At 39.3% G+C, this 72,089-nt stretch overlaps 2 long non-coding RNA genes and 1 pseudogene across 2 annotated transcripts; all 3 read right to left on the reverse strand.

Moving 5' to 3' along the window:
* Nucleotides 1–3,450: 3,450 nt before the first annotated feature.
* LOC119259822 (60S ribosomal protein L26-like) lies at nt 3,451–4,167 on the reverse strand (annotated as a pseudogene).
* Nucleotides 4,168–8,806: 4,639 nt separating this feature from the next.
* LOC129146935 (uncharacterized) lies at nt 8,807–14,847 on the reverse strand. Its single transcript, XR_008554320.1, has 3 exons — nt 14,760–14,847; nt 10,489–10,738; nt 8,807–9,043 (listed from the first exon to the last, which is right to left on the reverse strand). It is a non-coding gene; the product is annotated as an uncharacterized LOC129146935 (long non-coding RNA).
* Nucleotides 14,848–18,686: 3,839 nt separating this feature from the next.
* On the reverse strand, nt 18,687–50,366 carry LOC129146934 (uncharacterized). Its single transcript, XR_008554319.1, has 3 exons — nt 50,291–50,366; nt 50,076–50,181; nt 18,687–18,898 (listed from the first exon to the last, which is right to left on the reverse strand). It is a non-coding gene; the product is annotated as an uncharacterized LOC129146934 (long non-coding RNA).
* Nucleotides 50,367–72,089: the final 21,723 nt, after the last annotated feature.

Consider the following 72,089-nt stretch of genomic DNA (forward strand, 5'->3'; position numbering starts at 1 on the left):
TTTCTTGCCTAATTGCTCTGGCTAGGACTTCTAGTACTATATTACATATGAGTGATGGGAATGAACACCCTTGTCTTTTTCCTGATCTTAGAGAAAAAGCATTCAATCTTCCACCATAAAGTATGGTCTTAGCTATAGGCCTGTCATGTATGATCTTTATTATGCTGAGTTATGTTCTTTTTATACCTAATTTGTTTAGAATTTTTATTCACAAAAGGGTGTTGAATTTTGTGAACTGTTCCTTTCTGCATCTTTTGGGACAATCATATAATTTTTTAATTGGTTCATTCTAAAATGTGGTGACTCACGTTTGTTGATTTGTGTACATTAAACAGTGCTTGTGTCTAGAGATAAATCCCACTTGATCAAGATGTATCGTTCTTTTAATGATTGTTTATTGTGGTAAAAATATAAATAACATAAAAATTTGCCTTTATAACCATTTCTAAGTTGATGGTTTGTTGGCATTAAGTACATTCACTTTGCATACAACCATCACCTCTATCTAATTCCAGGGTTTTCATCATCCCAAGATAAAACTCTGCACTCCTTATGCAGTAACCTTTCATTCCATCCTCCTTTGAGGCACAGATAGTCACTATTCTACTTTCTGTCTCCATGAAGTTGACCATTCTACACACCTCATATTAAAGGAATCATACAATGCTTGTCGTTTTTTGTCTGGGTATTTCACTTAGCATACAATCTTCAAAGTTTGAAGATTGCCTATCAAACTATCAATACTGATAGCTTGTATCAGTATTGCAAATCAGGAACAGGAAAACCCAGCACTCTTGTCTCAATTTGGGACAAATTCTGAGGTATATAACTAATATCCGAGAGTTCCCCGGTGGAATCAGGCCTAAGCGACACTCAGGGGGACTTTGCCTAAAGTTCCACCTTTGCTTGGCTTTTTCCCTTTTCTTATTCCCTTTCTTACACTCCTGTATTATATTCTCCAGGGATCATTTTCTCCATAAATTACTTGCATTATAATCCTGGCCTCAGCATCTGCTTCCAGGGAACCCAACCTAATACATCAAGAAACAACTTGTATCCAGAGTATTTTTTTAAAAGTCCTTCAAATAATAGGAAAACACAGGCTTAAAGGAAAAGGCCAAAAGACTTGTCCATATACATCATAAAAGAGCATTTACCAAAAAGCAATAAACAAGTGAAAAGGTACTCTGCTTCATTTGTCATTAGGGAATGCAAATTGAAACCACAGTGGTGTAGTACTACACACCCACTTAAAAGGCTAAAATGAAATTGCCAAGTGTTTGGAGAGGCTTATGAGGCAATCAGAAATCTCATATTGCTGGTGGGAGTGTAAAGTGATATTTTGGTAAACTGGTTGACAGTATTTCTACTCCTAAGTATACATGCAACAGAAATGTGTGTCTGTATGTACCACACACACATACCAGACTGTTCAAGGTGACACTATTTATAATAGCCCCAAACTGGGAGCAACCCAAATATTCATTAACAATAAAATGGTTAAATGAATAGAACACTACACAGCAATAAGAATGAATGATTTACACAGAAAAACTATGATTCTCACAAAAGAACATTGAGTGAAAGAAGCCAAACACGAATGGATGAATTTTGTATAATTTCGTTTGATGTTAAGAACAAAAATAGGTGAAACCAATCCTTAGTCTCAGAAGAAGGATAGTGGTTAGTTACCACCGATGGTGGGAGAGGGGTGGACAGTAGCAGAAGGGAACAATATTAGGGAGCTTTTGGGATACTAATAATGTTCTGTTTCTTGATCTGGGTACTGGTTACCCTGTGTGTTAAATCTGGGAAAATTCATTGAGCTCTATTCTTTGATGTATACATATAATTTGATGTGTATTTCTGATTAAAAGTTTTTTTTAAAAAAACATGGTATATAATTCAAAAGAAACTCCTGATAAAATAATTGAATAAACTGTTGCATAGTAACATGAAGGCATATTATGCAATTGTAAAAGAGAAAGAGGAAAATATCCATAAACAATGGTGAACTGATTTCAGGATATATTTCTTTTCTTTTTTTTTTTCTTTTTTTTAAAATAATAAATTTTATTTTTTATTTTTATATTCCCCATACAATTGCAGCCCCCTCATTCTGACCCCAATCCCTCCCCTCCCGCTATATTTCTAAGTATGAAAAGCAAAGTACAAGAGTTTTTACTTTCATGTGAGAAAAAAGGGAAAATAAACATGTATCTGCTTAATGGGAGAAGAGGAGGAAAGGAAGAGCAAAAGAAAGGAAGAATAAACAAGAAATATGAGATAAGATATCTCCAGGGGAAGAGTGGAACAAAGCAGAGTAGAGGAGTGAAAACAGGGTAGAAGAGACAACTCCTCTACCCAGTGATTAAACTTGTTAGAGTCATCTCAATGTTTCACATATTCAAAAAACAAATAATTTAATGCAACCAAGATGTCAGAGGTACCCTAATTGGAATACAAAGAATGAAAAAATGAACCAAACTATATAGTAAATTATTAACACAATCACACTGAAAGAGTTAAAAAAAAATAACCTGGGTAGCTTTTCATGGCAAAGCTGAGGCAGCCAGAGGTGGAGAGCTGGAAATGGGGGAGAGAAGGGGCTCAGTGAACATGGTGGAGGATTGTTGGGGCCCTGGTGGAGGGCAGAGGTTTGGACCTATAACTCCTGGAAAAGGTACAAAGATGTAAACCTACTTTACCTCAATAAACATAATTTGGAAAATAAAAAACTAACCTGGGTAACTTTGGACAAGAGTATTTTGGACAACTACCTTATTCTAAGGTAGTTTTTGACAAATTAAGACTTATGGGCCAAATTCAGCCTGTTTCTGTTATTTGTAACTTACTTTTTTATTAGACACAGCCATACTCATTCAATTATATGTTGTCTGTGACTGTTTTTGCACACAATGACATTTAAGTAGTTGTAACAAAGACTGTATGACAGTTGTAGATATGTGTTAGCTGGTCCATTCCAGAAAACATTTGTGGACTGGTGCTAAGGCCAAAAGGAATAAGAACCATGCACAAATGCCATAATTTAATGAATAAATTTCCTTTCATGAAGGAAAGCTATTACTAATTCTGAAAGTATATCTACTAAGAATATAAATTCATTTATTGTATATACTAAGTGTCAGATTTTATATAGTTTATAGGTCAGGCAGTTGCAGTTAAACCTATGCTTTTAATGAAATCTTTAAGGGAATTTCTTTTTTTCTTTTTTCAGTATGGAAATTTTAAACATACATAAAAGTGTAATAAAGAATTATCACAATTCTTCTGCACTTACTTTAATCTAGTTACACTCTCCATTTTCCCTCTCCTTCTCTCCACCCCTGTTTTTTGTCTGGTGTATTTTGTTTAATTAATTAATTAATTAACTTATTTATTTATTTATTTATTTTAGATGGTATATATATATTTTTTCATTTTAGCAGTTTTTAATGAAAGTTGTATATAAGACTATTTTATTCCTGCATCTTCTCAATTGTTTCTTCCTTGTAATTGCCCTTTTCCTTTCCTACTTGGCGATATTTGGTTTTGCTTTCTAGGATCGTTTTGCGGTCTTTGTCCAGCTTTAGTCTAGTGATAACCACCTTACTGGGGTGAATGCCCACATGAACGGTTTTGCCTTTTGCCTTCTCCCGCTGCACTCTTTCAATGTAGATGACCTATTTCTTCCTGTAAACCTGGACTACGTTGCCTATTTGCTGTCCTTTAGTTTTTTTTATTTTTTTTAAAGATTTATTTATTTATTTATACAAGCACCGGGTACAGTCAGAAGTGCGGGAGGGTGAGAGAATTCACCAGAGCCAGAGCGGGGAGCAGAACAGGCAGACTGACGAAATACACTGCTGAGGGGAGCAGCGGGCGCGGCAGGAGAGGTCTGCGCGCCATGTGGGACCCTCGCCCTGCAGCCGGGGATCCAACCGGCGCGGGCAGCTTCGCAACCCAGCGCTCAACTGCTGGGTCACCGGGGAGGCCCATGGAACTTCATTATCCTTCCGAATGAGCATGGAACGGACATTGTACTTCTGCCTCAGCTCTTTGGAAAGAGGGGAAGATATGATCTTCCTATGAATGGGGGAGGGTGCATTTGAAATGCCTTTTATGATTCTTGCTCTGGTCAGAAATCACAAAGGGATTGAACTTCATTTTGGCCGCTGTGCTTCAGAGATGGCCACAAAAGGGATAAAGCTTGGCTGGTATATTGTAAAGCAAACCTTAGATATGTTATTTCACCCATAAAAACTTAGTGTATAACTTTTACCTCCAAGGATCTTTTTCACAGGAACGTTTCAAATCTCAAAAAAATGATGTTTAATAACCAAAACAAAGAGAAACCCCACCGACTGGTAAAAAATTTTTGCACACAACACTAATGATAAAGGACTCATCACAAAATCTACAAAGAGCTGATGAGACTCAACAACAACAAAGAAAATAATCCAGCCAAAAAATGGGCAGAAGAGCTAAAAAGAAACTTCTCCGAAGAGGAAATACAAATGGCCAACAGGTGTATGAAATAATGTTCAACATCACTTGTAATCAGGGAAATGCCAATCAAAACTACAATGAGATACCATCTTACACCAGTGAGAATGGCACATATTAAAAAAACTAGCTACAACAAATGTTGGTGAGGATGTGGAGAGAAAGGAATTCTCCTGCACCGCTGGTGGGAGTGAAAACTGGTCCAACCATTATGGAAAGCTGTGTGGAAGTTCCTCAACCTACTAAAGATAGAGCTTCCATATGATCCAGCAGTTCCACTCCTAGGTATTTACCCATAGGACACAGAAACATTAATTCCAAAGAGCACCTGCACCCCTATGTTTATAGCAGCACTATTTACAATAGCTAAGATTTGGAAACAACCCAAATGCCCTAAAATAGATGACTGGATCAAGAAGATGTGGTACATATACACCACGGAATATTACTCAGCATTCAAAAAAGATAAACACATGCAATTTGCAGCAACATGGATGGCGCTGGAAGAGAGCATGCTCAGCGAAATAAGCCAGAAAGAAAAAGAAAAATACCAGATGGTCTCACTCATAACAGGAATCTAGAAAACCTAAATAAGGGTCCAGGAAAAAGAATAACTATAAGAAAGAAAAAAATCAAAATCAACAAACAACTATGAACCAGAGACACACTTGGGGGGCGGGGCAGGGAAAGGAGGGATTGGGGTCAAAATCAGGGGGTTGCAATTGTATGGGGAATATGAAAATAAAAATAATGATGTTTAAATGTATCTGAATGATAAATCAATAACATTTTTAAAAAGAAGAAAGTTAATAAAAACAAGTAATATATTAAAGCTTAATTAAGACTATGTCTTAATTAAGACCAGGAATGGAATAATAGGGGGAAGGAGAAGAAACAATTTCTTATACTACTAATAAGTATAATTTGGTATAATTTTTCTGGAGTGCATTTTGGCCATATGAATTAAAAGTCTTTAAAATGTATTTCCTAATCTCAATGACATTCTTCAAAGAAAAAGAACAAATACTGATGAAATTCATATGGAACCACAAAAAAACCTCTAATAGCCAAAGCCCTATTGATGAAAACAAAGGAGAATGGAGATATCACATTTCCAATCTTCAAACTATACTACAAAGTCATAATAATTAAAGCAGTGTTGTATTGGAACAAAAACAGACACATAGACCAATGGAATTGAATAGAAAGCCCAGAAATAAAGCCACACGTATATGGACAACTAATCTTTGACAAAGGAGCAAAGAATATGCAATGGAAGAAGGACAATTTATTCAATAAATGGTGCTGAGAAAACTGGACCACCACAGGCAAAAGAATGAAACTAGACCACTACCTCTCACCATGCACAAAAATCAACTCAAAATGGATAAAAGATCTGGACATAAGGCCTAAAACCATAAAATATATAGAAGACAATATAGGTAAAACACAACAAGACATACATCTCAGTAACATCTTTAAAGACTCATCACCCAAAGCAACGAAGGAAAAGATAAACACCTGGGATTACATCAAGCTGAAGGCTTCTGTACAGCAAAAGCTGTACAGAACAAAGAGACACCCCACTGATTGGGAATAATTTTGGCACTCTATGCAACTGATAAGGGACTGATCACAAAGATAATCAAAGAATTCATACAACTTAACAAAAACAAAGTAAACAATCCAGTCAGGAAATGGGCAGAAGAACTTAAAAGACATTTCTCCAAAGAGGAAATGCAAATGACCAACAGGCATATGAAAAAATGTTCAGCATCCCTTATAATTAGGCAAATGCAAATCAAAACCACATTGAGATACTACCTTATTCCAGTAAGAATGGCACATATTAAAAAAACTATCAACAACAAATGTTGGCAAGGATGCGGTGAAAAAGGAACTTTCCTACATTGCTGCTGGGAATGCAAACTGGTCCAAACACTACGGAAAGCTGTCTGGAGGTTCCTCAGTCTACTAAAAATGGAGCTACCATATGACCCAGCAATTCCACTCCTAGGGATCTACCCAAAGGACACAAAAACATTGATTCAAAAGAACACCTGTATACCTATGTTTATTGCAGGATTATTTATAATAGGTAAAACCTGGAAATAACCCAAATGCCCAAAAATAGATGACTGGATCAACAAGATGTGGTATATATACATAATGGAATATTATTCAGCAATCAAAAAAGATAAACTCATGCCATTTGCAGCAACGTGGATGGAGCTAGAAGGAATTATGCTCAGTGAAATAAGCCAGAGGAGGGAGGGGAATCAGAGGGAAGGAGGGAGGAGTACAGGGGACACAGGGGATGGTGCACAGGTGAATTGGTAAAGGAAATTCTATGGCGACTGCAACTGGGGGGAGTGGGGAAGCAAACATTGTTTAAAAATGAAAAATGATGTAAAATATATATAAATGAAAAATAAAATACATGTCCTTTTATTATCTGCAAATTACTCTTACAAGATTCAGAAAGAGAAGGAGAGAAAGAGGCAGGGTGGGAGTGGGAGAGAGTGAGAAAAAAAAAATGTAAAGATAGTGAAAAACATTTTTGAATTTAGCCAAAAGTTTAAAAAGGTGTTCTGTCTATTCAAGTAATTTTTCTATAGATACAGAATTTTCCAACACAAAAAACTTTTATTTTTATTTTATTTTAAAGATTTATTTATTTTTATACAAGAGCAGGGGTACAGGCCAGAGGCGTGGGAGGGTGAGAGGATTCACCAGAGGCAGAGCTGGGAGCAGAACAGGCAGACCACAGAAATACACTGTTGAGGGGAGCAGAAGGCATGACAGTAGAGGTCTGTGGCACCATGTGGGATTCTCGCCGGCCAGTCAGGATCAAACCCACACTGCAGAGGCTGCCAAGAGCTTCACAGCGAAGTTTTGATTTTTAATGTGCATCTTTTCACCCACAAGTTATAGGAATTGATTCATAGAAGAAAAAAAATATACAAAGATAATTGTACAGTGAAGAATGGGCAGGATGTTTATACCAATGTTGTGCATAACAAGGAATAACTGAAACAACCTAGACTTAAAAGCAGAGGTCTGTGAATCACTGTACTACATGCATACAATTAAAAACTATGCAACCATTTGAAATCATCTTGGAGAGTGTATACATTGTAATACAAAATATTATTTGTTTGTTAGAACTCTTTGTTTGCAAATAACAGCAAATGACCTGAGCTAGTGTATCAGTTATGATGTGCCTGTCTCTCTGCATCAAACCCTTCCATAGTATGTTTAGTGATGCTGGACTGTGATCTTCCACAAATTTCTTCCTGGATCCTCCCCTAAGCTTTTATGTTTTAATAGTTCCAAGTATGTCCCCTTGTTCCATCCAACCCTAACAGTAATATCAGCTCCGTGCAATTGCTATCTTCATGATATCACCATTTTCCTTTTCACTGTATCAATACCTAGTTAACAATTATCTATATTAAATGATTTCCGTAAAGTCAACAGGTGTGGTTTCTGCCTCTTGGCAGCTGGCTTGAGCTTTGGAGTAAAACGTACTATAAAAATTCAACATGTCATATACAATCACAACTATCTCTGCCACCCAGTTCACACATCAGGATATAACTGTACTCCAGCTCTGAAGTTTTTTTTTAATTCCTTCACTTAAGACAGTAGCTCTGTCTAAATAAGAACACTGTGGCCCCAATTTTGAATTTGTAGTAGAAAGCATCTTATGAACACAGTTTTGGCCATATCTCTACCTAAGATCTGTGACCAAGGAATGAAGTCATGCAGCAGAGATAGGACTATGTGGGGCACATATTTAGGTAGGAAGAATTTAAGCTAGGTCATTGTGAGAAGAGACAACACTGAAAAAGAACTGAGTATAGGGCCTCTCTGGTGGTGCAGGGGTTCAAGTCTCAGCCCTATCAAGCTATCACTAGCCACTGTGGCATGAGTTTGACCCCTTGGCAGAGAGCTAATCCACATGGTGCAGAAGACTTCTGTCTCACCCGCTGCTCCCCTCAGCAGTGTATTTCAGTCAATCTACCTGTCCTGCTCCTCACTGTCTCTGGTGAATCCTTTCACTGTCCCCAATCCCACACCTCTGGTCTATACCTCAGCTCATGCATAAATAAATAAAATAAATCTTTTTTGAAAACCCAAGTTATATATAAATATATATCAATAGCTAAGATATATATTAGAAGAGTCTGGAAATAATTTGGTGAACATGAAAAATCTTTTATTTTTAAAATTTTCATTATGAAATAATTTCAGACTTACAAAAGAGATCCCAAACTATATACAAAAGAATTCCCGTATTTCGGACCTCCACAGTGGTACAGCAGTTGAGCGCTGGGCTGCAAAGCTTCCCGCAGCCTCTGAAGTGCCAGTTCAATACCCAGCCGCCGGGTGAGGGTCCACATGGCGCACAAACCTCTCCTGCAGCACCCCCTGCTCCCCTCAGCAAGTGTACTTCGTTGGTCTGCCTGTTCTGTTCCCCGCTCTGTCTCTGGTGAATCCTCTCACCTTCCCGTACTTCTGACTGTACCAGGTGCTTGTATAAATAAATAAATAAATAAATCTTTAAAAAAAAAAAAAAGAATTCCTATATTTCCTTAATTCAACTTCCCCAAATGTTAAATGTTACATAGCAAAAGTGAATGATCTAAACCAAAGAAATAATACCAATAAATGCCACTAACTAATCTACAGAACATAGTCAAATTTTGTCAACTGTCCTATTAATGTTATCCTTTTCCTGGACCAGAACACAGCTATCCAGAATCACACAATACATTTAATTATCATATTTCCTTAGATTCTTTAACCTGTGATAGTTTCCAATCCTTTCTCACTCGTAACCTTCACATATTTTCTCTTTGCATAAGCATCTTCTGAGGAGATATTTTGACATTACGCAAAAAATCTTATTTCTCTGTAAGTTGCCTACCAATTTCAGAGTCCATTAAATATTCTTATCAGAAACAATTTTTACTATGGTGTTTGGCAAATAGTGATTTCTATTTCAATTACCTCGTCAACATTTATTACTTTGAATTACACAGTAAAGAATTTTTTCTACTCTACCAGCCCTTTATTAATTTTATTATCACTATGGTCACACAGATACTGATTTTATTCCATGGCTTAAAATATATTAGTAACAGTATTTTGTTGCTTAAATTATATTAGATTTGGCCATGGGGACTCCCTTCATATTGGTCTTTATGTGTTAATGGGGATTTCAACAAATCCCCATTAGTTTGTGACCATTTGTTTTTTGGCATTATGAGATGTTCCAGGGTCTTTTTGTCTCTCCCAGGTTTTTTTTATTTTTTTAAGAAAATTGCATTTACAAAACAAAATTTGGGTACTGGATATATTTGTTGCTACTGAGCTATCTTTGTTTCTAATCCTCTCAGCAGACATAGCCAGGGATCTATACGTGCATTAATATTTACTTGTATCTATGTGTATATACAGATATTCTATTTCTATATTCCTATATTTATCTTGAATCAATTAATTCATACTGATACTTATTTCCTCAAATTTGTGAAGTAAAATTGATAAATAAAAATTGTATATATTTTACATGTACAATATGGTAAGTGATATGTATATTGTGAAATGATTATCCAATGAAGGCAATTTACATATCCATTTCAACCCATAATTATCTTATGGGTGAGGGCAGCAAGTGCTTAAGATGCTTAAGATCTACTCACCTGAGCCTCCCTGGTGGTGCAGCGGTTGAGCACTGGGTTGCGAAGCTGCCCGCAGCCTCTGCAGGGCCGGTTCAATCCCTGGCCGCCGAGCAAAGGTCCCACATGGCGCACAGACCTCTCCTGCTGCCCGCTGCTCCCCTCAGCACTATATTTCGTCAGTCTGCCTGTTCTGCTCCCTTCTCTGGCTTTAGTGAATTCTCTCACCCTCCTGCGCTTCTGACTGTACCCAGTGCTTATATAAATAAATAAATCTAAAAAAAAATCTACTCACCTGGTAAATCTCAAGTGTACAATACAATATTGTTAAATACAGTCACCATGTGTACATTAGATTTTCCAGAACTTTCTCAAGTATCTCTTGCTCCAGTGTTGTGCTTGAACTTTTCCATTAGACTCTGGGCTCCCACAAAGTTATGTTTATCTGTGTCGGGATGATGGTTGAAAACTCTCATTTCACCACCTTGCTCCTGATTCTTTGGAATCCAAACCCCTTCTTTTCTTATTTGTAATTCCTTCTGAAGCTGCAAATACAATTAAAAGAGTAAAAACTTACGGCATATCTACTCTCTATCAGTGATATACATATCTCACTTAATCTTCATGACAACCCTATGACAGATAATATTTTTGTATGTATTTTATAGAAGAAGAATGTGAGATATTGAGTGGTTAAGTAATATTGCTGATTATTTATTTTAAAGATTTATTTATTTATGCATACAAGAGCTGGATGCAGGCCAGAGATGCAAGAGGTGAGAGGATTCACCAGAGACAGAGTGGGGAGCAGAACAGGCAGATGTACTGAAATATGCTGCTGAGGGGAGCAGTGGGTGAGACAGGAGAGGTCTGCTGCGCCATGTGGGTCTCCTCCCTGGCCTGGGATCGAATTGTTACAGCAGTGGCTGTGGATAGGTTTATTGTGCTGTATCTTAACCCGTTTTGCTACCAGGGAGGCCGCAATATTGCTGATTATTTACTAGATGTTAAAGTGAAAATTGGGACCCAAGCAGTCTGACTCCAGAATTCTTGGTCTTGACTACAGAGCAAATCCTATTGATAAAACCTGAAGGAGTTAGCACACAATCAACCAATTGCATTCATATATATATAGATGTAACAATCTAGCCAGAGAAATTAAAATATAAAATGTAAAATTGCAAATAATAAACTAGAAGAAAATATGAGTGAATTTTTATCCAATCTCCAGATGTGGAGAACTCTGTAAGTTTACAGATGTCTTCTCCCCAGCTTCATCAGTCATTTCAGGACATACCCTCTCTCTCTTAGCTGTAACAGGAACCAGCTAAAAAAAGAAATTCTCAGAGCTCATTCCTGTCTTGTCTGTCTTCCTCTCTGCTTGAACTGCTATTGCATTGCCTTTTCTGTCAAGCCAACTAGCTTTGGATTAGAGCTACTGCTTCTTAGTGTCCTATCTGAATTTGGCTTCCTGACCCCACGTTATTGCTCTTGGCACTGCTGACCCAGTAACTCCACAGGAAACTAACTTGGTAATTATCCTCTTGGCTCTATTACCACAGTCTCATGTCACTTCCATCCCACGAACTCAGGTTCTATTATGTTTCTAAAGCACTCTACCTATCCAGGGAAGGAGTGTGCAAAAAGCAATGAAAAATACACATGCAAACATACAAGAAAAGCTGGATAGATTTTACTAAACAATGACATGTAAAACTTCTACTCTTCAAGACAAATAATTCTATGATTACATATACACACATGTCCATGCACATACACAATAATTGGTTTACTTCTGCTTTCTACTCCTGATTCTTAAAAAAATATATATTGAAATAACAGTGCATTATAACATTATATAAGCTTAAGATGCTAATATTTTGAGGACTTAATATTTGCCCCATGCTATTCATTTTTTATAAATTTATACATTGAAAATTTTCAAACTAGGAACTTTTAAAGCAAAGTACAATGAATACCCATATACCTCTTACTTATTATAGGTAAGAAAGAATTGAATTTTCCCATAAGATCTAAATATTTATTGTCTCTACTCCCAAAAATTCATGTTCATTTTGTTTTGTTTTTTTTTTATAGAGGCATGTTTTATTTATTTATTTGTTTGTTCGTTTGTTTCGTTTATCCATGCACTGGGTACAGTCAGAAGCGCGGGAGGGTGAGAGAATTCACCAGAGCCAGAGCAGGGAGCAGAGCAGGCAGAAGGACCGAAGTACACTGCTGAGGGGAGCAGCAGGCGGCAGGAGAGGTCTGCGCACCATGTGGGACCCTCCTCTGGTGGCTGGGGAGCAGCCGGGAATCGAACCGGCGCTGCAGAGGCTGCGGGCAGCTTCGCAACCCAGCGCTCAACCGCTGCGCCACCGGGGAGGCCCAATTCATGTTCATTTTGAATCATGTCACAGCCATATATTTCAGGGAGTCCTAGGACTGATTTGCTAGAAAAACTTCTGACTGTATATCAAGTTATACTTATGTCTAAAGTTTATTGTAACAGAGAGTGCAGGAAAAAGATATGCATTGGGTAGAATCCAGAGAGATGAGATAAATACAAGATTTCAATTCCTTCACCACCAAAGGCCCTACAAGATGTGCTTCAGTTCTGCAGAGGACATGTGTAGAATGTCTGTACTCAGAGAAGTTGACTTAAGTCTCATGGACCAAGGCTTTTATGGATGTCTAGCCACATAAGTACATCCCACAACATGACCATGCATGGCAACTGAAACTCAGACTCTGACAATGAAACCAGATGCACAGCAGCAATCTCAATGTTTGTGCAAAGCAATTTTGACAAGCTGGTATGACATGGTTCATAGCTCCAGCAAAAGCATCAAAGTTAACAGAAAAGACTATATAAAGGCCACTCCCCCTTGGGATTGTTGATGGACAATCATGCTTCAGGCTTCTTTGGAGATATGCAAGGAGAGGCTTACCATACCATTATATTAACTCCTCACACCATACCTTTGCTTGAGCTATTCCTGCATTTTATTGGCCTTTCCCTGAAGCCTAGCTTAAGTTTAGCATTGTTTCCAGGACCTGCACAAGGTCCTTCATGGAGCAAGTTCTTAAACATCTGCTCAGTAAAGGAAACTTGAGTGTAGCTTTCCCAGACCTATCCAATCCAGAGATCTCTTTCTTTTGACTGAATTTGCCATTTATTTTATATTTATTCATATAGTGCCTAGAGAAAACTCTTAGGCTATTATCTGATTTGTCATTGACTTTTTCAAGTTTATATTTCCTCCTTAGCCACAGGCTAATTGTCTCAATTATGTATTGAGCATTATAGAACACATGTATGTATGTGTGTATGAATATGTATGTGTGTGTGTATTTATGCCACTTCTAGAACAGGGTATTAGGTTGTTATATACATTTAATAAATTGTTGATGCTGATTGGTCACTGGTCCAAAAAGTATCCTGCTGAAATTAATTTTTAATGAACATATGAATAATAATAACTGAATTCTATAACTTGGGCCAGCAGAGAGGTTGAGGGAGTTTGTCCTACTCTAAGTGATGTAAGAAAATTTAAGCCTTCCAGTATTGCAAAAAAATAATTAAAAAGAAAAATGACTTTTTAAAGAATACACATTATAAAGAAGAAAATCCATAGTTATATTAACTATTAGACACAGCATTTATATATTCTACAGCTTGCTTAAAGATAGAGGATCTAGGGCCTCCCCGGTGGTGCAGCGGTTGATCGCTGGGTTGCGAAGCTGCCCTCAGCCTCTGCAGCGCCGGTTCGATCCCCGGCTGCTCCCCGGCTCCCCGGCCACCAGAGGAGGGTCCCACATGGCGCGCAGACCTCTTCCTGCCACCCGCTGCTCCCCTCAGCAGTGTACTTCGGTCCTTCTGCCTGCTCTGCTCCCCGCTCTGGCTCTGGTGAATTCTCTCACCCTCCCGCGCTTCTGACTGTACCCAGTGCATGTATAAATAAATAAATAAATAAATCTTTAAAAAAAAAAAAAAAAAAAAAAAAAGATAGAGGATCTAGCTCTAGAAGTGAAAGTAACCTGAAAAGTTTCTGTTGATGATTTAAAAAATTGATAAGGAAAATGATACTGTCTCAACTCAGATAATGTGTGGAAGTGAGTTTTAGGTGAAAGAAGTCATTTCAACAACAGAGGTCTACTAAGTTGGTTTACTGCTATGAGAATTGACTGTAGACAAGAGGCCTGCACATAACATCCACCTGCATCATCAAGTCCAACTGCCTGGGCAGTTGCTCAGTCCTGCAGGGGAGCACTCAAAACTCATTAAGACGGTGCATCTCAAATCTTAGTGCACACCAGAGCACGTGAAGGACCTGTAAAACACAGACAGCTGGCCCAGCTCCCAGAATTTCAGATTTAGTAGATATAGGGTAGAGTCAAATAATTTGCTATATCAACAAATATATATGCAGGTTCACACACCACCTTTTGAGTATCAAAATAATATATAAATCATGCATAATAGTATATATTTTCAGTAGCCTATATGCAATTCTTGGTAACCAACTATGATTTAAATAGTAGAACTTTGACTTTATCACTCACCAGTCCACCTTTATTTTGGTCTTATCCACCCACATGAGGCCACTTCTTTTACATATAAATAATAATTTTTTTTGATATGATGGCATTCCTTTCCATAATACATATAGTAATAGAATTCCTGCAAGAAAGTTAATAATAATTACATAAAAATGTTTGTTATTAACAACTAAAATTTCAATGGTTACCATTTGTTTTTAATCAGTATTGCTTTTTTGTTTATAATAAAATGGTTAGTGATCATGCAATAATTTATTGTTATCTGAATATTGCTCTTGAAGTTTATTCTCTTTATTTCTCTTTGATGCTTTTTAGAAACTTAGGGAAGTGGAAAAGTGGTGGTGTCCACATTGCATGTGGTCAGTACTTGATCTGGCACTTTATGTCTGACAGACACTGTGGAGGGAGCTATTACCAGCAATCTGTTCACATTACCCTTCAGTAGGCACAGCAAATAGGATGTGTTCCAACTAGGCCGTGGGTTTCCTTGAGAGCTAAATACTACATATGGCATTTGTTGAATCATTTTATTGTCCACAGGACAGAGATATATTTATCAGGAGCATCATTCACCTGGAAAATTTGGTATCTTCTTACCTATAAACAATGAATAAATGTGTGAACAGGCTGCTTTTCCTAGTCCCAAATTCAATTAGTTTCAATGACTAAGGAAATTTATTTTGGTTATAGTATGTTGTATTGACACATTTTTTTTAAAGATCAGTGTTAGCTCACATCTGCCTATAAAAGCCTTCATATTTCCATTTCAATGGTAAAACTTGGGGGAAAGAATCCCAGAAAGCTCTTATGCCAGCTGTTCTACATAGAAAAATAGTATCAAAGTTTATGTGCCAAAAATCTTAAAGCATAGGAGTCTTTAATTTTTCTTGTTTTTCATAACATCCAATTTAACACAATCCAAACATAAAATGAAAAAGCAGGGAAAAGAGAACAGAAATGGTGGGGGGGTGGGGGAGACTGTGATACCCAAAATGAAGTTTTGGGTAGTCTCTTTCACCTCTTTTTTGATAAAATGTACCATGCATCATGCAAAGGAGTGGACATTTGTCATTATTTGATCACTCAGTCAATATTCCTCTGCCTCTCCCACCTACAAACCACAGGGCAAGTCACCCAGACTAGCATTACCCCATTCTCTTGTCAGAGGGATTGTCCAGGGACTATTATTCAGAGCAGGTACAGAGATTGAGATAATCCAGATCTGTTCCCACTAAATGTATTGGGGCCCCAGTTAGGGTCTACCATTTGGAGAGCTTCTTCCAGTTCTGGGTTTTTAGATCATCCTTCTGGAGATGATGAGCCTCTACATTGTCCTTTCCTAAATTCTCTGCACATCTGACATTAATAATTTATATAACATGGTATAGGGTAAATTGTTTTTCAGGCTTTTCTGCTCTCCAACCATTAGGATTGCCCTGCCTGATGAGGCACCTGCAGTTGTTACATTGTTGCTAACTGACTTGTTTACTTCTGTGGGCCATGGAGGAGTATTGAGATAGTAACCAAGAGAAGGAGAAGCAGGAGAGGCAGAGAGACAAGGGGAGAAAAGAAGGCCAGAGAAGCCCAGAGTGAAGACTCTCCCCGGGGCTTGGAGGCCTCCTGGCCTCCTGGCTCCCCGGCACCCCTGCCTGTTGTGTACCTGGTTGCCACGCTACATGTAAAGTTCAATAAAAGCCTGAGAAAGCCACCGAGGGCTCCAGGACTCCTCGTTTACCCAGTCTGCTCAGATCGTAGATAACCTGCTCAGTGACCATCCCGCCATTACACATGGATTGTATGTATACCCAAGTAGAAATGCTTATAGAAGGCAAAAATGGAAACAAATGAACTAGCTATCCCTTAAGGATCCTGCTGGAATGGAAGGATGGAATTTCTCTAATTAAGGAGGCCCCCCAGAAGAAAAGGGATTATATGACCAATAGTATCTGGCAAGTTGCCCCTGTTTGTTCATTCCACCCATAGAAAATTGGCAGCATCATCTTTCCTACCCCCAAGGAGTTCCTTTGGCCAAACAGACTGCCCCCTCTATGGTATGAGAAGTCAATTCAGTCCTATCTTGGGCGTGTGGTGAGGCCTTCAGAGCTTCTGCAGCCTTCTCAAGAGGAGTGCGGGCTTCTTGAAAGGGATTCTCTGCTGGTAGGTTCAAAGACTCCAGTAAATGGTGGTTCTCCTCTACCTGCATTTCCCTTTCCAGGACAGAGAGTATAATTATCTTAGTTTAGGTCTGTAAGGGTAAATGGTTTTCATGTTTTTCTGCCCTCCCACCAATAGGATTGCCCTGCCTGATGGGGTACCTGCAGCTGTTACATTGTTGCAAGCTATCTTATTTACTTCTGTGGGCCATGGGAATATTGAGATAGTCACCAAGAGAAGAGGCAGGAGAGAGCAAAGCTAGAGAAGCCCAGAGTGAAGACTTGCTGGGGGCTTGGAGGCTTCCTGGCCCCCTGGCACCCCTGTGTACTGTGTACCTGGTTGCTGCACTACATGTAAAAGCTCAATAAAAGCCTGAGAAAGTCACCAAAGGCTCCACGACTCTCCTTTACCCGGTCTTCTCGGATCCTAGGTATCCTGCTCTGTGGCCTTCCTGCCCCTACAAGGTCACACGCATAGCCCTTGACTAAAACAGGGACGTGAAAGAGGATGTGGGGAGAAAAACCTATAGGAGCTCCTTTGGTTCTGTAATGGGGAGCACTTGGATTTACCATCCTGTCAAGGAGACACTGTAGGAAAGAAGTACTTTCCCCTGTGGGCATTAGGGTGCATTTAGGCAGAGGAATATTGACTGAGTGATCAAATAATGACAAATGTCCACTCCTTTGCATGATGCATGGTACATTTTATCAACTTTCCTCCCTCATCCCCTGTCAGCTTTGCTGCACCCTGAACTCCAGCCAGCAAGCTACCTTATACTGTCATTCACCCTGCCCTGTCTTGTATCTGTGCCTTTCTGTAAATTGTTCTTATCTGCCTGATAAATCCCTTTGTCTCTTGTCCTGGATGGAAGTCCATTTGTCATTCAGATGTCTTCTCTCTTGACTTTCCAAGCAAGAGGCAGTAGACCTTGATTGTTTCCAAGTCTCCATCTCAATGGTTTTACATCAAGCCAGTTGGAGATGTGGTGAAACGCAGATTGCTGGGACCTAACTAGAGATTCTGATTCAGTAGATCTGGGTTAGGACTGGAGAGTTTGTACTTTTACTAGTAGGTGATGCTAGTAGGTGACCAAATTTTAGGAAACTTTGCTTTAGAGCACTGGTGTCCAAATCTGACAGTATTGCAGATTTGTCAAGCTGTTAAAAGATGTGACCTATTGCAGGCCCACAGAGTAGATACTTTAAAGAATGTAATCCAGTAATCTGCATTTTTATGAAATCCCCCAGCTTATGATATTTCTGAAGTGGTCCCAATGTGATTTTTGACATAAGCATTTGGGACCAATGTAACTGTTTGTGGTCACTGATACATCAGCAACCCCCACTTTCAGGCAAGGGACAGAGAGGCTACTTTCTATCTCCCTAACAGGGCAGAAGCAGACCTGAACAAAAGGTGACTTCTTAATGATTAAAAAATTATGTTAGTGAAGATTAATGCAATTTCACACAAATACTCAGGAAGTATTCGTTCTTGTTAGTAATTAAAACATTTAAATTAAACCCAGATATAAATTTCCACTCATTTGATGAATAAAACATTAAAATAAATTAGTAGATTGGAGAGGGTGGGATGAAGCACATACTCTCATTTATTGCTATTGTGATGATACACTGAGTTCTCTTTAAAAGATAATTGGGCAATCTCCACCAAGATGCAAAAAATGTTTGTTTTGTAATCCTGATCCAGTAATCTCACTTCTGGGAATGAATCCAAGGAAGATAAACTCATCTGGGGCTTACCCTTATGGCGCAGGTGGTTGAGCACAGCGCTGTGATGCTGTCTGCATCCTCTGCAGCATGGAATCCCACATGGTGCGTCAGACCTCTCCTGTCTGGGGGATGCTCCCCTCAGCAGTGTATTTCAGTAGATCTGCTTGTTTTGCTCCTAACTCTGTCTCTGGTGAATCCTCTCACCCTCTTGCGCATCTGGCCTGTACCCCGGTTCTTGTATGCATGAATAAATATAATCTTAAAAAAAAAAAGTAAAACTCATCTGAATAAGTATATGTATATATGTAGAGAGAGAAAGAGACCCCTCCCTCTGTCTCTCTCTCTCTCTCACACACACACACATATATATACACATATACATATATTACTATTATTTCAGCAGTAAACCTTGGAAGCAAACTTAAATGTCTAAAAATAGAGTATTGGTTAATAAAATGCTGGCCTTTAATGGAATATTATTAAGCAATTTAAATGACTGATTAATCATTCACTCATGCAAAAAATAAAATAGTTGCCAAATTTCCCCCAAAGGATTATATTGATTTGTACCATTTCCTGCATTGTACTTTTACCTTTGATGATGAATGGATATCATCATTTTAAAAATAGCTGTCAAGGGTATCTTTTACTTTTAATGTATTACTTTCATGATGGAAAATTTTCATAGCTAAAATTATATTCCTAAGAGATTAGTGCCGTGGTTGAATAGCAGTGTTTTTATTTCTTTTACTTCTTGTAATTTTATGTCGCTTAAATTTTGAAATGGGTTAATTGGGGATACTTTCTGCCTTTGAAAAGAAGTATTCACTGAAGGTTGGGTGGTATCTCATTTGTTTTCTTCTTAGTTATATGCTTGATTCACTTAATCCTGATCTCCCATGAAGAATAAATTTCTCAGATGTGTATACATGTGTTCATCTAAATAAGGAATCATATTTAAAGCTCATCATGAGTATTTAGGATACTTAGACCCAATAAATGTTTCTGAAAATAAATGCTAGGGCTATAATGAAAATGCTAGGGTTATAATACTGCAAAATTATCCAATTAAAGAGAAAATTTAAGAAAATTGTATTTGTAAGGTGGTTTAAGAATATGGGAAAAGGTTATGATGGTAAATATATAAAGCATCAATATTTGTTATGCTGATAATCTTGTAAAATTAGTATTTGAAATACTAAAAAACACTAAATTGCCAACTTGAAGCATGAAAATATATGATTTTCTTCCCACTTATCTATATTTTCCAAATTCCTTTTATAGTGAGCATGTATTACTTTTACATGTAGAAAAACAAAAATATATAAAGATTATTTCAATTGAAATTAACAGAAACACAATCAAAAAAAGACAGAAAGGTAAGAGAGTTGAAGGGAGACACATTTCCCAAAGCAATTTGGCTTTGGGCCCAAGTGGAAATTATATCATCAGGTCTTGCTCTTCCATTCTCTCCCATATCTGAGTTCTGTATCCCCTGTGCAGTGACCTTATTTTCTTCCATTTTCCAGGCTGCCAAAGAAATAGTTTGCCAACATATCAACCTCAGAGAAGAAACTTAATAGACCTTGCTTGGACCATGTGCCCACCCCTAGAATAGTGACAGTGTCTGGGAATAGAGTATCAAAATTGGGTGAACAAATGACATGTGCCCATGTGCCCACATCTGTTCCAGAAGAGTGTCTTGTACCGGGAGAGTGAAATTGCATGATGCCAGGCAAATTAAGAAAGCTACTGGGCAGCACAATATGCAGCCACATTGCATTATTGTCATTTACACGCTTGTCTTTCTGAAAGCACAATACCAAAAATGTCTCACACTAAATTAATGCAACACCACCACGTGCAGTTCATCTCCCAATAAGATAACTTAAAATCTCATGTAGTGAAGATAAAGAAGAAATAGAACACCTAAACAGACCAATTACAAGCAGCATAATTGAAATGGTAATCAAAAACCTCTCCAAAAACAAAAGCCCAGGACCTGATGGATTTATAAATGAATTCTACCAAATGTTCAGAAACGAATTAGTGCCTATCCTTCACAATCTCTCCCAAAAAATTGAGAAGTTAGGGACAATACCAAACACGTTCTATGAAGCCAACATTACACTTATACCAAAACCAAACAAGGACAACACAAAAAAAGAAAACTACAGGCCAATCTCCCTCATGAACACTGATGCAAAAATCCTCAGTAAAATTTTAGCTATCAGAATCCAACAATGTATCCATAAGATAATTCACCACGACCAAGTAGGATTCTTTCCAGGGACACAAGGATGGTTCAACATCCAAAAATCAATCAACGTTATCCACACATCAACAAAAAAAAATATAAAAACCATATGATAATATCAATAGATGCCGAGAAAGCTTTCGACAAAGTACAACACCCATTCATGATAAAAACCCTTGAAATTCTTGGGATAGAAGGAACATACCTCAACATCATAAAGGCCATCTATGACAAGCCAACAGCCAGTATCATTCTCAATGGTGAAAAGATGAAAGCATTCCCATTAAGATCTGGGACAAGACAAGGATGTCCACTCTCACCACTGCTTTTCAACATAATACTGGAAGTCCTAGCCAGAGCAATAAGACAAGAGAAAGACATACAAGGAATCCAAATAGGAAAAGAAGAAGTCACACTATCACTATTTGCAGATGATATGATAATATACATAGAGAACCCCAAAAACTCCACAGAAAAACTAATTCAACTCATCAATCAGTTCAGTAAATTGGCAGGATACAAAATCAACACGCAAAAATCAGTAGCCTTCCTATACACCAACAATAAAACTGAAGAAGAAGAAATCAAAAAAAACCATCCCTTTTACTATTGAAACAAAAAAATCAAATACTTGGGAATAAATCTAACAAAAGAGGTAAAGGACCTATACAAAGAAAACTATAAAACACTGTTAAAAGAAATAGAAGAAGACACAAAGAAATGGAAAGACATCCCCTGCTCATGGATTGGAAGAATAAACATTATTAAAATGGCCATCCTACCAAAAGCAATATACAGATTCAGTGCTATTCCAATAAAAATTTCAATGTCATTCATCAAAGAAATAGAACAATTATTGAGGAAATTCATATGGAACCACAAAAAACCCCGAATAGCCAAAGCTCTCCTGAAAAAAATAGAAGGAAATGGAGGCATCACACTCCCAGACTTCAAACTTTACTACAAAGCCATAATCATCAAAACTGCATGGTATTGGAACAAGAACAGACACACAGACCAATGGAATTGAATAGAAAATCCAGAAATAAACCCACAGATTTATGGTCAACTAATCTTTGACAAAGGAGCAAAGAATATGCATTGGAGCAAAGAAAGTTTGTTCAATAAATGGTGCTGGGAAAACTGGGTCGCTACATGCAAAAGAATGAAGCTTGACTACAACCTCACACCATGCACAAAAAACAACTCAAAATGGATTAAAGAACTAGACATAAGACCTGAAACCATAAAATACATAGAAGGAAATATAGGCCAAACACTCCATGATATGCACATCAAAGACATCTTTACAGACACATCACCCAAAGCAGTGATAGTGAAGGCAAAGATCAACAGCTGGGACTACATCAAATTAAAGAGCTTCTGCACAGCAAAAGAGACAATAACCAAAACAAAGAGAAACCCCACCGACTGGGAGAACATTTTTGCACCCAACACTAATGATAAAGGACTGATCACAAAAATCTACAAAGAGCTGATGAGACTCAACAAAAACAAAGAAAATAATCCAGTCAAAAAATGGGCAGAAGAGCTAAAAAGAAACTGGTTTGAAGAGGAAATGCAAATGGCCAACAGGCATATGAAAAAATGTTCAACATCACTTGTAATCAGGGAAATGCAAATCAAAACTACCATGAGATACCATCTTACACCAGTGAGAATGGCACATATTAAAAAAAACTAGCTACAACAAATGTTGGCAAGGTTGTGGAGAAAAAGGAACTCTCCTGCACTGTTGGTGGGAGTGCAAACTGGTCCAACCACTATGGAGAGCTGTGTGGAGATTTCTGGACCTACTAAATATAGAGCTTCTATATGATCTAGCAATTCCACTCCTAGGTATTTACCCAAAGGACACAGAAACATCAATTCCAAAGAGCACCTGCACCCCTATGTTTATAGCAGCACTGTTTACAATAGCTAAGATTTGGAAACAACCCAAATGCCCAAAAATAGATGACTGGATCATCTATTACTCAGCATTCAAAAAAGATAAACACATGCAATTTGCAGCAGCATGGATGGCGCTGGAAGGGATCATGCTCAGCGAAATAAGCCAGAAAGAAAAAGAAAAATACCGGATGGTCTCACTCATAGCAGGAATCTAGAAAACTTAAATAAGGCACCAGGAAAAAGAATAACTATAAGAAAGGAAATATCAAAATCAACAAATAACTATGAAAAAGATACTCTCTATGGGGGTTGGGGGGTAGAGAAAGGAGGGCTTGTGGTAAAAATAAGGGGGTTGTAATTGTATGGGGAATATAAAAATAAAATTTAAATTAAAAAAAATCTCATCAGTGACTACATTGTGTTAAAGTCTAGGAATGTTGGGCCATATGCTTTCCTTGTGATCAGGTGAAAATGGGTCCTTGACCAGAGTATCCTCCTGACCCTGCAATACAGATAATATCTAAATTGTTTCCTTTAGGTGAAGTAAGTTTTAAAGGGAGTATGGAACCTACTTTGAGTCAAACAGATTCCCTCTTGTTTCTAAAGTTGCCATATTGAAACTTCTATGTAAAAATTAAGCAGCCTGACTCAGTCATGGGTGGCTATGAAAGGAGAATTCCTCTGCTGGTTGTGACACCCACCCATGAAACTGCAAAGTTTTATCTGAAGATCTTCGGCCCACCAATCATGGGCAGACAAATGGACTTAGGACCATTTGTGTCACCACAATTAACATAACATCAGATCATCTCCCTGTCTGATCCTTTAAAATTCCCCTTTGCCCTGACCCTGTTGGTGCACCCCTTCAGACTGTCCCTTGATCATGCATCTGAATAATGATTTCTATTCTTGAATACACACCTTCTGTTTTGTAGTACAGCCTAATCATTTTGTGGGTCAACATGAGTCAATCTTGTTGCCTCTGGGTGTGCACATGTGAGAAGCAAATTTCATTCCCTATCATATTCCAGTAAGGCAGCACTTCTTGTTGGCCTGATTATAGAACCTGGGTATTACCTTGGGCTTTGAACAATCACAAGTTTGTTTTCACATTGCGTTTTTGTAGCAGTACAATTCCCTCCAGATCTCAGCTGTTTTTTTGCCGATTTTATACCTGGGGATTCCATACACTAGGTATCAACACAAGAAATCTTATTCCACCCTCACAATTTCTGTCTTTCAGCAACAGATCTGAGCTTTGCCATCCTATAGCCTCTCAATTTACAGTCTCCCACAATGGCCTGTCTTTAGGCTGTAACCCAGAGGGTGATGTTTTGAAAAGGGAGTGATTTCTAATTATATTTGTCTGGGAATTGCACAGTTGTTTAAGAGAAAGGCATAAGGAAAACTATGTTCCCTAATTTTTCAGGCTCTGAATTTTTATCAAGTCCATGATGTATTTCCAACCTCCCCCTTTGCATTAATTTTAGATTGGCAGGTGGAGTTCAGTTTTTTCAAACAAGCAAGAATTATTCTTTGACCCTCAGCAGCTCTGTGTTATTGACTAGAGGTAAAAAGGTCCTCTTACTGTGCTATTGCCTTTCTACCTTCAGACAATTGATCTTGGATTCAAGTTTTCACTTCCTGGCCTCTCCAAGTTTGCATCATCCCAGTTTGTCAGTCCAGAGAAATTTGGCTGGTCTGGTTCACTCCTCCAAAGGGTGGGATTTACTGGAGAAAAAAAGAAGGATGTAGTGGGAATCTATGCTGAGAAGACTCATTTAGCCTTTATTCTTAAAATAATTTAGTACTCGCTATAACAATTAAACATTGTAGGGACTGGATGGGCACTGAGCAGGTTTTCTATGATCCGGCAGACAGGTAAAGGAGAGTCTTGGAGCCCTCGGTGGCTTTCTCAGGCTTTCATTGAGCTTTACATGCATCGCAGCAATCAGGTACACAGCATGTAGGGGAGCCTGGGGGCTAGGAGGCATGTCTTCACTCTGGACTTCTCTGGCTTCTTTCTCGCCTCTCGCCTGCCTCTCTCTTGCTTCTCTCTTGCTTCTCTTGGTGACTATCTCAATACTCCTCCCATGGCCCACAGAACTAAACAAGACAGTTTGCAACAATGTAACAACTGCAGGTGCTCTATCAGGCAGGGCAATCCTAATGGTGGGAGGGCAGAAAAGCCAGAAAAACCATTTACCCTACAAATGTGAAACTGAAAATGTGAGTAAAAAAGACTGTTAGGACCATATCTCCATATTTAAAAATTACAAAGTGGTCTCAAACACCAAGAAAGGGTCAGAACCAGAGAAGAAGGGAAAAAACAAGATTGTCACCATATTTTCACACTATTGGAAATGGAAGCATCAAACCTGTAAATATTCAGGGCTTCCTTTGTGGGTCTGCTAATAGTAAGTGGACTGTTCAGCCATCACTTTTGTTATCTGCAGTTCTGCATTCCTATACAATCACAGAACAGCCCAGTCAATCAGTTATAGGAGCCCAACCTTACAAGATGCCTTTCAAATCAATCAAAAGCAGAAAGCTTGATCACCCTGGAAAGGGTATGCAGCATGAGGTATGACTGGGAACACCCAGGGGGCTGCCCAGAAGCTGATCAGTAGAACATCTTGTTGATAGGATTGGAACAATGGCCAGGGGCCTGGTGTATGGTTTCAATTATATCACTTGGTTATCAAGCAGGTAACAATTATCTGGTCAAGAGACAGGCTTCCCCCTGAAGCCCTAGATGACATAAGCACATTTTTAGTTTCACCCATCTTTTTCTCCTACCCCACATAACTGATGATGTATGATTATTCTATCAGTGAAAAGGCCAGGATCTTGCTTGTTGAGCAGCATCCTGCATTGTAGCCTGCTCCATGACTCCCGTTTATTAGTGTGGTGTTTGCAACACAACATGGGGCTTCATTAGCTTTTGTTAACCAACAGCTTCCAAATATTTGATCAATAGAGTCTAAATTTTAAGAGTATTTTCAGAAGGCTTGTCATTTAGTGCCATATCCATCATTGTCATCAATATAGATGTCTTGTTTTTATAACAGTGTCTGTTTCTAAAATCTCATTTCTAAGTTTTGTTAACACTTAGTGAACAATCATATTTACAGCCCAGTGTATTTAGTCTTCCAGTCAAGAAAATTTTGGCAGCTTTGAATTTCCTCACACAGAGCTGCTTTAGTTTTGCATCTTGGTTCTCTGTCTTGTTTATCCCCTGGGTCCCAGGTACAATTGAGAGCCCTGAAATTGTGGACATGAAACTTTTCTTCATAGAGATTGACTAGAAAATATGTTTAACATTCTGTTTTCAAAATTGAGTTTTTAGCAGGCAACCACAAATAAGAGACATTCTGCAAGGGAGGGGGAGGAAAAGGGGATCAAAACAGGGGAGAGAAGAGCACAAGGGACTATGGTGAAGGTTCATGTGTGAATTGGTGGTGGAATTTTATGGGGAATACACAAGGATGTAAAAGACATAAATAAAAATATATTTCATTAAAAAATTGAGTTTTAAAAACATAAACTTGTTATTTTGGGGTAACTCAATGTTTGCAGAACAGTTGCACAGAGTATAGAAACTACTTGTATACCCCTCATCCAAAATCCCCTAATGTTAAAGTTACCTATCTAGAATATATTTGTCAAAACTAGGAAATTAACATTGTACATGAGTGCACATTAAACTCAAGCTTCAAATACTGTTGAATTTGATTTGCTGGTATTTTGTTAAAGGTTTTGCTTCAAAGTTCATCAAGATTATTGGTCTGTAATTTTCTCTACTCGTGCAGTCTGTATCTATTTTCTTTATGTTGGCATCCTAAAGTGTGTTAGAAAGTATTCCTTGTTCTTGCATTTTTAAAAAAATGAGCAAGAGGGTCTTTAGTTCTTCTTTAGAGGTTTGATACAATTTATTTGTGAAGGCATCCGGTCTTGGGTTTTTGATACCCAGATGATGTTTTTTATTGCTGTTTCAATTTCCATGTTTGTGATTGGCTTGTTCAATTTATCTGTTTTTTTTTCTTTCTGGGTTAGTCTTGGTAGTCTATATTGATCTAAAAATATGTCTTCTTCTACAAGGGTGTCAAATTTTTTGGCATATAGTTGTTCATAGTAATCTGTTATGATCCTTTGTATTTCTGCTCAGTCTGTGGTGATTTTTCCTCTTTCATTTATGATTCTGTTCATTAATTTTTTTTCTCTCTCTCTTTTTGGTTAACCAAGCTGGAGGTTTATCTATCTTGTCTTCTTGAAGAACATTTAGTTTCACACTTTTTTTGTTTTGTTTTGTTTGCATTGTTCTTTTGGTCTTGATTTCCTTTGTTTCCACTCTTTTTTTGTTGTTTCCTTCCTTCTACTAAATTTGGCTCTTGTTTGTCACTCTTTTCCAAGTTGTTTTAGTTGTAGCATTGCATTGTTTATTTGGAATTTTCTTGGTTCTTAATGTGAGCAAGCAGACTGAGGAAATACACTGCTGAGGGGAGCAGCGGGCGGCAGGAGAGGTCTGCATGACATGTGGGACCCTTCTCTGGTGGCTGGGGAGCAGCCGGTGATCAAACCAGTGCTGCAGAGGCTGTGGGCAGCTTCACAAGGCAGCGCTCAACCACTGCGCCACCACGGAGGCCCATGAGTGATTGGGTCTTTTAATAGAGAAAGTGTCTTTTAAGAGGTAACTGGGTTAAAATGACACCATTAGGGTGGACCAGAATCCAAGCTGACTGGTTTCCTTTCAAGAAAAAGGAATTTGATGTAGTCCCAGCTGTTGATCTTTGCCTTCACTATCACTGCTTTGGGTGATGTTTCTGTAAAGATGTCTTTGATGCGCATATCACGTAGTGTTTCGCCTGTATTTCCTTCTATGTATTTTATGGTTTCAGGTCTTATGTCTAGTTCTTTAATCCATTTTGAGTTGATTTTTGTGTATGGTGTGAGGTAGTGGTCAAGCTTCATTCTTTTGCATGTAGCGACCCAGTTTTCCCAGCACCATTTATTGAATAAACTTTCTTTGCTCCAATGCATATTCTTTGCTCCTTTGTCAAAGATTAGTTGACCATAAATCTGTGGGTTTATTTCTGGATTTTCTATTCGATTCCATTGGTCTGTGTGTCTGTTCTTGTTCGATGACTGGATCAAGAAGATGTGGTACATATACACCATGGAATATTACTCAGAATTCAAAAAAGATAAATACATGCAATTTGCAGCAACATGGATGGCGCTGGAAGGGATCATGCTCAGCAAAATAAGCCAGAAAGAAAAAGAAAAATACCAGATGGTCTCACTCATAGCAGGAATCTAGAAAACTTAAATAAGGGACCAGAAAAATGAATAACTATAAGAAAGTGAAAATCAAAATCAACAAACAACTATGAACCAGAGACACTCTATGGGGGCTAGGGGGTGGGGAGGGGAGGGATTGGGGTCAAAATAAGGGGGTTGCAATTGTATGGGGAATATAAAAATAAAATTTATTTTTAAAAAAAAAGAAAAAAGAAAAAGGAATTTGAACACCTATAGAAACACCAGGGAAGAAGGGCCACCTGAGGGCACAGCGAGAAGACAGTCTGTCTGTAAGCCAAAGAGAATGGCCTCAGAAGAAACCAAACTTGGTGACACCTCGATCTTGGACTTACAGCTTCCAGAACTGCAAAATTGGTTTCTATTTAAACCATCCAGTCTATGGTAATTTGCTATGGCAGCCCTAGCAAACTAACAAACAGATACAGGTAAATAACATTTATTAAGTGCTTAGAAATGGTAATTATGTGTAATCAGCAGCTATTATCATGTATAAGCTTCTTGTTTATGGATAATTTGTGTATATGTTTTGCAAGTTTTAGGAATTTATGTGTCTCTGGGATCATGTTTTCTTCAGGTTGTCTTCAGATTTTGTTTCCCTGTGTATTAGGCAGTTGAGTGTATATTTTTTTAAGCTTTGTATTCAACAAATATTGAAAGGATTCTACCTATTACAAAGACTTCTGTCATGGAAGGAAAAAGAAAAAGATCAGATGGTTTCACTTACAGGAGGAGTATAGGGGGACCAAATAAGGGATCGGGGGAAAAATAATAACAAAAAACCCCACAGAATTAACAGCAACTATAAATCAGAGACATTCTGGAGGGGAGGGAAAGGGATCAAAACAGGGGAGAGAAGAGCACAAGGGATTAATAGCGATAGTGCAGGGGTGAATCGGTGGTGGGAATTCTATGGGGACTACACCTGAGAAGGGAAAGCAAACATTGTACAAAAATTAACAATGATGCAAAAAATATATAAATAAATTGTATTAAAAAACAAACAAAAAAAAAACGCCAAAGACTTCTGTCATGGCTAAAATTATTTCCCCGAGATAAAAATTTTGTTCTACAATACACTTGTACAAATATTCTATTCAGGTAAAAGATAAAGAAACTTCTCAAAACTCAAATTATTTCAGGAGATAAATAACTGGATTTAATCTAATGTGTTCATTTTTTCATGAAATTTTATTAATTTTAAAAATCATTCAATTTTTTTCATAAGACAGATATGGAGCGAGGAAATAAAGTAAACGTTGGTCATTTTTTATAAAACCATAAGGAAAATGTCCACAGAAAAAAAACTGAGTCATGAAATTTCAGATCTTGTATGTATGATTTGTGGTCCTAATGAACAATATTAAAGCAGTTGTATCATTCTTTGTTCTGAACACTTCAAGGGCTTCTACTCACGTTTAACTTGTCGTGAAGGCTCTGAATGATCTGACTCCCAGACTATCTGTTCTTGATTTTACTTTCTATCTTGCTCCTCTTTCTCTGTGCTTAACTCTCAGAAGCATCTTTGCATTTCCTAAAACATGCTGAACTAATTCCAGCTTCTGCTGGGCTGCTTTTCCTGAGAGTCACAGGACTCATCCCTCCCCCTGTATTCCAATCTCTTGTTCAATGTCACATGAGCAGGGAGGTCTTTCCTAACCATAAGGCTAGAGAGCATCCGTTGTCATTCTCCATCTACTTACCTTTTCATCCTAGAACATCTATTAGTATCTGGGCATTATTTCTTTGTTTACCAGCTTATTGTCTCTCTCCTTTCTACCAGATTTTTAAATTAAATGAGGGCAGGGACTTAGTCAATAAATGTCGACTTGTTGGAAATTGATAGCATCAATCATTAAAGCCTGAGATAATAGCTTTTAATAGTCCTTAATGATAAAATGAATATTTCAGTGAAGTAGTTAAATAATGTTGAAGAAATGTATATTATAGATTAAGTATATCTGGTTGCCCCAGAACTTTCTGTATTTATTATTTTGCACAATGTAGTTGACCACTTTGAGGATATCTGTTATATAAAATCCAGAACTTTTAACTAGTGTCTTGGAAGTGACCCTGGTCCTAGGAAACAACTCCTTGGTAGCTAGAAAGGAACACTGCCCAGCAAAAGATAATGTGCACCACATATGAGCTTTTGAATTTCTAATAGCCATATTTTTTAAAAGTAAAAAGAACAGGTCAAACTAATTTAAATATTTCACCCAGATCCCAAAAATATCATCATATCAAGATGTAATCAATGTAAAAGCAATTACTGTTGAGATATTTTACATTCTGCTTTTTGGAACTGTTTTCAAAATCTGAGTAATATTATACACTGGCAGCATCTCTCAATTCAGATGGTACGTTTTCACAATTAAAGTGAAATGTAGAACTACCAAAATATAGCTGCATGTCATGGAGAAATGTATTACATTGCTTCAGTTTTAAAACTTAGTGAATATTAAATAAAGCAAGACCAATTCAAGTCCTCAGTGCTTCTAGACATATTGCAAATGCATTCAGCACAAGAGGTTGGTGGCTTCGGTCGTGGACAGTGCAGATATAAGGCATGCAATCTCGCCTTTGGGGAGACTTGATTGGAGCAAGAATTACCTTCTGACCACAGAGGAGCCAATCAGTTTCTCCTACCCAGGAAATTTGAATCTTGAACAGAGATACACAGAGACCTGAGAAATTTGGCTCTGCATCAAGTTAGTGGCAGAATTCCAAAGTGAAGGTTTGTGAGCAGCTGTTGTTAGAGTCCCCAGAGTTTCCTTGTCTCACTCCCTTCCACAGACCTGGTTGGTGATTCAATTTTTCTTTTGATTCCATGAGAGAGCCTAATATATTTACAACAAATTTTTATTTCCCCTTGAGCCAAATCAAGCTAGTTTTTGTTACTTTTTATGATATTAATAAAAAAAAAAGACAAAAAATCTTCCCAATTATTTTAAACATAAGAGAACATAATGCTGCAGAAGGGTATGTATTTATGCAAAACTGCTTTGACTACCTTAGAAAAATCATAATTGTCCAGGGTGTTATCAACTCTCAACAGAATAGAACAGAATGCAGATAATTCAAAACAGTAAATTGATATAAAAAGAGCATCTATTTGATTTTGGAATGCATTTGTGTGAATTGGGGGTGGGGTGGGGGCAGAGTAGAAATAAGACACAGCTTCTTAATTGTTTTACAGAGAATTTAATCAGCATGAATTCTCCGAGAGTGACGAGTGACGTTGATCACACAGCAGGTGCTTGATAAATGCATGTTGATTAATTGACTTAGAATACACCAGCTGTCAGTGAAAGAATGTGATCCACAATCAAACCATTTGACAGAAGAAAGCCAGGATGGCTTTTAAAATTAGTAACAGCATGCAATACTGCATGCAAATAATCCAGTGATGGTGTCTTTGGTTACCTTCCTAGAAGAAGAGGGGATAGATAATCATACCATTCTTTGGGAAGAAAGCATTTAGCATTTAAGACTGTAAACCCAGGTAAACATTTTTCAGTCATTTGTTTTCAGTATGCTGTGTATTCAGTGGACATTTTAGTTGCAGATACTGAGTCTATATGTGTACATAGGGGGTCATGCTAGGGAGAATAGGGCAATCCAGAGGAGCTGCACAATCATAAATGACTTTTCCTGATCCTGGGGAGCTTTGATTTTTATCTCTTTAATATCAGATAAATAATATTTAAATTTCACAGGGTGGTAAAAGAGAAGTGAAAAAGGTTTTCAGAATACCTGGTTTAGGGCCTCCCCTGGTGGCACAGCGGTTGAGCGCAGCGCTGTGAAGCTGTCCACAGCCTTTGCAGCTCCGGTTCTATCCTGGCCGGTTGGTGAGGGTCCCACATGGTGAGACAGACCTCTCCTGCCATGCCCGCTGCTCCCTGTCAGCAGTGTATTTCATCAGTCTGCCTGTTCTGTTCCCCACTCTGTCTGGTGAATCTTCTTGTCCTCCCGCGCATGTGGCTTGGACCCCGGTTCTTGTATAAATAAATAAATAAATCTTTTAAAAACAAACAAAAAAAGAAGACCTGGTTTAAATGCATGGAGGTGGTCCTCCTTGGTGGCACAAGGGGTTAAGTCTCAGCACTGTGAAACTATCCACACCTACTGCAGCATGATTTCAATCGCAGGCCAGGGAGCTCACCCAGTTGGTGCAGCAGACCTCTACTGTCTCACCCACTGCTCCCCTCAGCAGTGTATTTCAGTCAGTCTGCCTGTTCTGCTTCCCACTCTGTCTCTTGGAGAATCCTCTTACTGGCCCCCTCACCCCGCACCTCTGGCCTGCTGCCCAGCTCTTGTATGCATAAATAAATAAATCTTTTTTAAATTTAAAAAAAATAATTGCATAGAGGTGAATCTCATTAAGTCTGTAGTATTACTACCAACTGTTTACAGAAAGTTTCAGAATAAGAATACCCACAGGGAAGCAATCAACCAACTCCAGATTACAGAAAAATGTATGGAACAAAAACGTGACTTTTTTAGCACATTAATTCTAGTTATATTGTAAATGGCACCATCCATTTGCGGATAGTGCCATCTCTGGTAGAATGTTGTTTCATGATGAGTTCCCTTTGTACAAACTCCAAGGTGGAGAAACACACACAGTTTACTGGAGAGGTACTTCTGCGGGAACAAGAAGGAGAGGATTGATCAATGGAGAAGCTGACCGCAGGGAAGTTTCACTTGAGGGCTCAGTCATCCAATGAGGAGTTCTGGGACAGGTATGACCTTCCAAAATTGCCCCAAATTGAGACAAGAGAGCTAGGCTTTGTATTCCTGCCTCAACTAGTCATTTCACATGGGCTGCCTCCTGAAGGGGGTATAACTTTAGGAGAGGAGGTTCCTTGCAGACAAAAGGTGATCCTAATAAAGGATATGTCTGCGAGGCAGCAGCTATTGACAGTCTCAGCAGCTAGAGGTTAGAGTATGATTCGGAAGAGTCTCGGTGGAGCACAATAGTATACACTACAATAATGTAAAATGGAATTAAGTTTTAAGATTGTGACACTTAGCTATTATTTAACCCACAATTTAATAATAGTGACTATTTTATTTTAAAAATTCTAAGAGACTATTACTTTACCATAAATGTTCTGGTATTTCATACCAGTCAACTTTCTGTAATTGTTACAATTTTGATGTCAGGGAATAAATTATTATGTTTGTTAGCTTGTTAAACAGATGAATTACACCACCATTTCTGAACCCCGGCTGGGCTGCCATACTTGCTTTTCTCCTACCTCTTTGGCCCTTCCTTCATAGTCTCCTCTGATGACTTCTCCTTTCCAGCCTCTGAATTTTGGAGGGCATGAAGGGCTTAGTTTTCAGATATCTTCTTTATTTTTTTTTCCTCCAAAATCTTACTTTCATTTTCTGTATGTTCCTTGATGACTCAGATGTTTATCTCCAGCCTGATCTTCATCCTTGAACTCCAGACTGATACACCCAGATGCTTACTCCACACCTCTAAGTAGGTGCTTATACCAGTTTAAACTTAACAGGTTGAAGTCAAGTCCATTATTTTTTCCATGTCTCATCCCCTGCAAAACTGCCTCCTCTTGCAGTCTTCAAATATATTAGCAAAATATCACTCTCCTAGCTGCTAAAGCCAAAAACATGGGACTCACTCTTGAGTATTTTAAAGAAAAATTTGGACAATATATCAATTCACTCATAGACACTTCCTTATGTATCTCCAACTGATAAGGACTTTCCCCCCATATTAACACAATTCCTGACAAAATTAACAATTCCTCAATATAATTCAATTATGCTTTGTTCAAATGTCCCTAATTGTCTCAAAGATGTCATTTTATGGTTCCTTTGTTCAAGTAAGTGTTGCAATAAGGGAGAAAGTCAATAAAGAAATAATTATAAAATACCTCAGGTGGTAATCAGTACTGCAGTGTGGGAAGGGGGCGGCAGTACTAAGTAAAAGGGAAGAGTTAGGAGAATTTTTAAACCAGAATGCTCCAGAAAGGCCTCTGCTAAAGTAACATTTGGGCATAGATTAAAGTAATTTAAGGAGGACATGACTAACCAGGTCATCTGTTACAAAAGGTAACATATGTAAGGTGAGGACTAAGAACTGATCTTTCTATATGCTAAGGTGGGTATCATTGGAACCTTGACTAAACTTGCTTACATGGACTGGTGGAAATGAAAATCTGATTGGAATGGGTTCAAGAGAGAAACAGGAGAGAAAACAGAAACAGTATAAACAAGTAGGCAAGTCTGTAGACAAGTGTTACTTGTAAGGGTGCTGGCTGACAACCAGGAAGTTGTCTACAAGAAATGAGAACTCAATGGTACACTTTATTTTCCAAAGGGGAAACATTGCAATATGTTTGATACAAATGGGATAAGCTTTTTGGGGAGGTCAACACTGAAATATTTAACAAACTGTAAAATGCCGTAACGCCCTTGACCTAGCGATTTTTCTTCTTGACTTTAAGTGACAATTTTAGGTGCACATGTCGACTGAGAAACCAAAGCCTGGCTGAGTTACAGCAAAGGAAATCATTTCATTCAAGGCTCAGGACTGAGGAACATAGACCTAAGAAATATTCTAGTTGTGTGCCCAAGTTGCCTGAAGTTGGGAGCCCTTATGTGTAGCATAAAGGTTGTCTAGTTCACACTCAGAAAAGCTTGACAAACGAGGTTTTCAGTCATTATAATTCTGATTGGGGGAAAGCTTGTTGAGGGCTGATTAGTCAACTTTCAATCCTTAGTGGTCTTTGGCAGGATAGTTTTGGTTCAGCTTCTTAGTATTGGATGTGTCTCAGATGCCCAAAAATGCAGGGGTACCTCAACATGCCAGGGACCAGGCTCTCAACACCCTCTGCACTCTAATTTTTCATCCCAGCTCAGTATGACTCCATTTTTGTTTTTATTTACTATGTTTTTATCAAAGAGACCAAGGAGTTCTTTGCAGCATTATTTGTAACAGTCACAGACTAAAAATAACCCAAATATCCATCAATATGGGACTTAATAAATAAAATCAATCCAATTCAATTAGAAAATACTTTAATTACAGTAAGAGTTCAGGGCCAGCATTCAGTTTTTTAAAAGGAACCTCCCCTCTAGGTAGTTCCCTGTGGTTTCAGTTCCCAGACAGCCTTGGAGCTCAGCACAAAGCTGTTGCTATTTGTTGCATTGTTAGTAAAAGCCACAAAGAGAAAGTTAGATAATTTTTATTTCTCTTTGTGCTCCTTAAGGTCTGAAAGAAATTAAACTATCTAGCATCCATCACAGCATCATCAACAATGAGACAAACTGGTATTATGTTTCTTCTGATATGATGCAGTAGGAAGCAAGCACTTCAATAATATTGTTATGAAAAACGTTTAATCTGAATCTAATTGTGATGAAGCTATTCGCTCAATCTAGAATGTAGGACATTTTACAAAGCATTTGCCTGGATTTTGAAAGTTAGGTTAGTGTCATAAAGACCCCTCCCCAAGCCCCATTTAAAAAAAAAAAAAAAGGTGGAGACTCCATCCACAACATGGCAGAACAGAAAGGCTGAGTCAACCTCTCTCTTAAAAGCAACTATAAAAAAGGACTGATACAAGCTCTTAGCAAAACCCAGACTCTTTTTCAAGATGGCTATACAGTACCAGCACTGCTCCAGGGAGTTTAAAAGCCAAAGAAAGATTCTATTCTCCATAGGCACCCAGCCACACCTGAAAAGGTATCCCACCTGGCTGCTGGCTGATACCTCCCAGTAAACCAGACCCCTACCTAGGGATCCCAGGGCTTTACCTTGCATCTGAAACCCTCAGATACCCCCCAGAAAAGCTACCCCTAGGTGAGCACTCCTGACCTCAGCATTAGCTCCCAATGCCTCAAGAGGGGACAGAGGCTTAAGTCATTGTCTTGCAGGGCCTCACTACTCCACTGAGCTTGCTGGTTCCTCCCAACAGATTGGACCCCAGCCTGACCCTCTTAGCACCTCGCTCTATATAATGGATCCTCAACAACACCTGTTCAATTAGCCACTGGAGGAAGGTCCTGAGCTATTGCTGCAGGGAGAGGTGATGTCCAACAACTCAGCCTCTGGACTCAGTGAAGCTTTTGCCTTCTCAGCTACTAGAACAAGACATGGGAGAGTATTGGGGGAAGCTTTAGTACCACTTCAGATCCTTTAAGACCCCAGTACTTGTACCCAACAGCAAGTAAACACCCAGAACAGTGGGGAAGAAGGATTCACACACAACAAAAACACCAACTATAGCAGAGCAAACCAAAAGCAAACAATGGGGAAAAGGAAAAATATAAATGGCCTAGGAAGCCCTCAGGGAAACAATACACTACAGAAGAAAAATAGAGCTCTAGAACCCAACAACATCGAAAAAGAATTCTCCTTGTCAGCTGAAGAATTCAAAATTTCCATAATTAAGAGAGTCAAAGAACTCAAATGACAGGCAGAAGAACAAATCAGAAATATATGAAAATGTACAGGAAAGGAAAAGAATGTTATGAGAAATATAATCACCAAAAAGAAGAACAAGATTGAAACCTTTTGTAGGAAAACAAAGGAACTGCAGGATGGTAAAAGACCAATGGAGGAGCTAAAAACTTCTGGGAAAAGCCATGATAATAGAATCGATAATGTGGAAGAATGAATCAGTACTCTTGAAGATACAGATACAAAAAGAATCAAGAAAGAAAAGGAAAGAGAGGTTCAAAGAAAAAATAATGAAGAAACACTTCTAGAACTGTCTAAATCCATGAGGAAAGGAAATATAAGAGTTATTGGGATCACAGAAGGAGAAGAGACGGAGAGCTGAAAAACTATTCAAGGAAATAACTGAAGAGAACTACCTGAACTTGAGCAAGAAATGAAAATAGACATATAAGAAGCTAGAAAGATGCCAGACTACCGTAAGAAAAGGAAAACTATAGCAAAGACACATTGTAGGAAGGTTTCCAAGAGTCCAAGACAAAGAAAAAATAAAGAAACAGATAATCTATAAAGGAAAATGAATTAGACTGACATAGACTTCTCGGAAGATATACTACGGGTGAAAGGAGAATGGAGTAACATATTTAAAAAACTCCCAGAGAGGGCCTCTCTGGTGGCTTAGGGGTTAAGTCTCAGCACTATCACCTATACATCCTGGGTTCGATTCCTGGCCAGGCTGCTAACCCACATGGCGAGGCAGACCTCTCCTGTCTCACCTGCTGCTCCCCATAGCAGTGTATATCAGTGAATCTGCCTGTTCTGCTCCCCACCCTCTCTCTGAGGATTCTCTTACCCACTGTAACTCTGGCCCACACTCCAGTTCTTCTACACAAAAATAAATAAAATAAAAAAATAAAAACTCCCAAACTGAAATATTTTACCCTACAAAGCTCTCCTTCCTCTAGAAGGGAAAAATAAGGACCTTCTTAGATGAACAAAATCTTCAAAATTTTGCTACTACTAAACCCCCACTCTAAGAAAAATTACAAGAAGACTTAAAATCTATACCAACAGAGGAATGAACATGAAGAACTGAACAAGATATTGAATAGAAACACAAAATGATGATGAAAACAAAAATCATAGATGGATGTGTCAATAATCACCCTAAGCATAAATGGACTAAACTCACCAATCAAAAGATTCAGAGTAGCATACTGGATTAGAAAATAGAATCCAGCCTTCTGCTCTCTCCAGGAGACACAACTAAGCTCTACAGGTAAACACAGATTGAAAGTAAAGCACTGGAAAACAATTCTACAAGCAAATGCTTCCCAAAAGAAGGCAGGGGAGCCATATTTGTATCAGATAAATAGATTTCAAGCTTAAAAGAGACACTGATGGACACTATATAATGACCAAGAGGACAATACACCAAGAAGACATAGCACTCATCAATATATACTCACCAAATGAGAGAGCACCAAAATACATTAAACAATTATTATCAGCTCTGAAAACAGACATTAAAAAAAATATGTATGTGATAGGAGACTTTCACACCCACTCTCATCAACAGATAGATCAACGAGACAGAAAACAAGCAAGACACATGAGCCCTAAATAAAGCTCTAGACCACATGGGCCTAATAGATATCTATAGGACACTGCATGCCCCAAAACTGAATACACATTTTTTTCAAGTGCACATTCTCCAGGATTGACCACATACTGGGTTACAAGACACACATCAAAAAGTACACGAAGACTGAAATCATACCAAGTATCTTCTCTGACCTTAAAGTCATCAAACTAGAAATCAATTATGAAAAGAAAGCAAGCAGTTCCCCCATTGCATGGAGACTGAACAACATGTTACTGAAAGACAGCTGGCTTAATAAGGAAAACAAAATAGAAATTAAAAAATACCTTAAGATAAATGACAATAAGGACAAAGAAATATCAGTATTAAGAGGAAATTATATAGTAATACAGGCCCATATCAAGAAGCAAGAAATAACCCAAAGGGACAACGTAATTGTTCATCTTGAGGAACTTGAAAAACAACACAACAAAAATATCCAAAAGCTGTTAGAAGAAAAGAAACAACAGAAATAAATGAAATAAAAGTGAAAAAGACAATCCAAAAGAGCAATGAAACCAAAAGCTGGTTCTTTGAAAAAAATAAACAAAATAGACAAATCTCTAGCTAGGGTCACAAAGAAAATATGGAAGAAAACCCAAATAAATAGGATCATAAATAAAAGAGGAGAAATGACAACATATACAGCAGAAATCCAGAGAATAATTAAAGATTACTATGACATCTATATGCAAACAAGTTCAACAATCTAGAATAGATGGACAAATTTATAGAACTTTACAATCATCCAAAGCTGGATAAAAAAAGAAATAGAAAACCAATTACAAGTAACAAAATTGAAACAGTAATCAAAACCCTCCCCAAAAACAAAAGCCCAGGACCAGACAATTTCACAAATGAGTTCTACCAAACTTTCAAAGATGAACCAATGCCTATTCTACCAAAAAAAAAAAAAAAAATTTCTTTCAAAAAATCAAGAAAGGAGGAACACTACCAAATATTTTTATGAAGCCAACATTACACTAATACCAAGCCTAAACAAAGAAAACATAACAAAAACACCACTAATCTCCCTAATGAACATAGATGCAAAAAAAAATCCTCAACAAAATCCTAGTAAATCCAACAATGCATCAAAAGGATTATTATACCATGACCAAGTGGGATTTATCACAAGGACAAAAGGATGGTTCAACATCCAAACAATCACTTAATGTAATTCACCACATCAAAAAAAAAAAAGAAAAAGAAAAAGAAACACCATATGTTCATCAATAGATGCTGAGAAAGCATTTAATAAAGTTAAATATCCATTTGTGATGAAGGACCTCAAAGAACTCAGGATCAAAGGGACATATCTTTAATAATAAAAGCCATATATGACAAACCCACAGCTAACATCATACTTAATGGTGAAAAACTGAAAGCCTTCCCTTTAAGATCTGGAACAAGACAAGGATGTCCACTTGTATCACCGCTTTTCAACAAAGTACTGGAAGTCCTATCTAGAGTACTGGAAGTCCTATCTAGGCAAGAGAAAGACATAAAAGTAATCCAAATAGAGAAAGAAGACTTGAAAATACCATTATATGCAGATGATATGTTAATATACATAGGGAATCCTAAAAAATCCACAAAAGACTAATTAACCAGTTAGTAAAGTAGCAGGTTACAATCAGTACAGAAAAATCAGTAGCCCCCCTATATGCAAATGATCAGACTGAAGAGGAAAAAGTTAAGAAAACAATCCCATTTACCACTGTACCAAAAAAAAAAAAATTAAATACCTGGGAATAAATCTAACAAAGGAGGTGAAAGACCTATTGTAGCAGCAGGATGGGCACTGAGTGGTTTCTATGATCCGAGCAGACAGGGTAAAGGAGAGTCCTGGAGCCCTCAGTGGCTTTCTCAGGCTTTTATTGAGCTTCTACATGTAGTGCAGCAAATTGGTACACAGCAGGCAGGGGTGCAGGGGTGGGCAGGAGGCTGGCAGGCCCCCAAGCCCCAGGTAAGTCTTCACTCTGGGCTTTTCTGGCCTCTTTCTCCCCTTCTCTCTCCTGCCTCTCTCTTGTTCCTGTTTCTCTTGCTGAAGATCTCAATACTGCAGTCATGGCCCACAGAAGAAAAGAACACAACATATAATAATGTAACAAGTGCAGGTGCTCCATTAGGCAAGGCAATCCTAATGGTGGGAGGGCAGAAAAGCCTGAAAACCATTTACCCTGCACCTAACCAAGGAAAATTACAAGAAACTGTTCCATTTCCAAAGAAATGGAAAGATATTCCCTGTTCATGGATTGGGAGAATTAACATGCTCAAAATGGGCATCTTACTGAAATCAATTTACAGATTCAATGCAATTCCAATTAAAATCTCAATGACATTCTTCAAAGAAATGGAGCAAATTTTGTTGAAATTCATATGGAATCACAATAAACCTTAAATAACAAAACCTTATCCTGACTTAAAGGGGAAGAATGGAGGTATTACACGGCCAGATTTCAAACAACAATACAAAGCCATTGTAATAAAAACAGCATGGCATTGGAACAAAAACAGAAACACAGACCAATGGAATCTAACTGAATGCCCAGAAAAAAAACCACACATATACAGCTAACTAATCTATAACAAAGGAGCAAAGACTATGCACTGGGACAAGGAAATTCTTTTTAATAAATAGTGTTGGGAAAACTGGACTGCAACATGCAAAGGCATGAAACTAGACTACTATCTCACACCATACATAAAAATCAATTCAAAGTGGATAAAAGACTTGAATGTAAGACCTGACACCATAAAATAGATAGAACAAAATGTAGACAAAACACTCTATGACATAACCCTCAGAAACATCTTTGAAGATTCATCTCCAGAAGTGAGGAAAACAAAGGAGAAGATAAACAGCTGGGCTTACATCAAACTAAAAAACTTCTCTCCAGGGCCTCCCTGTGGTGTAGGGGTTAAAGTCTCAGTGCTATCAAGCTATCACTATTCACTGTGGCATGATTTCAATCCCTGGCCAGGGAGTTAATCCACATGGCACAGCAGACCTCTCCTTTCTGGTCCACTGCTCCCCTCACCAGTGTATTTCAGTAGCTCTGTCTATTCTGCTCCCCACTCTGTTTCTGGCATATCCTCTCACCCCCTGCATCTCTGGCCTACACCCCAGATCTTGTATGCATAAATAAATAAAAATAAATCTTATAAAAATAAAAGCTTCTAGATGTGGTACATATACACAATGGAAAATTACTCAGCAATCAAAAAGATAAAAGCATGCCATTTGCAGCAACATGGATGGAGCTCGAAGGGATCATGCTCAGTGAAATAAGGCAGAAAGAAAAAGGAAAAAAAAGGATGGTCTCACTCATAGCAGGAATTTAGAAAACCTAAATAAGGGATCAGGAAAAAGACTATATAAAGTGAAAAATCAACAGGCAACTATAAACCAGAGACACACTACAAGGAGGGGAAAAGGGAGTAGGATCAAAACAAGTGTGGTGGGAATTTTATGGGGACTATAACCAAGATGAAAAGGCATACGTTGTGCAAAAATGAAAAATGATATAAAAATATATAAAATAATAAATAAATAAATAAATAAATAAATAAATGCTTCTGGTTACTGCAAGAGACAGTAACCAAACAGAGACATCCTACTGAATGGGACAAAGTATTGCACACTACACAACTGATAGGGACTGAGATCACAGATCTATAAAGAGCTTACATAACTCAACAAAAACAAAACAACCCAATCAAAAATGGGCAGAAGAGCTAAAAAGACACTTCTTTTTAAAAGGAAATGCAAATGGCCAACATTCATATGAAAAATTGTTCAACATCACTTATAATAAGGGAGATGCAATTCAAAACCACAATGAGATACTACCTCACACCTGTGAGAATGGCCCATATCAAAAAAGCTGGGAAAAAAAAATGCTGGTGAGGATATGAAAAAACAGGAACCCTCTTCCACTGCTGGTAGGAATGTAAACTGGTTCAGTAACTATGGAAAGCTGCGTGGAGGTTCCTCAAAACACTACAAATGGATCTACCATATGATCTAGCAATTCTACTCCTAGGAATCTACCTAAAGAACACAAAAACACTAATTTGAAAGGAAGTCTCCACTCCTATGTTTACTGCAGCATTATTTACAACAGCCAAGATATGGAAACAACCCAAATGTCCCAAAACAGATGAATGGATCAAAAAGTTGTGGTACACACACACACACACACACACACACACACAATGAACTACTACTCAGTGTTCAAAAAACATAAACTCGGGCCTCCCCGGTGGCGCAGCAGGTTGAGCGCCGTGCTGTGAAGCTGTCCACAGCCTTTGCAGCGTGGGTTCCATTCCCGGCCAGCCAGGGAGAAACCCACATGGCGCAGCAGACCTCTCCTGTCTCACTCGCTGCTCCCCTCAGCAGTGTCTTCCGTCTGTCTACCTGTTCTGCTCCCTGCTCTCTGGTGAATTCTCTCACCTTCCCGTTCCTCTGACCTGTACCCCAGATCCCCTATAAATAAATAAAATCTTTAAAAAAAATACAAACTCATGTCATTTGCAGTAACATGGTAGAACTGAAAGTGTTTATGCTAGCCAAAAGAAGTCAAAAGGGAGAAGATAAATATCAGATAGCTTCACTTATGTGTGGAATAAGAGAAAACAAGCAAAAGGTCAAGAAAAAGATAAAACTTACAAGCTGATCATAGATCTGAGGCATACAGCAAGGGAAGAGGAAGTAGAGGGGTTAAAACAGGGGAGGGTGAATGATGATGGTTCAGTGATGATATGGTGGTGGAAGAACTATTGGGGCTACATCTGAGGGAAGAAATCAACTACTGTCAAAAAAATGAACAACAATGTGAGAAAATAAACAAACAAAAAACAAAACCACAGTGAGATACCACCTCACACCTGTGATAATGGCCCATATCAAAAAGACCAGAAACATGTTGGTGAGGGTTATGGAGATAAAGGAACGCTTGTACATTGTTGATTGAATGTAGATTAGCCCAGCCTCTCAGAAAACAGTATGGGGATTTCTCAAAACTTTAAAAATAGATTTACCACATGATCTAGCAATTCCACTCTTAGGCATCCATCCAAAGAATGCAAAAAGACTAATTTGAAAAGATATATGCATTCCTATGTTCATTGCAGCACTATTTACAATAGCCTAGCTATGGAAACAACGTGAAGGTCCACTGACAGATGATTAGATAAAGAAGATGTGGTGTATAATATACACATGTAGTGGAATACTAAACCGTTAAAAAACAAGATAAAATCTCGACACTTTCAACAAGATGAACAGAACTGGAGATAAGTGAAATTAGTAAGGACAAAGACAAATACCAGAAGATTTCACTCATATGTGGAATATAAAAAGACAAATCAAAGGAATAGACGAAAACAAAATAGAAATCTGACTTCAGAATTGCAGCTACCAGAAGGCACTGGTGGGGCAGTGGGAGAAAGGTGGGAGGGGCCCCAAAGGACTAAGATGGAGGGTTATTGCTTTGGTGGCGAAGAGGTGTGAATCTATATCCTTAAATCATATACATATTGTAAATCAACGTTACTTCAATAAAGAGAATTTTTTTTAATTTAGAAAAATAAAAGAAAGCAGGGGACAATAGAGACAACTAAACTATATTTCTGTTATAGGCATTATTGATTGAATTCCTATTAGGAAAACTGCAAAGAACATTTTGGGTGACAATGGGGAAATTTGGATATGGGTTTTATCATAGATATAGAATTGATATTGAATTTCTTGGATTGTATTAATAAAGAAAAAATCATCTGAATAAATTTGAAAGTCTAGTTGTTTTATTCAAAGATTCATGAACCAAACAATGTCTTATCTAGCTAGTAGAAATGCTCTATCAGGAGTTGTACAAAATGGGAAATTTTTATAATCAGAAAAAATGGACAAGGTAATTAGCAATAGAAAAGAGATTATTTCAGGTATAGCCACCTTCCTTTAGTGAAAGAGAGGTGTTCTGAACATGCAGATTACCTGTCTAATGCTGACCAGGAAGTTCCAGATCAATTAGTTTAAAATTCGACTTTTGGGAGAGTCTAAAACTGCAATTAGGTTATATGAAGTCTTTGTGGGGCTTGGCAGAAATGACTCCATTTTGGGTCTGTTGTTTCTTTTTAGCAGCCTGATAATGGGATTGTTGTTTAGTAAGAAAATAACCTTGTTCCAGAAGTATGAAAGTTGTGAATTGTCATGTTCTCTGCAATGTGCTACTAAATGACTCAGCACAAATAGCAGAGAGAAATAAAACAAATGTGGCAAAAATTTTCAGCCATTTGTGAATTCAGATAAAAGGTACACAGGCATTTAGTGTTCTATTCTTTCAACTTTTCCTGTAGGCATGACTTTTTTTAAATAAAACTTTTTGGGGAAAGAGTAATATATACCTCTAAATATTGATGTTATATTGTCATTGGAACCAAGATTTTAGTATAGATGAAAAAAGATGGAAATATAAAATCAAAGCAAATAAATCAAGTCAAGTAAAACTCTGTATCTTAAACAGTCTCACATGATCTGTAAAGTCCCATTGTAAAGGAAAATGAAATCCTACTATCTGATTTTCTTATCAACAATATTCATATTTATAATAAGTCAATGATTGCTAGTGTTTTTCAATTTTTAGAATTAACCTATGAACAGAACTGGGAAAACTTACATATAGTTATATAGAAAATATAAATGCTAACATTTATTTTTTAAAAGATTTATTTATGCATACAAGACCTGGAGTACAGGCCAGAGGTGTGGGGCATGAGAGGATTCACCAGAGACAAAGTGGGGAATAGAACAGGCAGATTGACTGAAATACACTGCTAAGGGGAGCAGTGGGCAAATCAGGAGAGGTCTGCTGCGCCATGTCGGTTGCTCCCTGGGTGGCCAGGGGATCGAACTCGTGCTGCAAAGGCCGCGGACAGCTTCATAGGTTGTGTCTTAACCCCTTGCACCACCAGGGAGACGCCAGATGCTAACATTTGTCATGTGGCAGGAATGGTACAGCACAATAAGCTGGAGGAGGCTACAGAAAGAACTGGGAAAGGGGAACTAATCTACTTACAGTCATGTTGCTTGTAGATGGGGACAGTTCCAAGAAATGAGTCATTAGGCCATTTCGTCATTGTACCATGCGACATTAGCAGTGGGTTTGTACACTCAAGGGTCATGATGAAAAACATACAAGATTAGGGCCTCCCCTGGTGGCACAGCGGTTGAGCGCTGGGTTGCACAGCTGCCCACAGCCTCTGCAACACAGGTTCGATCCCCAGCCACCGGAGAGGGTCCCACATGGCGCAGACCTCTCCTTCTGCCCGCTGTTCCCCTCAGCAGTGTATTTCGTCAGTCTGGCTTTTCTGTTCCCCACTCTGGCTCTGGTGAATTATCTCACCCTCCTGCGCTTCTGACTGTACCCTGGTTCTTGTATAAATAAATAAATAAATCTTTAAAAAAAATACAAGATTAAATCAAGCACAGGGGGAAATGCTGCTAATGAGGAACTCACACAATCCTATGATGTTGGCACATGATGTCACAAGGCAAGGGGAATTTTAGGGCCAGTGCCTTATATGTGGGCTGTCATTTACTGAAATGTAGTTACGTGGTGCATTACTGAATGATTTATCAGTAAACTGGCTGTAAAGCTCCATTGTTTGGAATTAAGGAAGTCACCACCAGAAAGGATTAAGTACAGAGAAAGACAAACACTATATGATTTCACTCATATTCAGTATATAAAGAAATAATACAAATGAACTAAATAAAAAAAAAGAACTTTAAACAGATGATAGAAATAAAAGAATGCTTATCAGAAGGAAAAGAGGACGGGGGTGGTAAATCAGGCACCAACTATGTGGTAGTTGTGGATGCTAGAGTTCTGGTGGCAAGCATAGGTACTATATATAGATGTTGATTTAAGAAACTGTTCTTCAACTATCCCAGGCCAGGTAGGTTCATCATTGGTTCAGGCAGCTTGAAAGAGAACCTTGGAGCCCTTGGTGTCATTGCCACAGGTTTCTTAATAGTACACAGTGGAAACAAGCCAGCAGGGAGACAGCAATTTGGGCCCCCCTGTGAATCCCTATATGCTTTTTCCTCTCTTAGCTGTTCTCTGATGCTTTCCACTGCTCTCTGCTGCATTCTGTTGCATGGTCCTCTGTCACTAATCCTCTGTGACACTGCCCTTATATGCTCAGCTCTTGACTCAGGTGCACCCACTCACACACGCACACACGACACTCCAGGTGCTGCCGTCAGGCACACGTGTAAGACCACAGGTGTCGATAATTGATGCTAATGGTGGGAGGGTGGAAAAAACCTGATAACTTCCATTTACCCTACAGAAGCAATATACTGAAACCTATATAATGTTATAAGATAATATTACTTCACTTAAAAAAAGTATTAAAACACAAGTTATTAAAAGTGGATATGATATAAGCAGCAAAGGGCACTAAAACTGACCAAAGACACTTCCCAAATAGTTTATTAGTCACTGTCTGAGTTCTTCACCCATACGCACAATTACAAGACTACTCAGGTTCACAGAACAACAATAATGGGATTTATTTAACAAATCAGGGAAAAACAAAGTGTTACTGAGGCCAAAAGTGGTCATTTACCTTACCCGAAGCAGTGTCCAATGTTTTAAAGTCCTAAACAGAACGCTCCCAAGATGGCATCTTCCTGCCACTAGGACACGGAGCACATGCCAGCCAGACTATAGGCTGGGATCCAACTCATGAAGACAGAAGACACAACAGGAGATGCTCCCAGAGCTGCTGAGATGCCCCAGGGCAGACTAGACATGTGACACTCAAAACAGCAGCTGCAGCAGCTAAACTAGTCGACAAATGTCCCACACTCACACAGCTCAACGAGACACCTGGCTCCAGCTCTGTATCTTCGCCTTCCCTGCCAGGCTGTAACAGCAGCAAAACTGGGAACAGCTTCAGTGGTTCAGCTATTTGCAAAACCTCCAAACTTTTCCTGTCTGAGGTTGGCTGCTGGAAGCCTCTCTATGTTCTTCAGAGGCCCACAACAGCCTTCTGGAAGATCGAAGTGGCAGGGGCAGAAATTGCTGATACCAGAATCCCTGAAGATCTGAAATTCCAAACACTCGATTCTAAACACTGAATCCCGGGGGCTGCTTCTGCAGCCCATTATATTTCTTCTTAGAGTCTTCACCTCCACCTATACTTTGTTGGCATTTTCCCTGGCTCTCCAGCCTCACCAGCACCGCCCTATAACAGTCTTTGGCTTCAGCCACCGGTTAAGGAACCTTTGGGAAATCAAATCTGGGACCTCAGATTATTTTTTTTAATTATAAGGTCCATTTTGTGTATGCTCTTTAGTTTTTATTCATGATCATAAACTTAACTCTGTAATCGAGCTATATTTGGAGAGGAGAAAGGAAAATATGAAACCCAAGGAACTGTAGCAGGAGCACAAAACTCACAGGATAATGTGAGCTATGGGATTAAAGGGGTGTTCTCCTGAGCTATGGAAGGAATGGTTTGGGGATTAAGGTTATTGTTTATTTGCCATGTGTGTGATTATTGTTATAAAACATCTTAAAATAACAAAATTTTAATAGAGAAAGGCAAAGACTTAGAATTAATGACTTTACGAGAACAATGAAAATCTGGAATTGAAGTTTTCAGAGATTCCATGGTGGGATTAGTTATCTAAGTAACAGCATAAACAGCAGAGGAGCCTCGTTTGGAGGGGAAAGAGAGGGAAAAGAAAAGAGAAAAGAGAGAGAGAAATATAACTTATTCAAATAAGAATTTTGGCTCTTAGAATAATTTTGAGCCTGGTACAGTGTATTAATCATATTATTCTCTATCCAACCATGTCCCAGCAACTAGGAGTCTTTTATGATTATGCTCTATATTACTTCTGGTGAAAGGTGGCAATTAATTTAGAAAAAAGTAAAATCCCTGGAGACTCTGCAGATGTGAGATGTATAAAATAACACTGTTCCCTAGACTCTGGAGGTGGCAGGGAGGTGTTCTCTCAGTTTACTAGGAATTCAGACTGGACAGGTACCAAGAAAAGGCCTCCGGGGCACCACAGAACTTCTTGCAGGAGCACATGCAGGGCTTGTGAATTTTGAGAGAGAGATGAAGTCTTACACTGGTATGGCCATAGACTAAGCTAGAAAAATGCTGTTTTTAAAATATTATTGTAACGCATAGTAGTTGTAACCTGACAGTGATCTACAAAAACATGATCAGCTTAACTGATTTTATAGCAAAAAGCATTAAGGGAGACAAATGGCATTCTATAATAATTAAAGGTACATTTAAAAATGTAAATAAATGCATTAAAACTCAGATTTAATCCAGCAATAAAATAGAATTCTGAATTGACAGAAATGCAGGGATAAAACTTTCTGGTTGCAGTATTATGCGGGACAGCAGGAGTAGATGACATTGTTACCTACGATGGGCTGCCCTGTCCATGAAAGGATGCTGTTCACCACCCACTGCCATCAGGCTCAGCCATATGACTTGCTTTGGCTTATGGAATGTGTGTAGAAGTGACCTGAGCCCCACAAGTGAGCAGAAGCTTTAACACACATCAGGTGGTGCAGCCCTGAGCTGGTATAATTCACATAGAGTCTGGTCTTTCAGCCTACAGTCTGGAGTGGGGATCCTGGAACAGAGCCCTAACCAACATGGACGGTGAATGATTAACCAATCTGTTTTTATTATTATTTTTTTTTATTTTTATAGAGGCATGTTTTCTTTCTTTCTTTATTTGTTTGTTTGTTTATACATGCACTGGGTACAGTCAGAAGCGCGGGAGGGTGAGAGAATTCACCAGAGCCAGAGCAGGGAGCAGAGCAGGCAGAAGGACCGAAGCACACTGCTGAGGGGAGCAGCGGGCGGCTGGGGAGGTCTGCGCGCCATGCGGGACCCTCCTCCGGTGGCCGGGAAGCAGCTGGGGATCGAACCGGCGCCGCAAAGGCGCGGGCAGCTTCGCAACCCAGCGCTCAACCGCTGCGCCACCGGGGAGGCCCACCAATCTGTTTTTATAAGCCATGGGGAGTAAGAGGGGTCATGCGTTCCACAACACAAGTGAAGGCTAGAATAACACAGAATATAATGTACCAATACCTAGAAAAAGCTAGTTGAATTGTAACAAAATAATTGAAATGCATATTGAAACTCCTCAAAATTAAGGGAATACTGAAACAAAGGGTAGGTGCTTGAAGTAATGCTACAGTATAACTAGTAGTAAGAAAAAAGAAATGCAACAAATTAACAACAAATCTGGGAAAGGAAATAGGCATTAAAGGCAAGTGAGAAAAGGGAAATGTTAAGAACAAAAGCAGGAATAAGCGAATTGAGTAATAGAAAAGCAGAACACTAAATACCAGTACCCAATAATTATATCTACTTAGAAATCGTTTCTAGAACAAATCCCTATACCTGCTATGGTGCATCTCTTTTACCATTAAGCTTAATTTATAAACTCTCATGGATTTGTTCACTTTGAAGAAATGAATACACTTTTGGTACATTAATAAATAATACTTAATGTCAATAACTTAAGGTTACATATAGAAACTATTAAAATTCTGAACAAATGTTTATGCTTCCTTTGAAAATAAAGCAGACTCTCCATCTTGACCATGTAGTTATTATGACCTAGTATATACAGTGTTTTTCAATTGAGGGTTGCAACCTACCCGTGCATTAAAATAGAATAACAATAGAATAACAATAACAATTGAAAATATCAACATGTGGTGATGTAGAAAAGATAAGTACAGTTTAATGAAACATTAGCTTTCTTTATATGTGTATGTGTCCTAGGTAGAAATCAAAATGTATAACTTACCTAGGTGGACTGGAATCCAAAAAGTTGGAATGTTACAGGGCAACCCCACTCTGAAATGGGTTGCCTGACTGTGGGTCCTCACTGGAATGCTCAAAAGGGAGTTACACTGCAGGCACACACAAAAAGTTAACAAAGTTTATTTACAAGGGAAGGGGAATGAGGAAATGTATAACTCAGGGAGAAAAGAGGGAGATAAATTCTTAAATGAGTATTACCAGTTTCGCTGACCTGGAATCCCAAGTGACCCACTGAGACCAAAACTGCCTGGCCAAGAGCCGGAGCCAAGTGCGCCCCGACCCCACAAACATGGCTGGTATTTATTTACAAACTGAGAAAATGGCTGCTTAACTTCACCCTTAGGTCCTCGCAACTTCCCTTCGGGGATCATGGGATTTGTAGTTTCCAGTGTCTTTTTTTTTAAGATTTATTTATTTATTTATACAAGAACCGGGGTACAGGCCAGATGCATGGGAGGGTGAGAGGCTTCACCAGAGACAGAGCAGGGAACAGAACAAGCAGACTGACTGAAATACACTGCTGAGGGGAGCAGTGGGCGTGACAGGAGAGGTCTGCTGAGCCATGTGGGACCCTCGCCGGCCAGCCAGCCAGGATCAAACCAGCGCTGCAGAGGTTGCAGACAGTTCCACAGTGCGGCGCTCAACCGCCTGAGCCACTAGCGGAGGTCCAATTCCCAGTGGCATCCACAAAGCCTGTATGGAATTCGCTCAGGACATCCTTTCTCCCTAACAGGAAGTCCTTGATTTAGGTGACTTTAAATCAAAAGTAATGATCAAAATATTACTGGTGAAGTTTGTACAGGACTACTGTGCAACCATGCCACAAGAGTATCTTCATTGGCAGTTCTCGAAGATTAAAAGAATTTGGAGCCTTTGGTGGATTTTGTAGGCCTTTAATACTGTGGCTGTATACACAGGCAGACAGAAAAAGACTCCAGCTCTCAGAGAGTCAGAACAGCAACCCCACTGCCCAGCCTCTTCACATTGTTCAGTGCCTATAACCACACAACTGATACATTGTTGCAAATGCCAGGCACATCTGTTGTTTGCTAGATGTCCCAATGGGTGGAAAACAGCATTTCAAAGTATGTCTTTTGTGGGAAAGACAAAATATAGACTGAGTTTAACTCGTTTTTCTTACAATGACCCAGTCAGAACAGTTTTGGAATAGGGCTCCGGGGAACTCAGCTATGCCATTGGTTACCCCTTTTGTTAGTGGATTTAAGGGAAGGTTCAGGATGGCAGAAGCAGCAGTAGACATGGGACCATGACGCCACAGGTATATTAATTTTCTTTTGCTTCAATAACAAATTACTATAAATTAAACAAATTAAACCTAAAAGTTTAAAGTGATACAGATTTATTATTTCACAGTTTTACAGGTCAGGAGACAAATGCAGATCTCTCTTTACATCACGGTGTTTGAGGTAGCTGTATTTCTTTCTGGAAGCTCTAAGGTAGAATCTGCTTCCTTGCCTTTTCCTTGCCTTTTTTTTTTTTCTTTTTCTTTTGGAAATGGTGGTAGCTACAGGAAACATCTCCAACAGTGATCTTAATCACTCACAGGAAATTGAATTAACAGCATTCCACTTGGGATTTCCCATTCAAATCCCTGATCTATAAAACAAATTATATTTTGAGAAGATCCTATGTTAGGGAGAAAGGATGTCCTGAGCAAACTCCATATAATCTTTGTGGATGCCACCCCCACTCCATCAAGACACTGGGAACTACAAATCCCATGATCCCCAAAGGGGAGTTGTGAGGACCTAAGGGCAGAGTTAAGCAGCCATTTTCTCTGTTTTTAAAAAAAAAAAAAAAAAAAACAGCAATATTACGTGGTCTCGGGCACTGGGCTCGTGCTCTTGGCCAGACAGGTTTGGTCTCGGCAGGTCATTTGGGATTCCAGGTCGGCAGAATGGGTAGGACACTGTAGGATAATGGTTTTTCAGGCTTTTCTGACCTCACACCATTGGGATTGCCCTGCCTGGTAGGGCACCACAGTTGTTATATTGTTGTGAGCTGTCTTATTTGCTTCTGTGGGCCATGGGAGGAGTATTGAGAGATAGTCACCGAGAGAGGAGAAGCAGAAGAAAAGCAGAAGCAGGAGAAGAGGCAGGAGAGAGAAGGCCAGAGAAGCCCAGAGTGAAGACTTGCCTAGGACCTGGAGGCCTGCCGGCCTCCTGGCCCCCTGGCACCCCTGCCTGCCATGTACCATGTACCTGGTTACTGAACTATATGTAAAGCTCAATAAAAGCCTGAGAAATCCACCCAGGGTTCCAAGATTCCTCTTTTACCCATCTGCTTGGATCCTAGATATCCTGCTCTGTGCCTATCCTGCTCCTGCAGACAGCATTTAAAACTTTATCTCTTTATCTTCCTATTTTCTCCCTCAGTTGTACATTTCCTCATTCTCCTTCCCTTATAAATAAACCTTTTGTTAACCTTTTGTGTGGGCCTGCAGTATAAGTCCCTTTTGAACACATGGGTGAGGACCCACAGTCAGGCAACCCATTTTAGAGCAGGGTTTCCCTGTAACAGCTTGGTGCCCAAGGTGGTTTCGAAGTGTAGGGTAAATGGTGTTTCAGGCTTTTCTGCCCTCTCACCATTAGGATTGCCCTGCCTGATGGGATACTTGCAGTTGTTACATTGTTGTAAGCTGTTTATTTACATATTTGGGCCATGGGAGATAGTCAGCAAGATAGCAGCAGAAACAAGGGAGAGCAGGAGAGAGAAGGGGAGAAAAGAACCCAGAGAAGCCCCAAGTGAAGACTTGCTGGGGGCTTGGAGGCCTGCCGGCCTCCTGGCACCCCCGGCACCCCTGACTGCTGTGTACCTGTTTGCCACACTACATGTAAAGGCTGTTAAATAAAAGCCTGTTAAAGCCACTGAGGGCTCCAGGACTCCTCCTTTACTCTGTCTGCCAGATCAGAAAATCTGCTCAGTGGCCTTCCTGCCCCTACACCAAGTTACACCTGTGGTTGACCAGATCAAAGTAACTCCTTGTGTTGGTCACCTTAAGTGCACTAGGTCGGCAGGACACTGGTAAAAGTCTTTGTCCCAGGTCTTGAACAGCTTTTTCTCCTTGCATACAGCTCTGTCTTGTCTTTCAACCATGAGCTTAAAGCAATTTCATCCTTGCTTAAGTTCTTTCAGGTTTTTTTCGGCCTTGACCTTATGTAGTCTCTTTCCCTTAAACATCACTACTAGTTTTTATTTTATTTTATTTTATTTTTGTATTCCCCATACAATTGCAACCCCCTTACTTTGACACCAACCCCTCCTTTTCCCACTTCCCCCCATAGTGTGTCTCTGGTTCATAGTTGTTTGTTGATTTTGATTTTTTTCTTTCTCATAGTTATTCTTTTTCCTAGTCCCTTATTTAGGTTTTCTAGATTCCTGCTATGAGTGAGACCATCTGATATTTTTCTTTTTCTTTCTGGTTTATTTCGCTGAGCATGATCCCTTCCAGCTCCATCCATGTTGCTTCAAGCTGCATGTGTTTATCTTTTTTTGAATGCTGAGTAATATTCCATGGTGTATATGTACCACATCTTCCTGATCCAGTCATCTATTTTTGAGCATTTGGGTTGTTTCCAAAGCTTAGCTATTGTAAATAGTGCTGCTATAAACATAGGAGTGCAGGTGCCCTTTGGAATTGATGTGTCTATGTCCTTTGGGTAAATACCTAGGAGTGGAATTGCTGGATCATATGGAAGCTCTATCTTTAGTAGGTTGAGGAATCTCCACACAGCCTTCCATAGTGGTTGGACCAGTTTGCACTCCCACCAACAGTGCAGGAGAGTTCCTTTTTTTCCACATCCTCCTCGCCAACATTTGTTGTTCCTAGTTTTTTTAATATGTGCCATTCTCACTGGTGTGAGATGGTATCTCATGGTAGTTTTGATTTGCATTTCCCTGATTACAAGTGATGTTGAACATTTTTTCATATGCCTGTTGGCCATTTGCATTTCCTCTTCAGAGAAGTTTTTTTTTAGTTCTTCTGCCCATTTTTTGACTGGATTATTTTCTTTGTTTTTGTTGAGTCCCATCAGCTCTTTGTAGATTTTTGCGATCAGTCCTTTATCATTAGTGTTGTGTGCAAAATGTTCTCCCAGTCGGTAGGGTTTCTCTTTGTTTTGGTTATTGTCTCTTTTGCTGTGCAGAAGTTCTTTAATTTGATGTAATCCCAGCTGTTTATCTTTGCCTTCACTATCACTGCTTTGGGTGATGTGTCTGTGAAGATCATGTAGTGTTTCACCTATATTTCCTTCTATGTATTTTATGGTTTCAGGTCTTATGTCTAGTTCTTTATTCCATTTTGAGTTGGTTTTTGTGCATGGTGCATCACTACTAGTTTTATAAACATAAATAATTTAGTGAAACCGGGGCTGTGGCACATGATTTTGTTTTTATATACTTATGTGCGTGGCTTGCAAGAGTATGTGCAGAGTATTTAGCTGTGCAGAGTATGAGAGAGGAAAACCTTGCAATTCTTAAAAGCATGCAGGACCAGATACAGGCTGCCCTCCAAAAATTGAATGTGGAGGAGGCTCAGCTAATGGCACAGAGAAGGAATAAATCTTCCACTTCCCATGAGAACTACAAGAGGGCAGAATTAGAAGAGGAGGATTATCATTTGTTGCATTCCTTATACAAACCAGGACAGAGTCCTCCTCACTGTACCAATGTTCCCCCTGTGCAGACTCCTGAGGCTTCACAGCCCCCACTGCCCTCCAGGGAAGAAACAAAAATGGCTTCTCCTCCCCACACCAGAAGCGGCACCCACTTCTGCATGAAGGGTCACCCTGAGGCAGGACAGTTTCCTCCTAGACAGATGCTGATGGGAGGCTTGAATGAACATGGGAGACCTGCTGGGTATTTTTGGTCACACCATCTCTTCAGCACCGTGGACCTCCTAAATTGGACAAGCTCTGTCCCTTCATACCAGCAAACTCCTAAGAGGATGGCAAACTTGTTTGTCTGTATCTTCCTCTCCCACCACCCTAACTGGGCAGATATACAGTCTATGCTTCAAACTTTGCTGACTCTGGACGAGCAGAGAATGGTTTTCAGGGAAGCCAGGGAGGAGGCTGACCATCTCCACCAACAGGATGGAGAATCCCCAGAGCCAGAGATGGTTGTCCCAGTAGTAAACCCCGAATGGGACCCCAACAATGGAGGAATGGAAATGCTAGAACCGTATAAAAAATGTTTATTGGTAGGACTGCAGCAGGGAATCCCCAAACAAAAAAATTTAACAAAATATTACAACTTGAACAGGGAGCTAATGAGGATACGTCAGAGTTCCTTGAGAGGATTATTCAGACATATACCAACCACATGGACATAAACCCAGATGCCCCAGAAAATGCTGGTATGATCACTCTGGCATTCATTACACATAGTGCCCCAGACATAAGGAAGAAGTTAGCAAAGTTGGACAGCATCACAGAGATGAGTCTGTCCCAGGTAGTGGACTTAGCATTCTACAACAATCGGGAGGACAGGAGACTGAAACCTGCTACAGTTTTTGTACAAAGAGAACACAGGACAGGATTTCAGGGAAACAGTAACGAACTGAGACGTGAAACCAGAAGTGAACCCAGGAGAAGTGAACCCCTGGAGAGAAATCCGTGTGCTCACTGCGGGGAAGAGGGGCACTGGAAGGTACAGTTGTCCCAGATTACAGGGAAGTACAGTTGTCCCAGATTACAGTACAATTTTGTCCCAGATGAAATAATTACAGAAGACAGGACAGAAGACTGAGGACACCACGACACAATGATTCACACAGGGGTTACAGGAGGGAATATAGATGGAGAACACGGAATCCGGAACCAAGGAGAGAGGAAAGGAGACAAATGGTAGCCCAGGGTAGAGGGTCAGATGAAGATAGGAGGGAATATGGACCAAATATAAGAAATCAAGAGCAAAGTACAGAGGAAGGGAGACAAATGAGCGGGTCCTTTTCTCTATCAAACCACATAGAGAAGGTTCAGATGAGCAACAGGGGACCCAGAGGCTCCACTAGATCTAGAACCGACCCGAAGACAAAATCCCATTGGTCTTGTGAACCCATAGAGGACTTGAGATATTTATTTAAGAAAAAGACAAAAACTTAAATGTTACTGACTTCTTTTTCAGTTATTGTTGCAGGATACCCAAGGACTCACTTTTTTCAAGAAACCCTGAGATGACTGACATGTTCTAATCAATATTCCTCCTTTCAAAGTTGAGGAGACGTGAAATAACATCTAGAATCATGCATATGCTGGCAGTATTGTTTTTACACAGATAGGCTTTCGATCTTGATTTTGGTATTTCCTTTTAACTTCATTTTGGCCTATGAATGAAACTGAAGTTGATAAATAAATGGATGATAAATGGAAACTACGCATGATAAATGGAAACTAAAGAGCTCTTTGTGCCTATATGTTGCATGTTTGTATGTCCTTTCCTTGTGTCCTTGTCTTGGCCTCTAGTGGTTGACAGATTGGTATACATGTACCTATAGACATTGAAAAAAAAATTGTGGTTTGATTGTCAATATTGTAATACTGAACTAAGCTAGTGCCTTCATAGAGATTGAATATTGATGTTTCTGCTGTTTTCTGATATTTATGGCAAAGTTTTCCAGAAATCTAAATTGAAGTAAAATTTGGTAGCCTATCATTTGGTTGATCAAAGGAAATCTTGTGGAACCTTAGTAGAGCTCCTGAGACACTCCACAAAATTTCTCCCTTTCCTCCTGGGAAAGGCATTAGTTGAATTTGTCCTATTTGGCTCACCTAGTAGAGTAAAACTAGATGGAAACATTGTCACTTGGGAAACGGGTAACACTTTGACATGTACAGAAATGTTCACACTGATTTTCTGAAACATGTATACAACCTTGCAATACCTATATGTATGTAAATTGTCAATGGTGATTGTTGCCTTGCAATATCATATACTTCAATGGTTTGATATCTACAGAAATTGTTTCTGGAGAAAATAGAAAGAAAAGACCTCAACAGATTCCTATTGATGGATCTGTTGAGAGTAAAAATTTCCTACAAAGGACTGAATAGACCTGGAAATACACATGATTTTTACTAAGTTTTCTTCGACATAATACTGGTAATTTTTTTTTTTTGCATTTTGTTCTGAATCCATAAAGTTTTCTTGTTTTGAGTGACCAGGATCTGCAGCAATGTTGCATTTTTTCCAAGCAAATCTAGCTTGTGTTTGAATTTTCTCTCCCCTTGATACCAACACAGCATGAAAATAGTGGTAGTAGTCTTTTACTATTTATCTCAGAGTCTGTTTTTGCATAACTGCCATAGGGATTTTGTCTGCTTAAACTGAAAAATTGGACACGAGTGTCATTGTGTGGCTGTGAGTGGATCCTCCCAGAAGCTGAAACAGAGCTGAACCAAGAAGAAGAGAACCTGCTGCTTTGTCTGTAGGCTCCAGAGACCCCCCAAGGGAGGTGAGGAAGCTGCCACCATGGGCAGGACTGGACGACCCAGCAAATGGAAAAGCTCTGGTACCCTCAAGAAGAGGAAGCCCAGGTGGAGTCTGATGAGACCAACTTTGTTCTTGAAACCTATACGGACTTGATGTCAAGAGTTTGCTCTGATCCTGGTTTTCTTTCCAATGGGAATCCTGAGAAAAATTTTTATCTGAGGCTGCATCCCAGCATCCATACATTTGATCTTCATCAACATGGAAATGGTGGCAAAAGGTGAAAGGGGGGGTGTATTAGGGGAAAAGGATATCCTGAGCAAACTCCATACAGGTTTTGTGGATGCCACCCCCACACCATCAAGAGACTGGGAACTACAAATCCCATGATCCCCAAAGGGAAGTTGTGAGGACCTAAGGGCAGTGTTAAGCAGCCATTTTCTCTGTTTGTAACTAAAACCAGCCATGTTAGTGGGCTTTTGGCCAGGCAGGTTTGGTCTCGGTGGGTCACTTGGGATTCCAGGTCAGCAGAACGGGTAGGATGCATTTAAGACTTTATCTCCCTCTTTTCTCCCTGAGTTGTACATTTCCTCGTTCCTCTTCCCTTGTAAATAAATCTTTTGTTAACCTTTCGTGTGTGCCTGCAGTGTAAGTCCCTTTTAAGCACGTGGGTGAGGACTCACAGTCAGGAAACCCATTTTAGAGAAGCTTTGCCCTGTAACACTACTATAACCCATGGCTGAAGCCAAAGATTGTTACAGGTGTGTCCCCTGGAGGGGATGCTGTTGAGGATGGAGAGCCCCAGGGAAAATGCAAACAAAGTATCATTGTGGGTGAAGACTGATAAGAAAATATAAGAGGCTGCAAAAGCAGCCCCCAGGATTAAGTGTTCAGGATTCAGTGTTTGAGCTTGAGTGTTCTGGATTCAGCATTTGGGATTCTAGCGTTTTTGAATCTTCAAGCAATTCCGGGGTCAGCGATTTCTGCCCCTACCCTTCCAATCTTCCAGAAGGCTGTTGTGGTCCTCAGAAGAACATAGAGGCTTCCAGCAGCCAATCTCAGACAATAAAAGTTTGGAGGCTTTCCAAGTAGCCGAGTGACTGAAACTGTTCCCGTTTTGCTGCTGTTACAGCCTGGTAGGGATGGTAAAGACCCAGAGCCGGAGCCAGGTGTCTCTCTGAGCTGCGTGAGTGTGGGATGTTTGTTAGCTAGTTCGGCCACAGCAGCTGCTGTTTTGAGTGTCACTTGTTCAGTCTGCACTGGGGCATCTTGGCAGCAACGGGAGCATCTCCTGTTGTGTCTTCTGTCTTCGTGAGTTGGATCCCGGCCTGTAGTCTGGCTGCCATGTGCCGCAGGTTCTCAGTGGCAGGAAGACACCACCTTGGGAGTGTAGTGCCAGCCAGGGCACAGAGCTGGTTCTCTAAGATCCTATGCAGACGGGTAAAGGAGAGTGCTGGAGCCCTCCACAGCTTTCTCAGGCCTTTATTGAGCTTTTACATGTAGTGCAGCAACCAGGTACACAGCAGGCAGGGGTACCCAGGGGCCAGGAAGCTGGTAGGCCTCCAAGCCCCCAGCAAGTCTTCACTCTGGCTCTCTGATGTTCTTTCTGCCCTTCTCTCTCCTGCCTCTGCTTCTCTTAGCAGATATATCAATACTGCAGCCATGGCCCTCAGAAGCAAACAACACAACTGAAAATAATAATGTAACAAAATGCAGAAGCCTGCCATCAGGCATGCAAAGCTAATGGCAGGAGGGCAGAAAAGCCTGAAAATCATTTACCCTCCAGGAGTGCTCGTATAACTTTCAAATACTAGATTTTAAAATACTAGACACTGCTTTGGGTGAGGTAAATGTCCATTTTTGGCCTCAATAACTCTTTGTTTTCCCTGATGTGTTAAATAAAGCCCATTATTGTTGTTCTGTGAACCTGAGTAGTCTTGTAATTGTCCATGGGTGAGAAACTCAGACAGTGATTGATAAACTATTTGGGCAGTGTACTTGAGAGTTCCTTTTTCTCCGCATACTCGCCAACATTTGTTGTAGCTAGTTTTTTTTTTTTTTTTGACATTTTTTTTATAGAGGTATGTTTTTTATTTATTTATTTTATTTGTTTGTTTTTTTGTTTATACATGCACTGGGTACAGTCAGAAGCGCAGGAGGGTGAGAGAATTCACCAGAGCCAGAGCGGGGCAGAAGGACCGAAGTACACTGCTGAGGGGAGCAGCTGGCGGCAGGAGAGGTCTGCGCACCATGTGGGACCCTCCTCCGGTGGCCGGGGAGCAGCTGGGGATCGAACCAGCGCCGCAGACGCCGCGGGCAGCTTCGCAACCCAGCGCTCAACGCTGCGCCACCGGGGAGGCCCTGTAGCAAGTGTTTTGTTTTGTTTTGTTTTGTTTTGTTTTGTTTTGTTTTAAGTAATCCCGATTTTATTTTTTTTTTCAGGTTTTATTTTTTTTTAAATAATAAATTTTATTTTTATATTCCCCATACAATTGCTACCCCCCCTTTCTGATCCCAATCCCTCCCCTCCCGCCCCCCACCCCCCCAAAAGTGTCTCTGTTTCATAGTTTTTTGTTGATTCTGATTTTCACTTTCTTATAGTTATTCATTTTCCTGGTCCCTTATTTAAGTTTTCTAGATTCCTGCTATGAGTGAGACCATCCGGTATTTTTCTTTTTCTTTCTGGCTTATTTCGCTGAGCATGATCCCTTCCAGCGCCATCCATGTTGCTGCAAATTGCATGTCCTGTAGCTAGTGTTTTTATGTGCCATTCTCACTGGTGTAAGATGGTATCTCATGGTAGTTTTGATTTGCATTTCCCTGATTACAAGTGATGTTGAACATTTTTTCATATGCCTGTTGGCCATTTGCATTTCCTCTTCAGAGAAGTTTCTTTTTAGCTCTTCTGCCCATTTTTTGACGGGATTATTTTCTTTGTTTTTGTTGAGTCTCATCAGCTCTTTGTAGATTTTTGTGATCAGTCCATTATCATTAGTGTTGTGTGCAAAATGTTCTCCCAGTCGGTAGGGTTTCTCTTTGTTTTGGTTATTGTCTCTTTTGCTGTGCAGAAAAAGAGTAATTTGATGTAGTCCCAGCTGTTTATCTTTGCCTTCACTATCACTGCTTTGGGTAATGTGTCTGTAAAGATGGCTTTGATGTGGATATCATGTAGTGTTTCGCCTATATTTCCTTCTATGTATTTTATGGTTTCAGGTCTTATGTCTAGTTTTTAATCCATTTTGAGTTGGTTTTTGTGCATGGTGTTAGGCAGTAGTCAAGCTTCATTCTTTGGCAGGTACCAACCCAGTTTTCCCAGCACCATTTATTGAACAAACATTCTTTGCTCCAATGCATAGTCTTTGCTCCTTTGTCAAAGATTAGTTGACCATAAATCTGTGGATTTATTTCTGGATTTTCTATTTGATTCCATTGGTCTGTGTGTCTGTTCTTGTTCCAATTCCATGCAGTTTTAATGATTATGGCTTTGTAGTATAGTTTGAAGTCTGGGAGTGTAATGCCTCCATTCCCTTCTTTTTTTTTTTCAGGAGAGCTTTGGCTATTCGGGGCTTGTGGTGATTCCATATGAATTTCATCAATAATTGTTCTATTTCTTTGAAGAATGACATTGAAATTTTTATTGGAATAGCATTGAATCTGTATATTGCTTTTGGTAGGATGGCCATTTTAATTATGTTAATTCTTCCAAACCATGAGCAGGGGATGTCTTTCCATTTCTTTGTGTCTTCTTCTATTTCTTTTAACAGTATTTTATAGTTTTCTTTGTATAGGGTCTTTACCTCTTTTGTTAGATTTATTCCCAAGTATTTGATTTTTTTTTGTTTCAATAATAAAAGGGATGGTTTTTTTGATTTCTTCTTCTTCAGATTTATTTTTTGTGTATAGGAAGGCTACTGACTTTCCTGTGTTGATTTTGTATCCTGCCACTTTACTGAACTGATTGATTAGTTGAATTAGTTTTTCTGTGGAGTTTTTGGGGTTCTCTATGTATATTATCATATCATCTGCAAATAGTAATAGTTTGACTTCTTCTTTTCCTATTTGGATTCCTTGTATGTCTTTCTCTTGTCTTATTGCTCTGGCTAGGACTGCCAGTATTATATTGAAAAGCAGTGGTGAGAGTGGACATCCTTGTCTTGTTCCAGATCTTAATGGGAATGCTTTCATCTTTTCGCCATTGAGAATGATACTGGCTGTTGGCTTGTCATATATGGCCTTTATGATGTTGAGGTATGTTCCTTGTATCCCAAGAATTTCAAGGGCTTTTATCATGAATGGGTGTTGCACTTTGTCGAAAGCTTTCCCGGCATCTATTGATATTATCATATGGTTTTTATATTTCTTTTTGTTGATGTGTTGGATAACATTGATTGATTTTCAGATGTTGAACCATCCTTGTGTTCCTGGAATGAATCCTACTTGGTTGTGGTGAGTTATCTTATGGATACATTGTTGGATTCTGATAGCTAAAATTTTATTGAGGATTTTTGCATCAGTGTTCATTAGGGAGATTGGCCTGTAGTTTTCCTTTTTTGTGTTGTCCTTGTTTGGTTTTGGTATTAGTGTAATGTTGGCTTCATAGAATGTGTTTGGTATTGTCCCTTCCTTCTCAATTTTTTGGAAGAGTTTGTGAAGGATAGGCACTAATTCGTCTCTGAATGTTTGGTAGAATTCATTTGTAAATCCATCAGGTCCTGGGCTTTTGTTTTGGGGGAGGTTTTTGATTACCATTTCAATTTCGCTGCTTGTAATTGGTCTGTTTAGGTGTTCTATTTCTTCTTTATCTAGCTTTGGGTGATTGTAGAGTTGTAGGAATTTGTCCATCTCCTCTAGATTGTTGAACTTGTTTCCATATAACTGTTCATAGTAGTTACTGATTATTCTTTTGATTTCTGCTGTGTCCGTTGTGATTTCTCCTCTTTCATTTATGATCCTGTTTATTTGTGCTTTCTCCATTTTTTCCTTTGTGAGCCTGGCTAGGGGTTTGTCTATTTTATTTATATTTTCAAAGAACCAGCTCTTGGTTTCATTGATCTTTTGGATTGTTTTTTTAGTTTCAATTTCATTTATTTCTGCTTTGGTTTTTATTATTTCTTTTCTTCTACTGGTTTTGGGGTTTTTTTTTTGTTCTTTTTCTAGATCTTTGAGCTTCGAGATTAGGTTGTTTCTTTTGAGTTCTTTCTTGTTTCTTGATGTGAGCCTCTATTGCTATATATTTTCCTCCTATTACTGCTTTTGCTGCATCCCATACATTTAGGAAATTGGTGTCCTCCTTGTCATTCAATTCAAAGAATTTTTTAATTTATTCTTTGATCTCCTCATTAGTCCAGTGGTCTTCCAGTAGTGTGGGTTTCAGTCTCCATGAGGTAGGTGATTTCCTTGCCTTCTTTTTATGGTTCATTTCTAGTTTGACGCCTTCATGGTCAGAAAAGATGGTTGGTATGATTTCAATCTTGGTGTATCTGTTGATGTTTGTCTTGGGTCCCAGTATGTGATCGATCCTGGAGAATGATCTGTGTGCGCTTGAGAAAAATGTGTACTCAGATTTTTTTGGGTTTAGTGTTCTATAGATGTCTGTTAAGACCAAGCGCTCTAGATCCTTATTTAGAGCTTTAGTGTCTTTGCTTATTTTTTGTCTCATTGATCTATCCATTGTTGATAGTGGTGTGTTGAAATCTCCCACTACGTATGTGTTTTCTCTGATGTCTGTTTTCAAAGATGATAATAGTTGTCTGATATATTTTGGTGCTCCTTCGTTTGGTGAATATATGTTAATGAGTGTTTTTCTTAGGTGTTGCTACTTTGCTTGTAGTTTTTCTTTTCACTGCTGCCTGTCTTCTAATTTGCCTTATGACTTGGGACTCTGTGCCGCTGGTACTGGCTGGCATCTTTTTGGTGTGTTCTTTCAGAAGTTTCAGAAACTGGCAATCCAAATGAGTCAAAAACTGTTATGCCAGAAGTCTGGTGAGGCAGTGGTACTTTGAGTATGTTAATGGTCACTGTCACAGAATTTCTTCTCCTTCTGTGTATAGTTACAAATGTGCATCTTGAGGTCCCACAGACTTCCCTGGCGGTGGGGCAGCTGGATTGCACTCTGGGTTCTAAATCTCTGGATCCTCCTCTGGGCTCCGACTTCTTGCCAGGTGAGACCAGGCTTGTGGGGGCTTTCAGCTCACCTCTGACAGCACAGGAAACCTTCTCCCACTAGTCCATGGGGAGCCTTCTGCCAGATTCAAGCAGTCTTTATTGAAGAAAGGTCCCTGTTCTAAAATGGCTCTTTGGAATAGGAACACTCTTCTGCGTGCCTGGCCTGCCCCGGCCGTGGGTGCCCACTCCCTCTCTGGGCTCGGACTGTTGGCCAGAAGGGCCTGGCGTGGGCAAACTTCCCAGCTCACCTCTGGCTCCTCTGGGAGCCTTCTCCTGGTTTCAAGCAGTCTTTACTGCTATGGGGTTTGGTGATTTTTTTTTTTTTAAGTTTTATTTATTTATTTATTTGTTTATACAAGCACTGGGCACAGTCAAAAGTGCGGGAAGGTCAAAGAATTCACCGGAGCCAGAGCGGGGAGCAGAAGAGGCAGAAGGACCAAAGTACACTGCTGAGGGGAGCAGCAGGCGGCTGGAGAGGTCTGCGCGCCATGTGGGACCCTCCTCTGGTGTCTGGGGAGCAGCCGGGGATTGAACCGGTGCTGCAGAGGCTGCGGGCAGCTTCTCAATCCAGCGCTCAACCACTGTGCCACTGGGGAAGCCTTGTTGGTGACTTTTCTTCTCATCATAAGGTGGTGCCAGAGATCTCTCCTAGCGTCCTTGGGGAGTTGTTTTTTTTAACCCTGTGGGACAGGGGAACAGAGTGGGAGTGGTGGGGAAAGCCTCAACGGCTTTGGGGTGCTGTGTCTGCCTTGTGCCCCACTGTCGTGGGGATCCCACACCCCGAATTTCGTGCCCCAGGTCTCAGTTCCAAAGTCCTCAGGTCCAGGACGTGGGCTGTAGCCCAGTGGTGCCCACAGAAATGGCGCCTTTTGCATCCCACTCCCGTGTCCAGGTGCCTGGTTTCTGATTACTCAGTGAGGGATATTCACCTCAGTGAGGGCCCCCGCCCGTCTCCCAGCAAGCCTAGGTCGCAGGCATGGTGACCTGGGCAGCTGCGATCCTTGTATCCTTTTCAAGCAAGCTGCTTTTCCACACAAGCTTACCGGCTGGCCTGGGGCTGATTGTAAGTCTCCGGGAGTCTTTGTTTTACTCTAGTGGCGCCTGGAGCCATTCGCTCATGTCCGTGGCGAATCTTGCAGGGTTCTCCACAGCTCGAGTTCACGGGGTGTGGTGGCTCAAATCGTTCCTTTCCACTCATGGTCCCGCTTGATGCGTAGTTTGTTCTTGTTGGTTGTTTTAGTTTTTTTGTTTTTTCCTCCTTTCTGTTGGTCAGAGAGTGCCGACTTTGTGGGTGGGGGAGTGTAGTAGGGTTCTGAGCTTTCCTCCCTTCTAGTCCTCTTTTATGTCAACTTTCTTCTTCGGGTAGTTTGCTGGAGTCGCCCATTTATCTGCCGTGTCCCAGTTCTCACTGGGACCTGCCGCTTTTCCTCCCTATTAACTTTTTTTTTAATGGGAGATCTTACTCGCAGCATTTCCTCACTGCTATGTTCTGAATTAGTTTTTCTGTGGAGTTTTTGGGGTTCTTCATGTATATTATCACATCATCTGCAAATAGTGTTAGTTGACTTCTTCTCTTCCTATTTGGATTCCTTGGATGTCTTTCTCTTGTCTTATTGCTCTGGCTAGGACTTCCAGTATTATATTGAAAAGCAGTGGTGAGAGTGGACATCCTTGTCTTGTTCCAGATTTTAATGGAATTGCTTTCAGCTTTTCGCCATTGAGAATGATACTGGCTGTTGGCTTGTCATAGATGGCCTTTATGATGTTGAGGTATGTTCCTTGTATCCCAAGAATTTCAAGGGCTTTTATCATGAATGGGTGTTGTACTTTGTCAAAAGCTTTCTCAGCATCTATTGATATTATCATATGTTTTTATTTTTATTTTTTTTTTTTTTTGATAGAGGCATGCTTTATTTATTTGTTTGCTGGTTTGCTTGTTTGTTTTGTTTATACATGCACTGGGTATAGTCAGAAGCGCGGGAGGGTGAGAGAATTCACCAGAGCCAGAGCGGGGAGCAGAGCAGACAGAAGGACCGAAGTACACTGCTGAGGGGAGCAGCGGGCGGCAGGAGAGGTCTGCGCGCCATGTGGGACCCTCCTCCAGTGGCCGGGGAGCAGCCGGGGATTGAACCGGCGCCGCAGAGGCCGCAGGCAGCTTCGCAACCCAGCGCTCAACCGCTGCGCCACCGGGGAGGCCCTGATATTATCATATGTTTTTATATTTCTTTTTTTTTTTTAAAGATTTATTTATTTATTTATACAAGCACTGGGTACAGTCAGAAGCACAGGAGGATGAGAGAATCCACCAGAGCCAGAGCGGGAAACAGAACAGGCAGAATGACCGAAGTACACTGCTGAGGGAAGCAGCCAACGCGGCTGGGAGGTCTGTGTGCCATGTGGGACCCTCTCCGGAGGCCTGGGATGGAACCTGTGCTGCAGCGGCTGCAGGCAGCTTAGCATTCCAGCGCTCAACAACTGTACCACCAGGAGGCCCTGTTTTTTTATTTCTTTTTGTTGATGTGTTGGATAACGTTGATTGATTTTCAGATGTTGAACCATCCTTGTGTCCCTGGAATGAATCCTACTTGGTCGTGGTGAATTATCTTATAGATATATTGTTGGATTCTGATAGCTAAAATTTTATTGTGGATTTTTGCATCAGTGTTCATTAGAGAGATTGGCCTGTAGTTTTCTTTTTGTGTGTTGTCCTTGTTTGGTTTTGATATTAGTGTAATGCTGGCTTCATAGAATGTGTTTAGTATTATCCCTTCCTTCTCAGTTTTTTGGAAGAGTTTGTGAAGGATAGGCACTAATTCATTTCTGAATTAAAACATTAGTTTTTAAGATAAACTTTGGGAACTTCCCTGGTGACACAGGGGATTGAGCTCAGTGATGGAGGCTATGCACAGCCTTCACGCACATGCAAGAAAGCACGAGTTTGAGCCCCAGCTGGCTGGGGAGCAACCCACATGGCAGGGCAGACCTCTCCTGTCTTGCCCACTGCTCTCCTCAGCACTGTATTTTGGTGCATCTGCCTTTTCTACTCCCCCTCCCCGCCCCAGTAAATCTTTTTACCCTCCTGAGACTCTGGCCTGTACCCCACATCTTAAAAAAAGAAAAGATAAACTTTGCTCCTTGCCAGGGTGTGTGTGTGAGTGTCTGTGTGTATTTATAGACATATTAAGTTTATACTTCATGAGTTACCATTATAAATGGTGTTCTAGAGACTTCTTTTTTTTTTATAGATTTTTTTTTAGTAGAGGCATGTTTATTTGTTTGTTTGTTTGTTTGTTTATACATGCACTGGGTACAGTCAGAAGCGCTGGAGGGCGAGAGAATTCACCAGAGCCAGAGCAGGGAGCAGAGCAGGCAGAAAGACGGAAGTACACTGCTGAGGGGAGCAGCGGGCGCAGGAGAGGTCTGTGCGCCATGTGGGACCCTCCTCCGGTGGCCGGGGAGCAGCCAGGGATCGAACCGGCGCCACAGAGGCAGCGGGCAGCTTCGCAACCCAGCGCTCAACTGCTGCGCCACCGGGGAGGCCTTCTAGAGACTTCTTTATAGTTTCTTGAAACTTCATTTTTTTAAGTTGTCAATTTGAAATGCACACTATACAATCAGCGAAAATTAGTATTTGTACAATTAGTTCATACAGATGCATTTCAAAATTTCATATATGATAAAAAGAAGGGTATTTCAGATAATTCTCTTAAGTTTGTACAAAATTACCTCCCATATCTCTGGGTCTGAAGTAGTCAAACCATTTTATAGTTCATTCTCCTAGGAAAATACAGAGAGGTGAAAGCAGCCAGTTAAATTACTACTTTTTTACCATTTTTATTTTCTTACATTGTTGTTCATTTTTGTACAATATTTGATTTCTCCCCTCAGTTAAATGACATTGGTTTGTGTAGGTTAAATATTCCTCCTCTCTCCTGTTGGAGGTAATATGGTGAATACTCAAGACAGCAACCGGGACTTAAGCATTGAGTTTTCAAAGTGGTCATTTCACAGACACACTCTCCTGCGCGCCTGGTCGGCCCTGGCTGTGGGTGCCTGCTCCCTCTCTGGGCTCGGACTGTTGGCCAGAAGGGGCCACAGGCGAGGGTCCCACAAAAAAATAAATAAATAAATAAAAATTTTTAAAAAGTGAACATGATGTGTCGAATTGGCAAATATGTTGAAATTGAAGAATGGCTATTGTTTGGCGTGTTTGCAAATTCATATAGCATAAAGTTTAAAAAAAAATTGCTCCCACAAATATAAACGACCTACTGAAATATTTAAATAATTTTAATCTCATTAACAATTTTACTTTGTTTATAGGCAAATTGTAAAACACATATTTTAGCCATTCAGAAAAAAAAACATTAAAACACTAATAGCTCTTAGTGCTGAAAAGTGTGGGGGAAAAAACCACAATCTTTTGATGAGAGTACCAATTGGTAGTCTTTTCAAGTTCAATGGTAGTGTTGATTGTTCAAATCAGAAAACCTCTCCATACCCATGGTGGATATGGGATGGCCCAGAGATGTGCATCCCCAACTCCTCTACACCTGTGAAAAGTGTTACTTTCCTGGCAACAGGAGCTTTGCAGATATGATTAAGGATCACAAAATGGGGAGCTTATTCTTGATTTTCCAGTGGTTTCAGTCTAGTCACATGAGTCCTTAAAAGCAGACTTTTTATAAGCCTTGATCCGTGGGCAATGTGACTGTGGAAAAAGAGAGAGGGAGATGTAATGTTGATGGCTTTGAAGCTAGCGTGGGTGGGGTTCAAGTCAAGGAACTTGGGTAGCTTCAAGAAGTTGAAACATATATTTCAAAACACTTGTCCTTTTATTAAGTAACCAGCCAGTTGAACATTTCAGTGTTTTCAATACCTACATTTCAGTTACACATAATTTTATTTTAAATTAGCTTTTGATTCTTATATTTAGGAAACTACAATTACTCTCGACTACTGAAGATATGACTTGAATGAATTAACTTATCAGATGATGAAACTTTAGCTTCAAGTGAATAGTTGCTCCAACCTCTCTAAAAATAGTACTTTGTAGTCTTTTAAAAAGAGAATTCATTGAAGTAATTCCTTGATCCAAGTAGTTCATTTGAAACCACAGAACTGTTGAAGCATATAGTCAAATTGCTCCTACAGAAATAAAGAAGCAACACATGCAGTATTGTTACAATAGCAGCATAAGCGACACATCTTAAAATTTGGGTAAGAATGGAGCTGGATGTTGGAGACTACATATAAAGTGGATGTGTACCGAAGTTCATATTTTTAGCAAGTTTAAAGTGTAATTACAGTAATGAATTCAGTAAAATGACTTCATCTTTGAAAAGCAGTTCAGTGATATAGCTGCAATTTCCATACTAAAGTACCAAATCTATTCTTATGGTAGTTCTCATTAAATCTTTTTTGCAAACTGTTTTTGATAATTTTTTTTACCCAGGACCATTTTATTGATATAATTATACATAATTACACGTGGCAAAATGTCCAATATTTAAACCAAATCTCATTTTTTAAAGGAACTAACAAAAATTCACTAGGTCTGAATGCAGAATTACAGACATTTAGTAGAGCTAAAAAGCATCTAAACAAAGAGGAACAACAAAATGCTAATGACAGGAAAAACAGATAATTCTCAGAATAGCAAAAGAAGGTAGCACGGACTGGAGGTAGATTTTATTTTATTTTTTTTATGTTTGTTTAACTATCAATACTTTTTTAAAATAGTTAATTACTCTCCATCAAAAACAAGCAAGCAAATGAGTAAATCAGTTAGTATAATATATTGTTATTCTCTGAAGACATACCTCTAGTATATAGAGTCCAGAGATGCAGCTTTCTAGAAATCTGATTTGATAAAGTAGCAAAACCTAGTCTTCAGAATTCTTTAATACGATTGTATTCTGGTTGCTAATTAAAAGAAGATGCCTGTGTTGTATATGCCAGTCTGATAAACTAACAAAATTATGGTGCCTTAGTGTCATTTGGACAATCTGGTTTTGGAGGTAGATTTTAAATCAGGTTTTAAAAATGCAAGTATAAATAATTTTAGAGACGTGAGCAGAGACTGATATTGAGCTGCAGTTGTCAAAACAATGGCAAGTGGAATTTATTTATGCATAATAAAGGAAACAGTAGTGAAAACATTCTGGATTTTTAATTTATCCATGTCGTTAAATTTCATACTTCGAAACTGTACTCTCTAATGTGGTTGCCACTAGTCAAATGTGACTGTTTAAATTTTAATTAATTAAAATTAAATGAAAAAAAATTCAGTTCCACAGTTGCACTAGCCACATTTCAAGACCTCAGAGTCACAGTGGACACCGACACACTGGACACACAGAAATAGAATATTGCCATTCTGGAAAAAGTTCCAGTTAAACAGTGCTCCATCATAAGGAAAGGGTCATAATGATTTGTTATCATTATTATTCATTTGGAAGTTTCCCACAACTTTAAAATTCCAGGTGATGAGTTATTCCTAAAGCCAAGATATACAACTACATAAAATAAAGATTAAATTCTTTTTTGCTTTCCTGCTGTCCCCTTTTTTCCCCCAACTTCCTTGGGGCCTTATTATCTTTCAGTACTTAACAAAGGCAAAGCTTATTGCCAAAATATATAGATAGCAACTTGTAACTTGATATAATATTATGGATGACGAATCACTAGACATAGTCTCATTCTGCCCAGATTGAGTAGAACATTCTGCTGTGAAAAATAAAAGGTTTTGCCTGTTTCATGTAATAGTAACCACTGCACACCCAGACAGAGCTAATCTTTTACAATGGGTTTAGCAGGCATTTCTTTAACATGTTGGTTAGGAACTGCCTTAGGAACATAATGATGGAACTACATTAGGAACATGACGATGATATTATAAAAAATCATTAAATATTTATTCTGGGACATAGAACATGTAAAATGTTTGTTTTCCTTTTTTATGAGCTAAACATAGCTCTGAATAATCCAATAAAATTGTGACACCAAAAAAATTATGGACAAATTTACTTATGAGTATCAGACACAAAATAAATAAAATGCAAATAAACTTAATTCAAAAACTTTAAATCTTTAACCCATTAAGGTCAAGGAGAATTTACCCTACAATGAAAAATTGGCAGCATAAAGAAATTTATTAATAAAATAACCTATCAATTGATTAAATACAATCATATGCTCCTCTCAAGTAGATGCAGAAAGGCCACTTAATGAAATACAACTAATTTATACTCCTCATTAAAACATATTACTATTAGAATCATAATAAACATAATGAGTATTCCAAATAAGGTTAATTATACCTAGCAAAGACATTATTTATTATTACATACTTTTTATTTTAAAACATTTTAGCTAATGCAATGAAGCATGAAACCGAAATAAAGAAATAAACATTGGAAAGGCAAACACAGGAATTTTATGATATTTTCAGATTATAAAATTGCATTGACAAGATTAAGACTGTAGAGATTAAATGTTAACAATAATGTGTTTTTGTAAAATCATCAAAATCCAATTAGAATATATATAAAATAAACCTATCTCCAAGTAAAATGTTCAACGAGTGCTGGCGCATTCTTTCCACGTGGAAAACTTGCAATTCTTACTGAGAGATTTAACCGGGAAAAACATCTTTTTCTATGTGAAAAATAGATATTATGAGGATCTTGATTTTAAAAATTACTTACAGGTTTCATGCAATTTCAATTAAAACATTTTTGAGACCTCGAGAATGACAATGAAACTCAGAAAGCAAAGAAAACATGAAAGATGATTTATCCTATAAAATACATAGGATAGGGCCTCCCCGGTGGTGCAGCGGTTGAGCGCTGGGCTGCGAAGCTGCCCGCGGCCTCTGCATCGCCGGTTCGATCCCCGGCCGCCTGCGGGGGTCCCACATAGCGCGCAGACCTCTCCTGCTGCCCGCTGCTCCCCTCAGCGGTGCACTTCGGTCCTTCTGCCTGCTCTGGCTCTGGTGAATTCTCTCACCCTCCCGCTCTTCTGACTGCTACCCAGTGCTTGTATAAATAAATGAATAAATAAATCTTTAAAAAATAAATAAAATACATAGGATAACAATTATATTACCATCAAATAACTAAATAGATCACTAAGGCTTAAAGCAATGCCTTTATCTAATTATCCTTCTCCCAATACTAGTAGGGAACCATCTTCCCAAAGACCTCAGGGCCATCCTGAAGCTGGGTCTTGGTAGCTGTAGACTTCGTCTCCTCCTTTCTTTCACCTATAGTCTGCCATCTGGTGGCCTGAAACAGCAATTACGCTTCCCCTGCTGCAGGGCGTGTAGTTGGTTGTTGCTGCTCCTTTCATTTACTCCCTTCGAGTTAACCAAGAATCAAAG

This window comes from Talpa occidentalis, unplaced genomic scaffold (genome assembly GCF_014898055.3).
Source record: "Talpa occidentalis isolate TD23 unplaced genomic scaffold, MPIMG_talOcc4v2.1 talOcc4.5, whole genome shotgun sequence".
In the NCBI taxonomy this organism is placed as follows: Eukaryota; Metazoa; Chordata; class Mammalia; order Eulipotyphla; family Talpidae; genus Talpa; species Talpa occidentalis.